This window comes from Rattus norvegicus, chromosome 3 (assembly GCF_021556685.1).
Source record: "Rattus norvegicus strain SHRSP/BbbUtx chromosome 3, alternate assembly SHRSP_T2T, whole genome shotgun sequence".
Lineage (NCBI taxonomy): Eukaryota > Metazoa > Chordata > Mammalia > Rodentia > Muridae > Rattus > Rattus norvegicus.
In genome coordinates, this window is record NC_141536.1 from 4116966 (window position 1) to 4189054 (window position 72089).

General features: G+C 38.8%; 3 pseudogenes across 2 annotated transcripts; 1 reads left to right on the top strand and 2 right to left on the bottom strand.

The window, feature by feature from the left end:
- Positions 1 to 9349: 9349 nt before the first annotated feature.
- Positions 9350 to 43417, bottom strand: Tgap1l7 (GTPase activating protein testicular GAP1 like 7; annotated as a pseudogene). The gene is made up of 11 exons (XR_015684149.1): positions 41700 to 43417; positions 41043 to 41124; positions 38275 to 38352; positions 26416 to 26597; positions 24065 to 24242; positions 23490 to 23651; positions 22417 to 22525; positions 21842 to 22031; positions 20141 to 20399; positions 17811 to 17950; positions 9350 to 11494 (listed from the first exon to the last, which is right to left on the bottom strand). The product of XR_015684149.1 is annotated as a GTPase activating protein testicular GAP1 like 7 (transcript).
- Positions 13844 to 24242, bottom strand: LOC148006401 (ralA-binding protein 1 pseudogene; annotated as a pseudogene). Its single transcript, XR_015685022.1, has 6 exons — positions 24065 to 24242; positions 23490 to 23651; positions 22417 to 22525; positions 16283 to 16441; positions 15093 to 15728; positions 13844 to 15060 (listed from the first exon to the last, which is right to left on the bottom strand). The product of XR_015685022.1 is annotated as a ralA-binding protein 1 pseudogene (transcript).
- Naa11-ps20 (N(alpha)-acetyltransferase 11, NatA catalytic subunit, pseudogene 20) lies at positions 43152 to 43810 on the top strand (annotated as a pseudogene).
- The last annotated feature ends 28279 nt before the right edge of the window (positions 43811 to 72089 follow it).

Sequence of the window (72089 nt, forward strand, 5' to 3'; positions counted from 1 at the left end):
CATCACTTAAAATAAGGGTAATATTTGGGTATATTTTTTAACGCTATAGAAAGAATTAGTTCAGTTAAAAATGTATTTGAATTTGTGTGCTACCACCTGATAATCAGGTGAATTTCACCTCTTTATCATACCTCTCATAGGTTTTGTAGTGGATCCTGTGCAAATATTTTTACCAATGATAAGATTTTGACAAATATTGTTTCTCATAGTAAATTAAACAAACAGTATTTTTGTGCTACGAAACCAAAGCATGTTGACAGTGGTGCAGGGATTAATCTTGCAGAATGTTTAATCAATTTTTAAATCAAGTCATTGTTTCTAAATGATCTTATCAAACATAATAATTTCATATGCAAGGAATTCTCTAACTTAAGGACCATGGGAAGAAAGGGGGGAAAATATAGCAGACAATATTGGTGGATTCTCTAAATAAAGAATGTGTCATACATACCTGAATGTATCCAGATGTATTTCAGTATATGAGTATATATATGTGTGTGTATATAAATATATATATATATATATATGATGTTTAAAAACATTTCCCATACTGTAATAATCATTTTGTGTCCCAAAGCTTCTCTGGTATACACAAATTTATGACATCATGAAATGATTTGATCAAATGATTCCATTCATTTGATGAATAAATAAATCTTGTCTTACCTGTAGGACCTTCTTCCTGCAGTGCAGCATATGAAATATTAAATTTTTCATCAATATCATTGGTTTTCCAGTTGTGTCCAGCTATGGCTTTTGTCATAATAGGAGATTTTCCAGAATAATTTATTGATTCTTTGTATGTCTTTAAGTCTTCAGAACTTTTGTCAATGTGTTTACTAAATATATCATCATTTCCAAATATTTGATCATAGTTGTCAATCATGATTTGTATAAGAGACTTCTGTAACACCACAAGGCAAAAACAAGATTGTCATTTCACATAGTTTGCAAAACAAATTTAAAAATGAAAAAAAATACCAGGAGGAAAATTACAGATAAGAATCCATGAAATGAAGTCTCTGAAATGGAGACTCTAAGTCTTTTGCATCTTTACACAACTTGTTAAAATTTCATGCATATTGCAAAGAACAGAACTACTTAACCAAAGCAACATTTCAGAACTGATATGCTGCAAAAAACTGTGAGTGTACCAAATTAATGACTGTTGTGTGTTAATTTTTTGTGTGTGGGTGGGGGTAGCTGTTTATTGTGATGTTTTGAATGGGATGCCTCTCTAGTTCCAGGCATCGCAATACCCTCTCGTTCACAACTTCCTGGTGCCTTGGTCTGCCTGGTAAAGAGTGCGACGGCTTAGAATTTGTAATTACAAAAGGTAGGTGCCCATTTTCAATGTACTTTCTCTGCTACATTTTTGCTTCCCAAGATAAGAACCATCAGGTCTCAGCTTCCTGTTTGTTTTTTCTTCTTTTCTGTAGTCGTGCTCCTCTGTCATGACACCAAAGTGCTATACTCGCTCAGCATTTGTAGGTCCCAAATAACCACCTACTTCAATACGTTTCCCTGGTCATGTTGTTTTATTTTTTATTGTTTATTTCATTCATTTACATTTCAAATGTTATCCCCCTTCACAGATCCCTTCCACAAATCCTATATCTCCTCCCCTGCCTCTATTGCAGTTTTCTCTCACTTGACCACACACTCCTGCCTCAACAACCTAGCATTTCCCTACCCTAGGCCATCAAGCCCCTCAGGACTAAGCGGCTCCCCTCCTAGTGATGCCAAATAAGACAATCCTCTGCTACATATCCAGCTGGAGCCATGGTTCCCCCATGTGCACTCTTTGCTTGGTCTTTTAAATCCTGATGTTTTATTAAGGCAATAGAAATGTGACTGAGAGAAGTTGGTGAGAAGAGGGAGTCTTAATTGAGAAAATGCCTCCATCAGATGGACCTATTGTATAGTGAAGCCTAAGGGATATTGTCCTGATTAACCTTGGAATTTGTAGGGCCCAGATCTCCAGGATGGTGCCATCCTTGAGTTATTGGTCAGAAAAAGAAAGATATGAGATACAAGGCAGGAGGCAGTGCTCCTACTAGGCTTCTGCCTCACTTCTTGCCTCCCTGTTTTATTTTTGGCTCTGACATTTCTCAGTATTTAACTGGTAACTGCAAGTATATTGTGGAGTGTAACCTGTCTTCCATTAGTTGCTTTTCATCAGTGTTTTGTCACAGCAATTGTAGAAAATTATGGCACTTCCTAAATTGAACAACACTGGTAAGTTACTTCTCTCCTGAGATGATGACTTAGGTTAAGCAAACTCTATTCATCACATATGTTTCTTCTCAGCATGCACCTAAGTTTATTTTTGAGCAGTCCTGCGCAGGATAGTCTTATTTTACATGCAGATTGTACAGGATAGTTTTGCTTCTTTGTTTTCATACCTGACCATACAAAAGAATATATTTGAAAAGAACTGTCCATAAAGGAAGAATCTTTAATAGTTATTAAAAGTAAAAATATATTTTATTGTTTCATTTGGACTAAACATGCAGTTTGATATAGTCTTGGATTTTAGGTTTCCAGTACCTTGGTAATTAGAAACTAACTAAAAAACCTACGTTTCTAGTTCAAGCCAAGTCCAGTCCTGAGCAAGAATCTTATTCAAACTATCCCTTGGGCTATTATCCTCCATTGTGAGTAACATCATGATATCTTCTTTCCAGTGGACCTAATACCTGGGAGCTACTAGTTAACATGTACCTTGCTTTCTGCCATATTTATATTTTCTTTATTTTTTTCCTTTTCAAAATATGTGTCCTTTATTAATTCTCTGAAATTTCTAATCATGCTACCAAGTAACTCTCATTTCATTTTTCAATCCTTCCATATATCCCTTGGAAACAATCCCCCCTCACTAAATTTTAAAAATTAAAATTAAATAAAAATTTAAATTTAATTTTAAAAAATCAAACTAAAATTTAAAAAATTAAAAATACAGTGTGTGAGATGTGTTGTGCCATAAGTGGTCACACATTATACCCTCTTGTCCAAACAGATTTTCTTGCAAATGTATAATGAAATAAGTCTGGTTTAAGCTCTCTGTGTTTTTCTATACTCTCAATACTGGAATCTCCTGGAGATGCCTCTCCTTCTATATCCTGGTATCTTGCTGTAGCCTTTAGTCATTGTGATCCTTCAGCTTTGAATCTGCAGGATCTCCCCCATCATATGCTCCAGCAGCAGGATCTAGGGCCCCTATATATATGTAGGAGATATGCAGCTTGATCTTCAGGTATGTCCCCTACCAGTTTGTATGCAGACTGGCTCTGACTTTGTAGTCTACAACTGGATTGCTTTCTTTTATCTGGGCTGCTTTGTATGGCTTCAGGGGAAGGTGATTCACTTATTCCTGTTGTGAATTGATGTATGAGAGTGGGTTGGTGTCAATGGAAGATCTACACTACTGAGATAAAGAAGAATGGAGGGGAAAACAGGTTGCAAAGATGGGACTTGGAGGAAGGGACTGCAATCAGGATATAAAGTAAATAAATTAGTGAAGGATATTGATGTATGTGTGTTTATAATAAAATTAACAGCTACAGTATACCTGAGGATCATAAAACTCTACCTGAAATAGGTTAGTGCTAAAATAATGGAAAGAATACAAAATAATATACACCAATTATTCATCATTACATATGTATATACATATACATATACAAATAGATGCACATGTACAAGTACACATTACACGTATATGTACACAAACAAACTCACCCTCAGACACACACTCACACACATATATGTATACACACATACATATATATATACATATATATTTGCAATATGCTTTAATATGACCAGCAATTCACATGATGTGAATATTTAGTAATATCATGGTCTCACCACTGTGAAACACAACTGTTCTAAACTCCAAAAGTAGGGCTACAATGGAAAAAACAAACAAAACCTAGGTAATCCGGATCTTTTAAAATTTCACTCTAGTCTTCTTGGATTACAGATTATTATTGGCTAAAATGTCAATATCTAAATCAATATTTAAGAATAAAGAAGGAAAGAACAGTAGAAAGAAACGATTAACTTACTTTAAACTACATTAAAAATCTCCCTTCCCAAATCTTCCTGATATAGATCAATACATATTCTACTCCACTCCATAAGAATGCAATCCTAGGGTTTCCTGTTAGAGAAATCATCTTTGTAAAGTATTCCCAATTACTGAATGATAAAAATTAGACTTTTGTTCCCAAAGGCAAATTTCAGATCCCCTTACATTTCTTAAAACGTCACTCCCACATAATGAATCTCTCGAAGTCTGACCCCACAGTACATGTGGAGCTATGCGCAGAGACAACATGTAACTGTCTAAATTATTCATAGAAGAATCTTTTATTATTACTAATAGACATATGAGATGTTTTAATAGTATAAAGTTTGGTTCTGGGATCTGTTGCAAAAGGCTAAACAAAGAAAAAGGAGAATATTAGGTTAGACCATCTTGAAAATAATAAGTTAGAAATCTAACTACAAAGAACAAATAGGGTATATGTTTTGTAGACCAACTTATAGTATAATCAGAATTCAAAAGAAGTAAGAATATATACCTAGAATATTACATAAACTATTTTCTGCAAATCACTTTTCTGTACAGAATCATGGAAAAAACATTTTTCAAATTATTTAGGAATTTCAGTGTACTAGATGTATGACTGCTACCTACGGAAGCCAGAGGAACATGTCAGGATCCCTGGTAACAGAATGAGTGAATATTGTTGCAAACCATGTATGTTCTGTGTGTGAAAACATCCAGTGTTATCAAACAGCAAGCCATCTTTCTTGCCACCATGGGGACACATTTAATATCTAATGTATTATGAATCGATGACACACCCTTATAACAATCTAGAACATAAGGAGCAAAATCACACTCATGACTCTACTCAATGCCCTGGTATTAGAATGAATGAAGATTTTTGAAGACCATGTGTGTTCTGTGTATGAAAACATCCAGTGTTATTAGACAGCAAACTATCTTTCCATCCATCATGGAGTGGAGACACATTTAATATCTAATGTAGTATGAATCCATGTAACACACTTGTGACACTCTAGAACATAAGGAGCAGAAAGCACACTAGTGACCCTACAAAATGCAATCATAAAAGCTTCGCTACAGCAAGACAGAGATGCAGGGCTCCTGGGTTGCAATGGGAGCTCAAAGTTCTGGTTAAGTTAAGGAAACCTCTTGGCATAGAACATCATTCCAGCTTATAATCCTATAAACACAAGCCTATGTACCTTACAAAAGCATTGCTTCTATATTGGTGCAGTTCCCCAAGTGTTTACTGTATCATTACCTTTGAATGGCATTAATTTTTCCAGCCAGAGTTCCTTCATCTGGGATGCTACGCCAATTTTCATAAAAATCCAAGGTTAGTAAGCTTCCATCGATGGTAATAATAAAATCCTTTTTTTTATTGAAAATAAAACAAAAATAGTAATGGTCATTATACATTGTAGAAAGTACTTGAAAAACATTTTTGTTTAAAATTAGCAGTTTAGACCAGTGATTCTCAACTTGTGGGTCATAATCATTACAGGGTCACATATATTTTCCATATCAGATATTCCATCCATTTTTCTTTATAATCACATCAGGAGCAAACTTTGAATTATGAAGAGAAGCAAAATGAAGTAATGGTTAAGAGTCACAAAGCCATGAGAAAATATATTAGTGTTACAGGATTAGGGAGGCTGAGAATCATTGGTTGAGAGTGCACTTCCCTAAAAGATTCCCAAACTGCCCTGGCTCCAGAATCTTGGCTCAAAAGTGGAACCTATATATGCAGCATCTTATTTTTTTTCTTCCCTAAGACTAGAATCAATGAAGCAGAGTCCTAGTTGCTATAGCAATGAAGTAAACCTACCTCTGTTCAAATTGCCTCTCCTGGCTTCTAGACTACACCACTCCTTGCGATCATAGATCTCCACTCCACTTCCCAGCTCAAAGCTCTCTCTGCCTAAAGGAAACCAGCTCCTACATGGAATATCCAGGCAGGAGCCTATCATAAGTGCCCTCTGAGAGGCTCCATCCAGCAGCTGACTGGAATAGGATATGAAGAGCCATAGCCAATCATTGGATTTTATGGATCAATCAGGGACTTGTAAGGAGGAAATGGGGGAAGGGTTCCACACCCTAAAGAGATAGGAACTCCATAGGAAGAGCTACAGAATCAACTACTCAGGACCACTAGGGGCTACCAAAGGCTGCATTACCATCTAAAAAACCTACAGAAGCTGTACCATGACCTACTGCACATTTATACCAAACGTAAAGCTTAGTCTCCATGTGTGTCCCCCAACATGTGGATCAGGGCTATCTGCAAGCTCTTGACGTGAAACTCCTCCTCAACTGGCCTTAGGGGAGAAGATGGTCTAACCCTGAACAGAGTTGAGGTGCCAAGGTAGTAGGATAAACCAGGGGCCCATAACTGGCTCAGAGAAGGAAAAAGACTTTGTGAGGAAAGATTGGGGTGGGGGTTTTCAGCACAGGAGACATAAAATTAACAAATAAATAAATGTAAAATAATAATAATAATGTTTATAATAATGATGATGATAGTAACTAATAAAATAAATGAACAAAACAAAGAAACAAAGACCATAGTCCTCTTCTTGGAAATAGGCAACTGTCAAAAAATGGCAGCACCAGAAATTACCTGATCCTAATTGTATAATTTGGTGAATGTGTAGAGTACACACAGAGTAAAGCTGTAATATACATGTAGACCTCTACTTACAGACCACCTGGAATAGTGATGAAGTTTCTTATATGTTTTCCAAGTGAGAACATCTCAGTTTCATATCTTTTTCTTAAAATTGGTAAATATTCAACAATATAAATTGTTGTAAGCATCAGTTTGTTTAAAGAACAGAAACTGTCTTTGTTCATAAAATACCACAAATAACTTTCGTGTTGTACTAAGGGTAACAAGTCATAAAATTGGAAGAATCCCAGGTGCTCTTGTACCTGTAAATTTCTTTGAATGCACATGGCTACCTTCAGTCACTGATCTTAACTTTCTCCCCATGATGTGGTCCTAAGTTTCTGGCAATTTTAACCAGACACACTTGGCAAGCTCAAGAGCCAAGGAGGAATCATTGTGTACTTTTGCCCAATGTTACTAAACATAGTTAATGGCAGAACATTATGTTTTCTCTTGATGTCTGGGCCATAGGTCCACAGTCTTCTGAGAGGTGAATTCAGATCAAGGCCCAAACAGAAATAAAACAAGGATATTTGCTGTAGAGTCACTGCAGCTCCCTGACAAATTAAGAGTGCTAGACAGGTTAAATGTAGCTTAGGTTAATTCTTGACTACTTGACATGGAATTAGAATGTCAATATCAGGCAAAAGTGAAAATGCTGGATTGTTTTTTGATTGACAAGGAAAACAATTTTGTTTATCTACTGGGCAGAGGGCAATATCAAACATTGACAGCCTATTGTGGGTCAGTGGTGGACTAGCCATTTTGAACTGTTATTTGTGAGGGATAATTTTTGGTAGTATTATTTAAGACATGAATTTTGTAAAACACACTTTTGTCACTATTACTACTTTTCTGCTATTACTTTACAATATACAGCCCGAGGTGAATCAGTAGGAATATATGTAAAGCCAAACTAAAGCCGATCTATTATATGATTATTTTACCTTCCAACAGAAGCTGTTCACCTATGTCTTTGGGATCAATCTTGTGACATTCTAATCTTTGTCAGACTTTTACCTGCCATGCTTCTTATCAAGAGATCATGAGTCCATGGTTCCAGGAAAGAGAGATGGTATAACAAGCACCCATTCTTCATTCCAATTAATATATCGTTAGGTGTCTATCTTATCCCTCAGGGACCAGTGTGAATATTCAGATAAAGTGAAATTGCTGGTTAGTTTTTTCATTGGGAATGAAAACAATTCCATGCAGGGAGGGCAATATCCAACATCAAACACCAATTCTTTTTTTTTTTCTCAAATGGCTGCTGAATTTATTTCCTTAATCAATAATGGTCCTGGCAAAAATTAGTTAACCAACACTGAGACATTTGTAATGAAATTTTAAAAACCCATGACACGTTGATAGAAATTAGAGTTTACACAAACAAAAAGAATTCTTCGATATTGCCAGCAAATATAGAATGAGTGTCGCACATCTAACAGGTGCAGCAATGCATTTATACATTTTCATTTGACACCTGATCATGTTTCCAGTCTCCATAACATCTTCTCTCCAGATTTAAAAAAATAGTATGCTGATTTCTATAACAAATCTTTTTTTTTCATAGAGAAATCAAATAATGGCCAACAAGTCACCACAGTGCAACAGGTAGAGGCTAATGAAAAATCGCACAAAACAGGTGCTGAAATAAATACTAACTAGGAGTAGACTGGAGCCCTCCTGTGGGTTTGTTGCTCACTTTAGAGTGTGGGATCTGTCTTCAGAGCCACAGGGGACCTCCCTGGGGGCCACTCATCTGACAGTGAAATCCGGTTGCCTAAGAGTCAGGCCTCCCAGACCGCTGGGACCAGTTGTCTGGGCTAGAGGCAAACACCAGGTCGGGTCAATTACAGTTATGCTTTCCTTCCTTCCGCTCAGTTCTGTCAGAGTCCTTAAGCAGCCCCTTGAGATGACATGGACAGGTGAAAGTTGTGCATGAGAGCATCTACATTGCTTTTCCTGGCAGAGGTGTGGGTATCCCAGCCCAAGCTAGCAACTGAAGTCACTGTGGAAGGTGACTTTCCTGGAAGGTCAGTGTGGAAAAGGACTCTGGTGTGAGAAGCGTCCTGTGCAACCTCAGGGCCACCTCTGAGAAGAGGCCCTTGCTGCTCCCTGGCAGTGAGTGGGTGGCCTGCGCTGCCCAGGCTGGTGGCAGGCTGCATGATAACCTCCATCTGCAACCAAACTGGGTTATCCTGACTCACACTGACAGACCCCGAGCTGGAAAAGCAAAGTGGTACACACAGGGCAGGTACAGGGAATCCCAGCGAAAGCCTTTTTGGCCAGTCAGAGAATATGAGGCAGCTCCCCATTGAACAATCTGCACCAAAAGGTGTGGAAGGCACGAGCAAGAGTGGCCAGGGACCCTGCAGGGCTGGTGACACCACGAGCGTCCACAAGGCAGGCACAGAAGTGACCTAGTTTGGTTCATACCCTTTGATAAGAAAGAGATCCTGATTCTACTGTGATTTAAACAACAACAACAACAACAAAAAACAAAACAAAACAAAACAAAAAAAAGCAAAAAGTTTTTTGGTTTAAAAAGAAGCCACTCAAGGGTGAAAATAGTTATTTTTATCAAAGACAATTAATTTTCAAATAAGCTGACACTATCTGGAAATGCCTGTGTTCCCTGCAAGCCCTCCACCCCCGAGTGTCCACCGCTTCACCCTCCCAGGACCTGAGCCTGACACGGAGTCAGACGTGTGCAAGAGTGAGCGTCTCTGAGAGCCTTTACAGAACGCTGCCGGGCAGGACAGGCAGTGGACTCTCGCTTACACTATGATGCACAGGGCCGGGGCAGTTCAGATGCGTCTCCTTCGGGTCTTTGCTGGGCGAGGGTTTCACCTGCTCCTTGGCTGCTATCACCTCAAGGACACCTTCACAGGGCAGTGGGCCTGTGCCCCTCACCTCTCAGGCTCCTCCTCCTCCTCCTGGAGCTGTTGCTCAGACTTGGCTCGCTGCCTCTGGAGCAACTGGAGCTGCACTCAGAGCTCAACGATGGCCTCCCGTTCTTCACCGACCGCTTGGTTCAAGTGATTTATTGTTCTTTATTTCTAACTCTTCATTCTGCCTCTCTAAGTCTTCCAGAATGATCTGCAGCTCCTCCTCATCCTTGCTTTCTCACTCGCTGTCAGAAGAGGGCTTCTCTGTCTCGCTGCAGCCATGCTGGTGACTGGATCTCCGCAATCTCAGCTCGGAGGCAGTGGATCTTTTCTTTCTCCGAGGCGATCTGACTGCGCAGAAACTGCTCCATGGCCAGGACCTCCTCCTGCTCAGTCAGGATCTCATTCTCCTGGGCAGGGAGGATATTTTTGACCTCCTCATTTTCGTCCATTTCTTCTTTGGCAACATCCTCGTTCAAAAGGCTGGCTATGTCCTGGGAAATCTTGGTCTCACACTCTTGTCTTTTAGCTTCCTTCGGCTTTCTCTTGAGGGCAGTCAGAATCCTCTGTACTTCCCATAGTACAGAGGATTCTTTAGATGAGTCCTATATCCCGTGCTGCAGATCTCGATGTAAACAGTTCAAAAGGAACTCCTGTCTCCTGATCTCTTCCTTGATACCTGTTTGGGTCTCTGGCAGTGTAAGCATTGTGGCCATGTTGGACCAACACAGAGGTCTTGTTACTTGCTTCAGGACCACGGTGCTAAAGAGCTCTTGCACGTGTGTGAAAAGCACATACAGGACCCGATTGTTGGTTTGGACAGTTGGGCTCAGCACTAGAGAGATGTTCTGGACGTTCATCTTGGTTTCTATCTCCTTCGCAATGATGTGGTCCATGTGCACAATGAGCCAGGAAAGCAGAAGATGGTTATACTCCGGCAGTTAGGGAACTCCTGCACTTTCTCCGTCTCTGTGGTCCTCTGCTGACCAGCCTCTTCAAATCGGAGCATAAGCTCTCTGGTAAGCAAATTCTCTGGAAGGTCTCGCAAATACTGCTTCAGCAAGCTGGCTACAGTGTTAGGTTCATATTCTTCCAAGTTTGGAGACTCCTCTGGGTCACAGGCTGCTCATCTACCTTTGATTTGACTCCTGACCCTCGGTAGATGCCTTCACACTTCATGCCATGCTGCTCCATGTAGTCCACGCACTCTCGGAAGACAGCTGGCAGCCGGATGCCGTCATACATCATGGTCCTCTCTACTGCGTCAGCCAAGGCAACGCCGAAAATGAGTCTGAGACTTGGGACGTCCGTCTGAGGCACCTCTGACTCCTGAGTTGGCTTCTTCTTTTTCTTCTTTTCCTTCCACTCTTTAACAACATTGGCTTCTGTCAAGTCTTTACATTTCTTTTCTTTATGCTTTTCCTATTTGTGCTTTTCCTCTTTATGCTTTTCTTCTTTGGGCTTTTCTTTGATTTTAAAATCCTTTTCCTTCTTTTTAGAGAAGCTGGGCTTTTTGAACACATGGATTCCCTTGGACCTCTTCATCTTGGAAGGACTTTCAGCTTCATCTCCAGAGCTGTCTTCCTAGAACGCAGCTTAGCATTCAGTCCTTTTCTCCTTTTTCTTAAATTTTCCTTTTTTCTTTCCATGGTCTTTCTCATCATCTGACACGGTATCAGGAGGCTCGTGGAGGATGTCATGGGGAGGTGAAGGCTCACCTGTCTGGTACAATCCAGGAAATTTTGTAGGGCTGATCTCCTCAGAGCTGGGAGTCCAGGTCAGCCCCACGCCTTGCTTGGCCTGGCAGTGTTCACTAGGGCTGCTGGTGGGGGGCAGGAAGGAGCTGAAGCCCTGAGGAGGAAGGGAAGTGGTCTTAAAATAGTGGTCCATAAAATAGGAAGAGCAAGGGCCTCTTCTCAGAGGTGGCCCTGAGGTTGCACAGGACGCTTCTCACACCAGAGTCCTTTTCCACACTGACCTTCCAGGAAAGTCACCTTCCACAGTGACTTCAGTTGCTAGCTTGGGCTGGGATACACACACCTCTGCCAGGAAAAGCAATGTAGATGCTGTCATGCACAACTTTCACCTGTCCATGTCATCTCAAGGGGCTGCTTAAGGACTCTGACAGAACTGAGCGGAAGGAAGGAAAGCATAACTGTAATTGACCCGACCTGGTGTTTGCCTCTAACCCAGACAACTGCTCCCAGCAGTCTGGGAGGCCTGATTCTTAGGCAACCGGATTTCACTGTCAGATGAGTGGCCCCCAGGGAGGTCCCCTGTGGCTCTGAAGACAGATCCCACACTCTAAAGTGAGCAACAAACCCACAGGAGGGCTCCAGTCTACTCCTAGTTAGTATTTATTTCAGCACCTGTTTTGTGTGATTTTTCATTAGCCTCTACCTATTGCACTGTGGTGACTTGTTGGCCATTATTTGATTTTTGTATGAAAAAAAAGCTTTGTTATAGAAATCAGCATACTATATTTTTTAAATCTGGAGAGAAGATGTTATGGAGACTGGAAACGTAGTCAGGTGTCAAATGAAAATGTATAAATGCATTGCTGCACTTGTCAGATGTGCGACACTCATTCTATATTTGCTGGCAATATCGAAGAATTCTTTTTGTTTGTGTAAACTCTAATTTCTATCAAGGTATCATGGGTTTTTAAAATTTCATTGCAAATGTCTCAGTGTTGGTTAACTAATTTTTGCCAGGACCATTATTGATTAAGGAAATAAATTCATCAGCCATTTGAGAAAAAAAAAAGAATTGGTGTTCGATGTTGGATATTGCCCTCCCTACATGGAATTGTTTTCATTCCCAATCAAAAAACTAACCAGCAATTTCACTTTATCTGAATATTCACACTGGTCCCTGAGTGATAAGATAGACACTGAATGATATATTAATTGGAATGAAGAACGAGAGCTTGCTATACCATCTCTCTTTCCTGGAACCATGGACTCATGATCTCTTGATAAGATGCATGGCAGGTAAAAGTCTGACAAAGATTAGAATGTCACAAGATTCATCCCAAAGACATAGGTGAACAGCTTCTGTTGGAAGGTAAAATAATCATAGAACAGATCGGCTTTAGTTTGGCATTACATATATTCCCACTGATTCACCTCGGGCTGTATATTGTTGGACAAGTAATAATAGTGATAAAAGTGTGTTTTACAAAATTCATGTCTTAAATAATACTTACCAAAAATTATCCCTCACAAATAACAGTTCAAAATGGCTAGTCCACCACTGACCCACAATAGGCTGTCAATGTTTGATATTGCCCTCTGCCCAGTAGATAAACAAAATTGTTTTCCTTGTCAATCAAAAAACAATCCAACATTTTCACTTTTGACATTCTAATTCCATGTCAAGTAGTCAAGAATTAACCTAAGCTACATTTAACCTGTCTAGCACTCTTAATTTGTCAGGGAGCTGCAGTGACTCTACAGCAAATATCCTTGTTTTATTTCTGTTTGGGCCTTGATCTGAATTCACCTCTCAGAAGACTGTGGACCTATGGCCCAGACATCAAGAGAAAACAATGTTCTGCGATTAACTATGTTTAGTAACATTGGGCAAAGGTACCCAATGATTCCTCCTTGGCTCTTGAGCTTGCCAAGTGTGTCTGGTTAAAATTGCCAGAAACTTAGGACCACATCATGGGGAGAAAGTTAAGATCAGTGACTGAAGGTAGCCATGTGCATTCAAAGAAATTTACAGGTACGAGTGAGTGGGTGGCCTGCGCTGCCCAGGCTGGTGGCAGGCTGCATGATAACCTCCGTCTGCAAACAAACTGGGTTATCCTGACTCACACTGACAGACCCCGAGCTGGAAAAGCAAAGTAGTACACAAAGGGCAGGTACAGGGAACCCCAGCGAGAGCCTTTTTGGCCAGTCAGAGAATATGAGGCAGCTCCCCATTGAACAATTTGCACCAAAAGGTGTGGAAGGCACGAGCAAGAGTGGCCAGGGACCCTGCAGGGCTGGTGACACCACGAGCGTCCACAAGGCAGGCGCAGAAGTGACCTGGTTTGGTTCTCAGCCTTTGATAAGAAAGAGATCCTGATTCTACTGTGATTTAAACAACAACAACAACAACAAAAGCAAAAAGTTTTTTGGTTTAAAAAGAAGCCACTCAAGGGTGAAAATAGTTATTTTTATCAAAGACAATTAATTTTCAAATAAGCTGACACTATCTGGAAATGCCTGTGTTCCCTGCAAGCCCTCCACCCCCGAGTGTCCACCGCTTCACCCTCCCAGGACCTGAGCCTGACACGGAGTCAGACGTGTGCAAGAGTGAGCGTCTCTGAGAGCCTTTACAGAACGCTGCCGGGCAGGACAGGCAGTGGACTCTCGCTTACACTATGATGCACAGGGCCGGGGCAGTTCAGATGCGTCTCCTTCGGGTCTTTGCTGGGCGAGGGTTTCACCTGCTCCTTGGCTGCTATCACCTCAAGGACACCTTCACAGGGCAGTGGGCCTGTGCCCCTCACCTCTCAGGCTCCTCCTCCTCCTCCTGGAGCTATTGCTCAGACTTGGCTCGCTGCCTCTGGAGCAACTGGAGCTGCACTCAGAGCTCAACGATGGCCTCCCGTTCTTCACCGACCGCTTGGTTCAAGTGATTTATTGTTCTTTATTTCTAACTCTTCATTCTGCCTCTCTAAGTCTTCCAGAATGATCTGCAGCTCCTCCTCATCCTTGCTTTCTCACTCGCTGTCAGAAGAGGGCTTCTCTGTCTCGCTGCAGCCATGCTGGTGACTGGATCTCCGCAATCTCAGCTCGGAGGTAGTGGATCTTTTCTTTCTCCGAGGCGATCTGACTGCGCAGAAACTGCTCCATGGCCAGGACCTCCTCCTGCTCAGTCAGGATCTCATTCTCCTGGGCAGGGAGGATATTTTTGACCTCCTCATTTTCGTCCATTTCTTCTTTGGCAACATCCTCGTTCAAAAGGCTGGCTATGTCCTGGGAAATCTTGGTCTCACACTCTTGTCTTTTAGCTTCCTTCGGCTTTCTCTTGAGGGCAGTCAGAATCCTCTGTACTTCCCATAGTACAGAGGATTCTTTAGATGAGTCCTATATCCCGTGCTGCAGATCTCGATGTAAACAGTTCAAAAGGAACTCCTGTCTCCTGATCTCTTCCTTGATGCCTGTTTGGGTCTCTGGCAGTGTAGGCATTGTGGCCATGTTGGACCAACGCAGAGGTCTTGTTACTTGCTTCAGGACTACGGTGCTAAAGAGCTCTTGCACGTGTGTGAAAAGCACATACAGGACCCGATTGCTGATCTGGACAGTTGGGCTCAGCACTAGAGAGATGTTCTGGACGTTCATCTTGGTTTCTATCGCCTTCGCAATGATGTGGTCCATGTGCACAATGAGCCAGGAAAGCAGAAGATGGTTATACTCCGGCAGTTAGGGAACTCCTGCACTTTCTCCGTCTCTCGGAAGACAGCTGGCAGCCGGATGCCGTCATACATCATGGTCCTCTACTGCGTCAGCCAAGGCAACGCTGAAATGGGTCTGAGACTTGGGACGTCCGTCTGAGGCACCTCTGACTCCTGAGTTGGCTTCTTCTTTTTCTTCTTCTCCTTCCACTCTTTAACAACATTGGCTTCTGTCAAGTCTTTACATTTCTTTTCTTTATGCTTTTCCTATTTGTGCTTTCCCTCTTTATGCTTTTCTTCTTTGGGCTTTTCTTTGATTTTAAAATCGTTTTCCTTCTTTTTAGAGAAGCTGGGCTTTTTGAACACATGGATTCCCTTGGACCTCTTCATCTTGGAAGGACTTTCAGCTTCATCTCCAGAGCTGTCTTCCTAGAACGCAGCTTAGCATTCAGTCCTTTTCTCCTTTTTCTTAAATTTTCCTTTTTCCTTTCCATGGTCTTTCTCATCATCTGACACGGTATCAGGAGGCTCGTGGAGGATGTCATGGGGAGGTGAAGGCTCACCTGTCTGGTACAATCCAGGAAATTTTGTAGGGCTGATCTCCTCAGAGCTGGGAGTCCAGGTCAGCCCCATGCCTTGCTTGGCCTGGCAGTGTTCACTAGGGCTGCTGGTGGGGGGCAGGAAGGAGCTGAAGCCCTGAGGAGGAAGGGAAGTGGTCTTCTGTTACCGATCCATTCCACCAGTGCCTGCAGCCGAGGGTCATCTGCTCTGATGAAGCCGCTGCCTCCTGTGCTGTCCCCCTGGCCGGATGCAGGAACCCCATTCCCACCCCGCCCAGCCTTTGCCTGTTTACTGTTTCTTGATCAGTGGTGGACTAGCCATTTTGAGCTGTTATTTCTGAAGGACATTTTTTGGTAAGTGTTATTGAAACATGTGTTTTGTGAAACACACTTTTACCACTATTGTAACTTGTTTCACTATTACTTCACATGGTATGGTCAGAGGTGAAATCAGTAGGAACTTTTTTAATGCCAAACTAAAGCCCATTTGATATATGAGGATGTTAACTTCACCTGTGTCTTTGTGATGAGTCTTTGAGGTTGTCAGACTTTTAAATGTTATGCCTCTTATCAAGACGTCATGTGTCCATAGCTCCAGGAAACAGACATCGTCATGTAATCTCAAGGACAGAAAGTACATATGCATCTCTAGAGGGATGTTAATGTTGGTGATGTAAAAACCTTCCTTACCTTTAAGACAGATGCTGTTATAAGCATGTATTCTTCACTCCAGTCACTGTGTTGTTCACTGTCAAGCCTACACCTCAGGGACCAGTGTGATTCTTTAGGTAGAATTTCGAATATGTGATCTGATTCTGGTCCTTTCTCTGCAATTATGGATAACATATCCTGTGTGGGATAAGGATAAGCTTGTATTAATAGAGAGCCACATCTGAAGCACAAATATGTCTTTTATTGTGATCCTGAGCAAGGACAGTTTTGGGTGCACAGCAATAACTGAGAGGAATAAAGAAGTCATTGAACTTTTTTCTATTTTAGCTTCCAAATACATTTTCTTCCCTAATCCATTTTTCCCCAATTTGTAACATCATAGTTTCATTTGGACTCCTGTTCCCCAAAGCATTTTGGTGAATGGTCCTTTATTACTTTCTGTTTCCTTCTATGAATATCTTTCTCAAGCATGGCATTCTAAGTAAATATTAGGATATTTCCCTTCTAGAGATCAAATCAGTATTTTACTTCCTGTCTCTCCTGGCCTCTATTATGTATCCTAAGTTTTTTATTTTTATAAATATTATTTCCCTACTTCTAAGACTTTAATTTCCTTTTCTCTGACTTCTTTTTTTTTTCTTTTTTCTTTTTTGCGGAGCTGGGAACCGAACCCAGGTCTTTGCACTTGCTGGCAAGCCCTCTACCACTAAGCTAAATCCCCAACCCTTTCTGTAACTTCTTATTTTTAGCTATGTCTAAAGATGCTGTCACATTTAAGAACCCAAGTATTTGTCAATTATTCTTCCATAATTTTACTCTGTAAAAATGACTACCATACACAGATTTATTCCACATTTTCTCTATTTTCAATTGATTACATGATTAAAAACATGGTTACCAGAAAACTCTGCTCTATAATACCTAAGAAATGGGCAGGAATGCTCATGTGTCTGACAAGATAAATTGGTTCACACAAAGCATAAATTCCTAGCTCAGCTATAGTGCTAAAATAGATGTGAACAGTAAATATGTATTTCCAAAGAAGTTTAGTAAGTAGTTTAAAATAGATTAAGCCATATTAGGCAGCATGTAATCTAGTCCACTATAATGAAAGATGTTACTATATAGCAAAAAAATAATGTGTACATTGATAAAGTAAAGTAACAGTCTATAGATATTAATTATAAAAGATTGAGTACTCTCAGAGGCAATGCTATTAAGGGATCAACTCTAGAATAATATGGAGTCATAGAGAAGGTGGAGGACTTTACAGTCGGGGTTATCAGCGGTGTACTTCCCTAGACCCATTTCCTCCAAGAAGCTGGTGGGTTAGGATCTTTGATGCAAACAGGGTAAAACGTGGGAATACTATTTCTTTTTATTTTGTATTTTTGATTTCTTTCAATTACGTGACTCAAGCTTCAGTGCAAATAATTTCTATTTTACAATGATCTTACCTTCATGTATAGGTTATCTAAACATTAATCTGTTTGATTAAATAATTCCTTAGAACGAATGTGCTGTAGAAACCCAAAATGATATTCACAAGTTTTGGAGTAGGCAACTTTTTGTCTTCTAAAAGACCCTAAAGAGATTTGCCAAACAAACATTTCTGTTTTGCTTGTCATGGATTAATAGATGTTACTCTTGGGTTAGTATATATATTGCATTTGTGTTTTTGTGAATCTAAGAAAGAAGGGAAATCTTTGCTGTAAATGAACTCATTTAGTCCTCATTTAGCCCTAGGATACATGCCCTTTTCCTTTTACCACCTGCATGCCTTATGCAATATCACAAACACACAGAAAATAACTAATTAATATCATAACATTTATAATGATCTTGCTTCATAAGGCACTCGATATATAGTTCTATATGGCCCATTCTTCATGTATAAAAAGTAAGTTATCGTGTTTGCCTTGAAAGCTATGCTAATAGGTATTAGAATCAAACAGTCATATAGTACCAATCTTTTCATCCTATTGTTTGACTTTCTGACTGCCGTGGACAACAGTAAAGTACCAGCAGTATCTGTACTTCACAACACAATTTGCCTAACTGCACTTTTGTTATATTCCTTGGCTTTCTCCACTGATTTGTGAGCTCAAATCTGAGATCATAGTGTCTATGTCAACCATATGGGTTTATTATGCTATATTTATAGATTTTCATAAGAGACTAGGATGGTGGCACATGCCTTTATTTCTAGATCTCAGGAAGCAGAGCCAAGAGGATCTCTGTAAATTTGATTTCAATTTGGTTCACTGATCATGACAGCCAGAACTGTTACAAAGAGAAGATCCAATTTGCTATTGAGTTGCTATTTTCTTTCTTATATAAATCTATGAGATTCCACCTCACACTAGTAAGAATGGCTAAGAACAAAAACTCAGGTGACAGCAAATACTGGCGAGGATGTGGAGAAAGAGGAACATTACTCCATTGTTGGTGGGATTGCAGACTGGAACAACCATTCTGGAAATCAGTCTGGAGGTTCCTCAGAAAATTGGACATTGAACTACCTAAGGACCCAGCTATACCACTCTTAGGCATATATCAAAAAGATGCTCCAACATACAACAAAGACACATGCTCCACTATGTTCATAGCAGCCTTATTTATAGTAGCCAGAAGCTGGAAAGAACCCAGATGCCCTTCAACAGAGGAATGGATACAGAAAATGTGGTACATCTACACAATGGAATATTACTCAACTGTCAAAAACAATGACTTTATGAAATTCATAGGCAAATGGAGCGAACTGGGAAATATCGTCCTGAGCGAGGTAACCCAATCACACAAAAACACACATGGTATGCACTCATTGATAAGTGGCTATTAGCCCAAATTCTTGAATTACCCTAGATACACAGAACACATGAAACTCAAGATGGATGACCAACATGTGAATGCTTCACTCCTTCTTTAAAGGGGAAGAAGAATACCCTTGGCAGGGAATAGAGAGGCAAAGATTAAAACAGAGACAGAAGGAACACCCATTCAGAGCCTGCCCCACATGTGGCCCATACATATACAGCCACCCAATTAGACAAGATGGATGAAGCAAAGAAGTGCAGGCTGACAGGAGCCAGATGTAGATGTCTCCTGAGAGACACAGCCAGAATACAGCAAATACAGAGGCGAATGCCAGCACCAAACCACTGAACTGATAATAGGACCCCCGTTGAAGGAATCAGAGAAAGAACTGGAAAGCTTGAAGGGGCTCGAGACCCCATATGAACAACAATGCCAAGCAACCAGAGCTTCCAGGGACTAAGCCACTACCTAAAGACTATACATGGACTGACCCTGGACTCTGACCTCATAGGTAGCAATGAGTATCCTAGTAAGATCACCAGTAGAAGGGGAAGCCCTTGTTCCTGCTAAGACTGAACCCCCAGTGAACTAGATTGTTGGGGGGAGGGTTTTAATCGGGGGATGATGGGGAGGGGAACACCCATATAGAAGGGGAGTGGGAGGGGTTAGGAGGATGTTGGCCCAGAAACCAGGAAAGGGAATAACATCCGAAATGTAAATAAGAAACACTCAAGTTAATAAAATGAAAAAGAAATGTAAATAAGAAATACTCAAGTTAATAAAGATGGACAAAATGTTAAGAATCAATATATCATTGTAAGTATCATTTCTTTACATAGTCTTACTTTCTTAATCTCATTTCTGTGTTTAACCTCTAGCATAAACTCAGGACCAGTGGAAAGAGGTACTAAAATTTGGAAGCAAATTCTAACAATAGGATAATATCTATAATGCACAGGTGAAATTTTCTCTCACATGGTAAATCCTTCATTACTGTTTGTTATAAATCATATTTTCAGTGCTCAATGATTTAACTTTAAGTTCTGGGAGTAGAACAACCTATAAGGCCCTCATAGAGAAGAGGAGCAGCTGGACTTTTCGGCATTGTATTATAGCCAGTAGTGCATGTCCTCCCAATGAGGAAGCTGCTGAGTCCATGTTCGGTTTCCTTAATGTTTCCAATATTTGTTCCATTATTCTGGGAACATGAGGACTTTCCTCCAGGAGGATGATATAGTGATATTCCATGCCACATTGCAGCCAAGGCCTCTCCAAAAACTTTTGGAGAATTTTCAATCATAAATTCTACTAGAGAAATCTATGAAAAAACAGGGCAAACACAGAGGGTATCTGTCATTTTGAATGGTTGCAAAATAACATTTTACTTCTTAGTCATGGAGGCTAAAAATATGCCGTTCAAAATTCTGAGAAAAATTTAGCTGTTAGAAATAGGGGCAGGCTTTTGTCAGAAATTTAAAAGATTGTGAGATCAGATGTTCAAGTGTGATCATCACAGTGCAATGTTACATAAGAGAATGATTTCCAGTTTTTACATTGTGATGGCCAGTATGTGATACATACTGTACACTGAAATAGCTTTGGTTACATTTTATAATATATGTGTGAGCCTGATTTTAAGGATGCTTATAGAAAGGCAGAGCTAAGGAGGGAAGATGACCTCTGAATGTGGGTACCATCCTATTGAAAATTCACACGGGCTGTCTAAAAAGTAAGAGACAGGCAAACCCATCTGAGCAGTGAAATTCATGTGTCTCAGTGCAGTGCAATGGTAACAGCTGCATCAATATATCACTGTAGGTGCCATTTCTTCACATATTAATTAATTACTTAATCTTAATACAGTGATGACTCAGTGCAGATGCAATGGTAACATCTTGATTTTATGATTCATTATATTGGGAGGTATTTGAAATAAGATCTGCTGGGAGGAAATGGGATAATTATGTATCTTCAATGGCCGGTACTTTGGAACCCTGTCTTCTCCTGATCTTTGATTCTTCTACACAATATGAGGAATATTATTGTTTCTCAGTTGAGTTGTTTTACAGTATGTTCCTTACAGGTCCAAGGACAATTGGTCAATTAATAATGGATCAGAAACTCAAATACTTAGAGTCAAAACAACCATTTGATCACTGTACTGCATAAGGTTTGTTAGTTTATTATAGTACTTGAAAGATGGCTAGCATAGAAAAGTATACACAATAATTTCTCTAAACCAATCATAACCAGCATCCTGAGGCCAATGGTATTTTACTCACATTAATCAGGAATTCTTAAGGATCATATCTGATAAAAAAAATCCAAATTGCATTGCCATTTTTTTGTTGGGGAAACCACCTTGAAAACAAGTAGAATTTCACACATTCTACACTGAATATGTCAGAATTAAGTCTTGATTGCTGAACCCAGTACCTAGGATTTTTTTTTTTGTATCATTTCACAGCATTTGTTCTCTATGGGTTAGTGTAAGGATATTCTAAATGACAAAGACAAAAGACTGAGTCACTGAGCTCAAATACCCATTTATATTTTACTTAAAATGCACCAATGACTCCTTCCCTCCAGAAGAACACCTTTAAAGTGTACTTACTTTACAAAATGAAACAAAACAAAAACCAAAACAATCATCATCAACAACAACAACAACAAAATAACCAAGATTCTCAGGGTAATCCTGTTTTCCTGTCTCATTGTAAAGGCTTATCAATGCTAGGCACAAAGTTCTTATCTAATTACCCTTTTGCCAATATCATTTGTCACTCCATTATTGCAGGAGCTGGGCACAAATAAGAGACATGGGGCTAACCCAACAGATAGGTGGTCTGAAGACATTTCATTAACAGAACAGTTACTTTTAATTTCTTATAATATACAAAAAAGTTGCCTCAGAAGAGCTGCATTTTCAGGTGGCATTTTATCTAAAAGACTGAACACAGAGACAGTTATTTTAAAACAAGTATACTCAATTTGTAAATATGAAGGAAGGGAACGGAGTAATCATATCGTATGCAGGATGCACTGTAAATAAAATGAAAGAGTTTGTACTCAAATTATTGCTTGAAATATTTACCCAATTCAGAAAAAAGACAAATCTAATTGGAATATGAAAGTAAGATTATAAGCCTGGGCTACTGTATTTCCCACTGTAACTCATACTCTTTTAAAAGTGTCTTCCATGTTTGTGAACAATTGAAAGCTTTTGCTGTATGTCAGTGTTCTTAGTAAATGTTTCTGTGATATATAATCTCTAATGTGTGTAAGCAAATGTTACTTCTATTTTGTTGAGGTTGTTCACAGTTTCCAATGATTACCTCTGCACTGCAGCTAATTTCTCTTCATATTGACCGTTTCGGGTACAGCAATCCACTCATCATATAGTTTTGAAGCCATCAGACTTCCCTTGAGGTTTTGGAGGAAGTCCTTATAAAGAGAGGAAAATATTTTTGTGGAAAAAATTAAACATGGAAATTATTCAAAGTACATTCACCTGTAAATTTCAGTTTAGTTCCAACTTTCTTCACAGTTCCCCAAATTTCCCCTAGTTAGAACGTTCCATGATATGTGGGCCCAGTAAGTTTCATCTATTTAAGCTAGAGACCAAAGAGTAAATTTTCAGATTTACTTGGACTATAGAAAAATCTTTCCTTAGCTCAGCATGCCTCTAGTGGACAGCTGAGCAAACTAGCACATATAAGTGATTAATATACAGTTCGAATACTATTTTTAAATGATAGAAACATACAATTATGGTACCCACAATAAAGACAACCATAGGAAGTTATTGTCAGATTTCTCAGGAGCAGAAATCCACGTCTGGTACTGGAAGCATGGAGGCACACGTGGTCATGGTTCTTAGAGAATGCCCTGCCCTTATTTCACTAAACAAGTGTAACTCCGAACTCTATTATAAATATTTAACTTAATGTTCACAGATAACATACCCTTACCCATCAAAAAAGGTTCTCTTTGAAATGGATGGAGACCATTACTGAAAACCACAGCTAGTCAAGATACAAAGAACAAACTATCCTGTGACTCTGAGTGCCAGTTTATATATATACATAATAACTCCTGAACTGTTGGCTCTGAGCATAGGTTGAGACAGTCAGAAAAATTGTACACCAGAGGATAGGGTCATTTGCTTTGAGATTTGGTCTCCTAGAAATGAGGGGAGGGTTCACTTTTGATAGTTCAACAATCACATTGCTTAAACAATTTCTGAACAAAACATCATCCATGTTATTAACACTAACAGAGGAGACTTTGAGCATATTAGATTTCTCTCATACATATCTACTGTCACTCAGGGGAATGGAAAAAGAAGACAACTACTCTCATAGACTCAGAGGAATCCTGAGGTGGATAATGGAAGGACATTCCCTACCTTAAAGATCCACGCCACTACATTAACTGATTGCTTGTTTATATCCACCTCCTCTTCCGAATCCAATTTGTCCTTTACTGTTTGGCACAAAGTTGTACTCGGAGGTTCTAAAAAGACACCCGTGGTTGTGAGCCCGTTCTTTTTTAGTAGATACAGCATGTCCTGAGAAGAAGATAGAGAAATACCTGTCAGGCTTCACACACCACAGACTACTATTTGTTCCTTGAGAACCAGACCAATGGTGTGCACAGGTGCAGTGCACGTGCTGGCATGGACACAGATGACCTCACGCTGGTTTTGTGCCTCAATCTTTTGTTGTACACTTCCCACCCTAATATTATCCATTAAGGATCAGGCAACATTTCTTTATATCAGATTTTCCAAAATAGTTAAGGGATTAAATCCAACTTTTCCAATAGATGGTTTCTGAATAGCCCTCTCTCATCTTCCTACTGGAAAGCCAATGATTTGAGAAACAATTCTTGCTCCACATGGTGGTAGAAGTGAAGGGGTCAGGTATTTAAGAAGCAGGATTTTGTCTTAGGATAGCCAGAGAAACACCATATGAGACATACCAGAATTGCTGCAGGCAGGATGCCATCCTGACAAATGGAACTGAGTTCTCTTCCAAACAGTTTTCTTCCCTTTTTAAATGGTGGGGTGGTGCATACTTGGTCCTGTGGGGCACAGAGCCCTTGTCCAACTGCGATGTTATAGAAGTTCTTCGTTTCTTAAAAGTTTTTTCCTTCATATCTGAGCAGGAGTTGAGATCATTACATGGGGTAGTATAATTTATAAAGCTCTTTTACAAAACCAAATTTCAATTGCAAAATGTCCCTATTATAATGGATTAATCATCCTGTTGTGCTTATGTAGCCTTCTTCTCATATGCCTTACACTGTTGTTAATCTTAGTGATGTCTCTAAGACATGGTCTTGTGTTCTGTAGTGGGAATTCTCACAACATGATGATGTCTAACTCCATACTGTATCATGAAATACTAGATACATTGGTTGAACGAGCTCCCTGTACTATGTATAGGCTGTTGCTTCAATAATTACATCCATTTTCATAGCCACCCTTACTTTTATTCTCATTTAAAATTTTTCTATTTTTTCAAATGTCATAGTGAAGCTCTTTTCATCCTTACTTTTCTTGTTCAGCATTTTGAAGAACCATTGTTAAGTTTATTTCAGCAGCAGCATGTCCCCCTCATGTGAAAATATACATGACTGTACACTATAGTGTCAGTTCAGAGCTGAAATTAAGTTTCTTTTTTGCTGCTGAGTTTTCTTTTAGAATATTGGACTATAATACAATTTTAAACATGTTACTTAAAACAAATAAATTAAAAGTAAACAAATGAGTCATATAACACAATATAAAATAGTCTTCTTCACTGAAAAACATATTGTTTGCCTGGCTATCTAATGCAAAATTATGAGGGCTGAAATCACAAGTAATATTAGATAGATGGACAAAGATGTTTGAGTGTGTGTGTGTGTGTGTGTGTGTGTGTGTATGTGTGTGCATGCGTGTATGTGTGTGTGTGTGTGTTTATATATATGTGTACCAAAACACCTATCAAAATTTTTGATTCGGAATTGTTTCTGACTAAAGAAAATGCAGGGACAAAAACTGGAGCAGAGACTGAAGGAAAGGCCATCCAGAGATTGCCTCAACATCTGATCTATCCCATCCATAGACACCAAACCATGACAGTGGTGATGATGAAATGATATGCTTGCAGACATGAACCTGACAGGGTTGTCCTCTGAGAGAGTCTACCAGCTTCTGACTGAGACAGATGTAGATTCTCTCAGCCAATCACATGACTGAGTACTGGGACCCAGTGAAAAAGTTAGGGGAAGGAATGAAGGAGGAGAGAGGGATAGCAACCCCATAGGAAGAACAATAATATTAATTAACTTGACCCCTCAGAGCTCCCAGGGTCTTAGCCAACAACCCAAGAGCATACATTGCCAGTCCGCAGTCCCTGTTACATATGTAAAGAGATGGCTGTCTTGTCTAGCCTCAGTGGGAGCGGATGTTCTTGTTGCTGTGGAGGCTTGATGCCCCAAAGAAGCAGGACACTAGAGGGGTAAGGTGGGAGTAGGTAGGTTGGTGGGGGAGCACCCTCTTTGAGGCAAAGGGGAAGAGGGATGTGGTGGGGTATTCTTGGTAGGGGGACCAGGAATGGGACATTTCAAATGTAAATAAAAGTAATAAAAATAAAAAAGAAAAGTTTAAAAGAAATCAGGGGTATAAGTGGGATGTTTTCAAGAAAGGAGAATAAGGAGAAATAATAATAGTATTCTATCATTTGAAAAAATAATTAAAAAAGCCCCAGTCTATCACTGTTAGGGCCATTTCGAATCTAGATATAGGTCTAAAAGATATTTGTTGTACGATTTGAAATGAGATTAGAGACTCGGCTACAAGCCTAAGGTGATTTCTAGTCAAGCCTGCAACAGATTATCTGCAATACCATAAATCTTGTTTTTCTATGTAGATTTCATTGCAATAGATTGTCAAAATATAGTTCATGAGTAATTTTGTGCTCTAATCACGAAACCACTTAATGGGAACATATCATGATCCATGTCTTAGACGTGCTTATTCTAATGGGACAGAAATGTGTGTACACAGTGTTTTGACATGCCAGTTTATGGCAAATATCTGCCTGGGAAAAATGAAATGTTCTCCCTATACCCAAGATTAGTCTTTACATCGGAACTTAGAGTTCTCTTAATATGGACCTGAAACATACTGCTTTAGTGTGGTTTGTTTTTTGTTTGTTTGTTTGTTTGTTTGTTTTTTACAGTGCCCCTTTCCTAAAGAAGAAAATGATAGTATGCTACGATATTTTATAACAAATTAAAATGGTAACTAAGAAAAGCCACCTGAAGGAAGATGGCAGACTCACTCTTTTGCTACTGGCTTCTTGCTGAGTTTCTGGGCTTCAAGATGAATTTCCCATGTACATCAGCGTTTAGATATTTCATGATTACCCCAGGTAGGGAAGGAAAAGCTGTAAAATTTCTTAAGTCCCGTGAACTGAAGTTCTTTTGAATATTTATCATTCTAAAGTCATGCGGACACTCATGCCTTATGAGAAAAAAATCATGAATTGTAACTACTGTAACTGAATATAGGCAACCCTTCTGATACAATTTAGAATGCTTTGCTGCATTTCTTCTCCTTGTCCTCCTCCTCCTCCTCCTCCTCCTCCTCCTCCTCCTCCTCCCCCTTCCCTTTCTCTGCCCCTCCCCTCCTCCTCCTCCTCCTTCTCCTTTTTCAGGATAATGTAGACTGTACATACTAGAACATTAGATCCCTTACAGGGATACTATAATAAATTAAGCTGAGAACTCTAAAAATAATGAGGAGAAAATTTTCAGTGTATCACTTTGTTTAGAGAATATAGACCAAGAATGCACTGTGTAGGGGGACTTTTGCTGTATTCTTCTCTAACCCTTTTAAGACAGGCCTGTTGGAGTATTAATACCAATAATATTTTTACATCATAAGAATCCTATTTCACCAGGGTTGGGGATTTAGCTCAGTGGTAAAGTGCTTGCCTAGCAAGCACAAGGCCCTGGGTTCGGTCCCCAGCTCCAAAAAAAAAGAAAAAAAAATCCTACTTCACTCCTCTAGCTTCATATTAAGCAATTTAAATATTTCACATTGCATACATAAAATAAAATATGAGCACTAATTGTCTTCACAAAGATAATTGTGATATCCTATACTAGCAACTTAAAAGCACAATGAAAAACCCAGATCAAAAATAAGAAAATACACTAAAGAGAAGCAGACAACAGGAAATAATATTAAGTCTGAAATCAATTAGAAACAGAATCCATAAAACCAAGATCCTGTTCTTTGAGAAAATCAACAAGACACATAAACCTAAACTAACTAAAAGTCTCAGAAATAGTATGCAAATTAAGAAAATCAGAAATGAAATGGAAATTGAAGAAATTAAAAAAAATCATCAGGTTTTACTACAAAAACTAACTTGACAAAGCTTGAAAATCTATATGAAATGAATGATTTTCTAGAGAGATACCACATACCAAAGTTAAATCAAGATCAGATAAACTAATCAATCCCATAACCCCTAAGGAACTAGAAGAATTCATTAAAAACAACCAACAACAATAACAGTAACAAAAAGACTAGGGCATGATGCATAATTCAGTGCATAATTCTATCAGACTTTCAAATAAGAGCTAATACTAAAACTCCTTAAACTATTCTCAAAAGAGAAACAGAACTACAGAACTTGCTGTGAGATTGTAGAAAAACGGGAATGCTGGTGGGATGGCAAACTACCACCACCACTCTGGAAATCAATTTGGCTGTTCCTCAGCAAACAGGAACTAGTTGTACCTGAAGACGCTGATACACTGGTCCTGGGCATATAGCCAAAAGATGTTCCACAGTACCACAAAGACGCAAGTCCACTATGTTAATAGCAGCCTTATTTGTAATAAGCAACCCTGATGTTCTTCAACCAAAGAATGGGTACAGAAAATATGGTTTATTTACACAACAGAATACTATTCAGCTACTAAAAACAAAGGACATCGTGAAATTTGCAGGCAATTGCATGGATCTAGAAAGTATTCTGAGTGAGCTAACCCAGACTCCAAAGGACATGAATAGTATATATTCATTAATCAGTGACACTACACAAAATATACAGAATATCCATGACACTAAAAGTTAAACCATAAGGAAAGCCTAAGTAAGGATGCTTCAATCCCACTTAGCAAAGGGAAGTAAATAAACATGGGAGGCAGAGGGAAGGAGAGATATGTGTGAGAGTGGAATGGGAAGAGAACAGGTCAGGATCAGGTATGGGAGAGACATGAGAGAGGACAAGGGACCCAAGAGAATGAATGGAAATATACAGCTCTCGGAGTTGGTGGGAACCTCTAGAATATCCCAGAGTCATGGGGTAGGGGTGCTCCCAAGAGTCAAGGTAGGAGTGAACGTGATTGTTGGGGGTAGGGCAGCAATGGGGGGAGGATGGGGAGGGGAACACCCATAAAGAAGGGGAGGGGGAGGGATTAGGGGGATGTTTGCCTGGAAACCGGGAAAGGGAATAACATCCGAAATGTAAATAAGATATACTCAAGTTAATAAAAAAAAATTAAACCCCCCCCCAAAAAAAGAGTCAAGGTAGGAAATTTTGCCCAAACACAAAATCACACAGATGTAAAATTTGAAGGGACCACCTTTTTAAATCAGACAGGACACCTGTGGATGGATAGGGACACTAACACACCTACAAAACTTTCAACCTCAAATTGCTCCTGTCTAAAAGAAATTCAGGACAAAAACGGAATAGAGTCTGAAGCAGTGACCAGTCAGTGACAGGCTCAACTTGGGATCCATCCCATTATTAGGCACCAATCCCAAATATTATTACTGATGCAATGTTGTACTTGCAGCCAGTAGCCTAGCATGGCTGTCCTCTGAGAGGCCCTGCAAGCAGCTGACTAAAACAGATATAGATATTACATCTAACCATTGGACTGAGGTCAACAAGCCCTATGGAAAAGTTGGGAGAATTAAAAGAACTGGAAGGATTGGAAACATCATAGAAAGACCAGCAATATCAACCTGGACCCCTGGGAGCTATCAGAGACTGAGTCACCAACTAAAGAGCATACATGGGATGTTCAGAGGCCACAGGCACCTATGTACGAGAATGTTTTCTTATCTGGCATTAGTGGGAGAGCGTGCCCTTAAATCTGCAGAGACTTACGTCACTGGTATGAAGGTCAACTTTATGGGTTAGAACTTCAAATTTTCAGTAGCTTTTAAAAGATCAGCTTTGCAAGAATACTTGGTGATCTCAAATTTTATTTCTTATTCAAACTTTTCTGATAATTTTATTACTATTATTTATTTGGTAATAATCTGGTGAGAAATAAAAGAAGGCAACAAACAGTATAGCTGTAATTAAGTCAGATTGTCTCCAGAAATCAGAATATGATTTCATATTCAGTTGCAGAATTATTGGTCATAGGAGATATGAACTGAATATTTTACATGGATTCGGAGAAAGGGCTATATTTCTAATATTCATTACAAAACAATCTACATAATTTGGAATAAATAAAAAACTGAAGATTTTACATTTTAGATTTAAACTTGTTTCTCTGTGTAACTCATTCACTCACATATATACCTGATCACCATGTTAGACTTGGTGTCTGTGCAGGTCAGATGTGGGAATTAGAACCCCTGAAACTGGAGTTATAGATGGTTGTGAGCTACCATGTGAGTGATGGAATCCCTTGAGATATATAGCTAGGAAGAGTTTCTGTAATGATCACCAAATGACTTTTTTAAATGGTTTTCTCCAGAAACAATATGTCTAGAGTTTTGTTTTGTTTGCCTTATCAGGAAAATTCTGTTTCTGAAACAGAAAGCACAGAAAAATTCCTCTCATTCTAAGGCTGTTGCTTATGAGGTAATAAATTGTTTCTGAATGTTATATTACTAATTAATTATGATTTAAATAAATGAAATTATACTTAAGTCATTTTGCTTTAGTGTTTTTTCAAGTTTAAGACTAAATAATGAAAATAGTGAGGATTCACCAAACTCAGCTCGTCCCTCCTTAGATTTCCCTGTTATTACCCTAGAGTACTCTTGGAGCTTTCCCAGGGCCAGTACAGAACCACAGTTGGTAATCTTCAATGTTCTAGGAGGCAAAAAGAACCAACCATCACAAATAAACTGACATCAGAGTCTTGAAGAGTCTAGCAATTTCCTTTACTTACCATTTCTAGCTCTTTAGCAGGGAAATTATTTAAACCAGTATTAATGATATTTCTTCTGACCACAGGTTTGAGTAAACAGGACTGATTTCAGGAGAAAATCTATGGGTACTTGCCTTTCCTCTTGGAGGGAACCTTGATCTACTGATCCACAATAAAATAAGAAGTTGCATTCAGCCATTACCATTAACCAAGACAAATAGTATTATGAAATTTCTTACATCTGTGCAGACTGTGTGTGGCATATTGAATTTCGACTTAACATGAGCACAGAACCTAGTGTCCACAGAGGCATATACTCATGGTGGCTATGATGAGTTTAGCAAAGTTAACATTCAAAAGATATGATAACTTCGACAACAGTGAACACAAGAGTCAAAAACAGAGAGTCTTTGAGGGTGCCTAGAAGTAAAAACAGCCTTTGGCTTTCATTCAGAGATGTCCAGTCTGTGGAGATGAAGGACATGTGTCTATCCTGGAAAATAGGCCTGATGCTGAAAAGAAGTTCTAGAACATAATTACTGCACACAGTGTTATGGATCCATTTGAAATGATCATCTAAATAGAACATTCTGTTGAAATATTGAGCACCCTCCAGGAGTGGCTCTAACTGGAATTATTATTAATTTTATTTTCTTGTAGACTCCTATTGAAAACCAATGTCATTGTCCCATAGAGTTTTTCAGTGTTAAACTAGCAGACAAAAAGCACTCAAGCAGACACCCCACCAAATACCCATTTACACCCAAACATACATGGAGAGGTGATAATGAAACAGAAAGAGAAAGAGAGTGAGAGAGAGAGGCAGACAGAGGTAGGGGCATAAAGTTAGAGAGGCAGACTGACATGTGGATTCTCATTGTACAAACTCACAGAAAGCGATAGACAGGGATGCATAAACACAGAGAAACACACACACACACAGTTACAAAGAGATACACATGCACATTTAAAAATAGAAAGACAATATATACACAGATATGTATGCAGAAAAGACAGAAATGTAGACTCATTCATTAAAGATTTATTAAAAGTTAAAAGTAAATACACTAGAACATGTACACTTACACATCCACACAAGAGAAATAAAAACAAGAAGAAATGGGAAAGACTACAGAATTACATACCAAATAGGCAGTATAGTCTAATTTAAAAAAAAAGAAAGAAAGAAATATATTCCCTCTAACATTGGCATCCTTTAAATTAGTTGTCAGCATATGACAAATTAATCACAATTTATTACAGTGGATATGTATTATCTAGTGAAACTACACATACAACTCAAACCATTGGGCTATGACTTTCATTTCACATAAAACTAGACGCGAATTCAAGAAAAACTGTCACTCAAAGGACTATTATTATGTCTTCAATAACTTCTGATTAAAAAGGAGCCATTTGGTTTTAGCAGGATTCCCAAACCCGCGGATCCCTGCCCGCAGCAGCTCGCTGCCCCCAAACCCCGTGGGAGAGAGACCTCACAGCCTGGACAGGTGGGCACTCCTGAGACTGCAGAGCAGAAGAGACCACCAACATTGCTCACCCCTGCCCACATCCCTGGCCCAAGAGGAAATTGTATAAGGCCTCTGGGTTCCCTTGGATAAGGGCACAACAACAGCAGGTCCCCTGCATTTGAGACACCGCAGGAACCTGAAGGGACCGACCAGATAAACAGTTCTCTGCACCCAAATCCCGTGGGAGGGAGAGCTAAACCTTCAGAGAGGCAGACACGCCTGGGAAACCAGAAGAGACTACACTCTGCCCACATTACTGATTGCAGAGGAAAACACCAAGCGCCATCTGGAACCCTGGTGCACGGAAGCTACCAGAAAGGGCAGAGCAGATCTTCCTGGTTGCTGCCCCCACGGAGAGCTCATAAGCAACACCCCACGAGCAAACTTGAGCCTCGGTACCACAGGTAAGACAAAAATTCCTACTCCAAGCTACCTGACTAGTGAACTCAGGACACAGGCCCACAGGAACAGCTGAAGACCTGTAGATAGGAAAAACTACACGCCCGAAAGCAGAACACTCTGTCCCCATAACTGGCTGAAAGAAAACAGGAAAACTGGTCTACAGCACTCCTGACACACAGGCTTACAGGACAGTATAGCCACTGTCAGAAATAGAAGAAGAAAGTAACACTAGAGATAATCTGATGGCGAGAGGCAAATGCAGGAATCCAAACAACAGAAACCAAGACTACATGGCATCATGAGAGCCCAATTCTCCCACCAAAGCAAACATGGAATATCCAAACACACCTGAAAAGCAAGATCTAGTTTCAAAATCATATTTGATCATGATGCTGGAGGACTTCAAGAAAGACGTGAAGAACTCCCTTAGAGAAACACAGGAAAACGTAAATAAACAAGTAGAAGCCTACAGAGAGGAATCACAAAAATCCCTGAAAGAATTCCAGGAAAACACAATCAAACAGTTGAAGGAATTAAAAATGGAAATAGAAGCAATCAAGAAAGAACACATGGACACAACCCTGGATATAGAAAACCAAAAGAAGCTTGTAGATACAAGCTTCACCAACAGAATACAAGAGATAGAAGAGAGAATCTCAAGAGCAGAAGATTCCATAGAAATCATGGACTCAACTGTCACAGATAATGTAAAGCGGAAAAAGCTACTGGTCCAAAACATACAGGAAATCCAGGACTCAATGAGAAGATCAAAGCTAAGGATAATACGTATAGGACAGAGTGAAGACTCCCAGCTCAAAGGACCAGTAAATATCTTCAACAAAATCATAGAAGAAAACTTCCCTAACCTAAAGAAAGGGATACCCATAAGCTACAAGAAGCCTACAGAACTCCAAATAGATTGGACCAGAAAAGAAACTCCTCCTTGACATAATAGTCAAAACACCAAATGCACAAAATAAAGAAAGAATATTAAAAGCAGTAAGGGAAAAAGGTCAAGTAACATATAAAGGCAGACCTATCAGAATCACACCAGACTTTTCGCCAGAGACTATGAAAGCCAGAAGATCCTGGACAGATGTCATACAGACCCTAAGAGAACACAAATGCCAGCCCAGGTTACTGTATCCTGCTAAAGTCTCAATTAACATAGATGGAGAAACCAAGATATCCCATGACAAAACCAAATTTACACAATATCTTTCAACAAATCCAGCACTACAAAGGATAATAAATGGCAAAGCCCAACATAAGGAGTCAAGCTACACCCTAGAAGAAGCAAGAAACTAATCGTCTTGGCAACAAAACAAAGAGAAGAAAAGCTCACAAACATAACCTCACATCCAAATATCAATGTAACAGGAAGCAATAATCACTATTCCTTAATATCTCTCAACATCAATGGCCTCAACTCCCCAATAAAAAGATATAGATTAACAAACTGGATACGCAACGAGGACCCTGCATTCTGCTGCCTACAGGAAACACACCTCAGAGACAAAGACAGACACTACATCAGAGTGAAAGGCTGGAAAACAACTTTCCAAGCAAATGGTCAGAAGAAGCAAGCTGGAGTAGCCATTCTAATATCAAATAAAATCAATTTCCAACTAAAAGTCATCAAAAAAGATAAGGAAGGACACTTCATATTCATCAAAGTTCACCAAGATGAACTTTCAATCCTAAATATTTATGCCCCAAATACAAGGGCACCTACATACATAAAAGAAACATTACTACAGCTCAAAACACACAATGCACCTCACACGATAATAGGAGATTTCAACACCCCACTCTCATCAATGGACAGATCATGGAAACAGAAATTAAACAGAGACATAGACAGACTAAGAGAATTCATGAACCAAATGGACTTAACAGATATTCACAGAACATTCTATCCTAAAGCAAAAGGATATACCTTCTTCTCAGCTCCTCATCGTACTTTCTCCAAAATTGACCATTTAATTGGTAAAAAACGGGCCTCAACAGGTACAGAAAGATAGAAATAATCCCATGCGTGTTATAGACCACAACGGCCTAAAGCTGGTCTTCAATAACAATAAGGGAAGAACGCCCACATATATGTGGAAGTTGAACAATGCTCTGCTCAACGATAACCTGGTCAAGGAAGAAATAAAGAAAGAAATTAAAAACTTTTTAGAATTTAATGAAAATGAAGGTACAACATACCCAAACTTATGGGACACAATGAAAGCTGTGCTAAGAGGAAAACTCATACCTCTGAGTGCCTGCAGAAAGAAACAGGAAAGAGCATATGTCAGCAGCTTGACAGCACACCTAAAAGCTCTAGAACAAAAAGAAGCAAATACACCCTGGAGGAGTAGAAGGCAGGAAATAATCAAACTCAGAGCTGAAATCAACCAAGTAGAAAAAAAAGGACCATAGAAAAAAATCAACAGAACCAAAAGTTGGTTCTTTGAGAAATTCAACAAGACAGATAAACCCTTAGCCAGACTAACGAGAGGACACAGAGAGTGCGTCCAAATTAACAAAATAAGAAATGAAAAGGGAGACATAACTACAGAATCAGAGGAAATTCAAAAAATCATCAGATCTTACTATAAAAGCCTATATTCAACAAAACTTGAAAATCTGCAGGAAATGGACAGTTTCCTAGACAGATACCAGGTACAGAAGTTAAATCAGGAACATATAAACCAGTTAAACAACCCCATAACTCCTAAGGAAATAGAAGCAGTCATTAAAGGTCTCCCAACCAAAAAGAGCCCAGGTCCAGATGGGTTTTGTGCAGAATTCTATCAGACCTTCATAGAAGACCTCATACCAATAATATCCAAACTATTCCACAAAATTGAAACAGATGGAGCACTACCGAATTCCTTCTATGAAGCCACAATTACTCTTATACCTAAGCCACCCAAAGACCCAACAAAGAAAGAGAACTTCAGACCAATTTCCCTTATAAATATCGACGCAAAAATACTCAATAAAATTTTGGCAAACCGAATCCAAGAGCACATCAAAACAATCACCCTGCATGATCAAGTAGGCTTCATCTCAGGCATGCAGGGATGGTTTAATATACGGAAAACCATCAACGTGATCCATTATATAAACAAACCGAAAGAACAAAACCACATGATCATTTCATTAGATGCTGAGAAAGCATTTGACAAAATTCAACACCCCTTCATGATAAAAGTCCTGGAAAGAATAGGAATTCAAGGCCCATACCTAAACATAGTAAAAGCCATATATAGCAAACCAGTTGCTAACATTAAACTAAAAGGAGAGAAACTTGAAGCAATCCCACTAAAATCAGGGACTAGACAAGGCTGCCTACTCTCTCCCTACTTATTCAATATAGTTCTTGAAGTTCTAGTCAGAGCAATCAGACAACAAAAGGAGGTCAAGGGTATACAGATCGGAAAAGAAGAAGTCAAAATATCACTAATTGCAGATGATATGATAGTATATTTAAGTGATCCCAAAGTTCCAACAGAGAACTACTAAGCTGATAAACAACTTCATGAAAGTGGCTGGGTATAAAATTAACTCAAATAAATCAGTAGCCTTCCTCTACACAAAAGAGAAACAAACCGAGAAAGAAATTAGGGAAACGACAACCTTCATAATAGACCCAAATAATATAAAGTACCTCGGTGTGACTTTAACCAAGCAAGTAAAAGATCTGTACAATAAGAACTCCAAGCCTCTGAAGAAAGAAATTGAGGAAGACCTCAGAAGATTGAAAGATCTCCCATGCTCATGGATTAGCAGGTTTAATATAGTAAAAATGGCCATTTTACCAAAAGCGATCTACCGATTCAGTGCAATCCCCATCAAAATACCAATCCATTTCTTCAAAGAGTTACACAGAACAATTTGCAAATTCATCTGGAATAACAAAAAACCCAGGATAGCTAAAGCTATCCTCAACAATAAAAGGACTTCAGGGGGAATCACTATCCCTGAACTCAAGCAGTATTACAAAGCAATAGTGATAAAAACTGCATGGTATTAGTACAGAGACAGACAGATAGACCAATGGAACAGAACTGAAGACCCAGAAATGAACCCACACACCTATGGTCACTTGATTTTTGACAAAGGAGCCAAAACCATCCAATGGAAAAAAGATAGCATTTTCAGGAAACGGTGCTGGTTCAACTGGAGGTCAACATGTAGAAGAATGCAGATCGATCCATGCTTATCACCCTGTACAAAGCTTAAGTCCAAGTGTTTCAAGGACCTCCACATCAAACCAGATACACTCAAACTAATAGAAGAAATACTAGGGCAGCATCTCAAACACATGGGCACTGGAAAAAATTTCCTGAACAAAACACCAATGGCTTATGCTCTACGATCAAGAATTGACAAATGGGATCTCATAAAACTGCAAAGCTTCTGAAAGGCAAAGGACACTGTGGTTAGGACAAAACGGCAACCAACAGATTGGGAAAAGATCTTTACCAATCCTACAACAGATAGAGGCCTTATATCCAAAATATACAAAGAACTCAAGAAGTTAGACTGCAGGGAGACAAATAACCCTATTAAAAAATGGGGTTCAGAGCTAAACAAAGAATTCACAGGTGAGGAATGCCGAATGGCTGAGAAACACCTAAAGAAATGTTCAACATCTTTAGTCATAAGGGAAATGCAAATCAAAACAACCCTGAGATTTCACCTCAAACCAGTGAGAATGGCTAAGTACAAAAACTCAGGTGACAGCAAATGCTGGCGAGGATGTGGAGAAAGAGGAACACTCCTCCATTGTTGGTGGGATTGCAGACTGGTAAAACCATTCTGGAAATCAGTCTGGAGGTTCCTCAGAAAATTGGACATTGAACTGCCTGAGGATCCAGCTATACCTCTCTTGGGCATATACCCAAAAGATGCCCCAACATATAAAAAAGACACATGCTCCACTATGTTCATTGCAGCCTTATTTATAAGAGCCAGAAGCTGGAAGGAACCCAGATGCCCTTCAACATAGGAATGGATACAGAAAATGTGGTACATCTACACAATGGAATATTACTCAGCTATCAAAAACAATGACTTTATGAAATTCGTAGGCAAATGGTTGGAACTGGAAAATATCATCCTGAGTGAGGTAACCCAATCACAGAAAAACACACATGGTATGCACTCATTGATAAGTGGCTATTAGCCTAAATGCTTGAATTACCCTAGATGCCTAGAACAAATGAAACTCAAGATGGATGATCAAAATGTGAATGCTTCACTCCTTCTTTAAAAGGGGAACAAGAATACCCTTGGCAGGGAATATAGAGGCAAAGATTAAAACAGAGACAGAAGGAACACCCATTCAGATCCTGCCCCACATGTGGCCCATACATAGCCACCCAATTAGACAAGATGGATGATGCAAAGAAGTGCAGGCCGACAGGAGCTGGATGTAGATCTCTCCTGAGAGACACTGCCAGAATACAGCAAATACATAGTCGAATGCCAGCAGCAAACCACTGAACTGAGAACAGGACCCCCGTTGAAGGAATCAGAGAAAGAACTGGAAGAGCTTGAAGGGGCTCGAGACCCCATATGAACAACAATGCCAAGCAACCAGAGCTTCCAGGGACTAAGCCCCTACCTAAAGACTATACATGGACTGACCCTGGACTCTGACCTCATAGGTAGCATCGAATATCCTAGTAAGATCACTAGTGTAGGGGGAAGCCCTGGGTCCTGCTTAGACTGAACCCCCAGTGAAGGTGATTGTTGGGGGGAGGGTGGCAATGGGGGGAGGATTGGGAGGGGAACACCCATAAAGAAGGTGAGTGGGAGGGGTTAGGGGGATGTTGGCCCATAAACCGGGAAAAGGAATAACACTCGAAATATAAATAAGAAATACTCAAGTTAATAAAAAAAGAAAGAAAGAAAGAAATTTATACCTAACAAATAAAAAAGGAGCCATTTGTATAATATGATTTGTAAATGTATCATGATCAAATTTCATCTGTATTTACACATTTCCACATATGTGAATCTCAAAAGCAAAATTCAATTTTAACTCAAAATAGATTGAAAGTAACTTACATGCTTTCTTATCATTGGTAGTAACTTGCTGATTATGTCATTCACCATTTCAAAGTTTGTTGCTGTTACATACAGAGGCTATAGAATGCACAGAGAGAAAAATGCTATAAAATAACCTGAAAGCTCATGAATACAAAATTAATATGATCTAATCATTATTTACAATTTATAATCTGTAACAACTCCTCTAATGTAGAACTCATTTTCTTCCCATAGGCTAAGTCTGGAAGATACTCAGTCTAACATATTTATATTAGAATTTAGCTCTTGGGTACTGAAAAATCAAACATAACTGTAACAGGTTGTGTATGATAAAGGGTGACTGAGAAGCCATGGGATAGTTCACATGCTCCTTCTATGAGGAATAAAATGTTTTAATTGTTCAAAGACAAATAAAAAAAGTTTAACGTAAATATGTTTGCCTATATCTTCAGATAGAAATAATAACTGTAAATATTGAAATTACATATTAATAGACTAAATGTGCAACAGTGAGGTGATACTATCACTAACAAGGTATGAATTTTAAAACAGATTACTAAAATCATGGAGGCATGTAGTAAAATGCTGTCCCCCAGCCATGGCATAAGCATTGACTCATGAGGACAGTGCAGTTGTTTTCTATACAATGCTAAGACCAAAAGTCAATATTTTATACATTGGTAATTATTAAAGTCAAGAAAGGAAAGAACATGAATATAGGGAAAGGTTTGGGGATGTCTTGTGATTGTGCAGGTGATTTGGCATTTCTATACTTACATGAAATTATCGAATAAAGATAATTCTAAAATCATCTGCATCTATCTATTTTAAAATATAAGCAGTATCTGAGAGATCTACATTCAATCTTAAGAGTAAAGAAAAAACAAAAATTAGGCGGGAAAAATCCTAATATAAAAATAGGATTAAAACATTTTCCTAATTTATCCATAGAAAAACTTTACAGGTTTATCTTAAGTGTAATGAAATACATTGATGATTCAAAGAATTTTCAAACGATAAAAGAAGAGGCTAAAGTATAAACAAAAAAATCAATGAAAACTACTAAAAAATTGATGTATATATATAAAATATATATATGAAGAATTATTTCTGAATACTGACTAGAGAATATGAAGAAAGAAAATAAGGGAAGATATCTAAGAAAGGTAGAAGAATGTTTTGATGATCTGATAATATCTCTTCAAAGACAAAAAGGATATAAACATATAACGTGAATAAAAGTTATAATTATCTATTACCAATCTTCTGAACTACACAAAAGGTTTTTAATAATTATGGTAGGATAAAATATTAAAGCACTAGAGTTATGGGAGAGAATTAGTAAAAATGTTCATGTTAAAGCAAATGGATCTAAGTCACAAAAGTGTACAACGCTGAGCATTTGCCACAGCTGAAGTCAAACAGCAGAGGCAAGAGACCATTTCCCTATGGGACGTTCTGCTCTTCTGCTCTTCTCTGTCCTGAGGACATATATGGTTCAGCCAAGCTAATGAGTGTTCCCTGATTTATGTCACTGACTCAAAATCTATTTTATACTATTTTTAGTTACTGTTTTGTGTAACGTGGACCTGGTATGAGTAAGAAATTGTTTGGTGATCTAAAATATCTTCATTATAGTGCCCTTTGTAAGTCTAGTGCAGTGTCCACAGTGACATGTTAGAACACTGACTCTAGGTGTACCCATTAGCATTTATGAAAGGCAGAGAGGTGGTGATCCCTGAGTCACAGTCTATTCTGCTTTACAGTAGGAAATGTCTGCAATGCTCTACATGTTACATAGTAGTTAAATTTTTGATCTGCACTAAACCCAATACTGGAAAGTGAACAATAATATAAGCCTGAGAAAAATAGACAATTATTCAATAGATATTTATGTTTATCTCAATGATAGAACTACTGTATAGTATTGTGAGGTTGTGAGTTTTATCCTAAACACCATACACAAAGATGAACACACACACACACACACACACACACACACACACACACACACACACACCACTGTTAAATTTATAAAGGTAATTTCTGAACAGAAGTCACATGCAAAGATACCCTTATGACTAGATAATTCAAATAAACATGAGGATGAAAGTCATGACTTTGTAGCTGGTATTCAGAGGAAGGTATAAGGATGCATAGTAAGAGACTTAGAGAGAGAGCACAGAATGGAGATAAAGAGCTAATATATCATTGAACACTTAGGTATGGAGTGTTATGGTTATAACACTTAGGTATATCAATAATGCTTTATGATAATATTATATAATAAAAATTGTTTTCTAGACATAAATATTTTAAAATGAATAAGGAATAGAGGAAACAACACACAAGTTTATATATAAGCAATAAGGACTAAGGAGGGGGCAGTTTAATTGTACTAATAATACTCCACTTGGAAATATATGCTGTTGGAAATATTTGGTTCAATTTTCAGTGATATAACAAAAAGTATTTCCTCTTTTTGGATCTCTAGTACATGAATCAGTCTTGTTTCATGTTGCTCTCTACACATCACATATGAGAGTCCTATGTCTGCATTGACTACAGATATAATTTAATATAATTTAATGTAAAATAATTTAATTAGTTCCACACAATACTGTCTAAATTCTCTCCCTCAGTCTCTCTGTCCCTCTGTCCCTCTCTCCCTCTGTCCTGCTCTCCCCATCCATGCTCTTCTTATGTCTCCATCTTCCATTACTTTACAAACTGTCTCTCTCCTAGTCATGAACATGGAATATTATTTTGGTTTTGTATTCACATACAGTGTCACAGCCTGCAATGTTCTCAGTGAATATCCGCATGGGAAGTTCCATTTTGTTGTGTTTCTTGGCTTGACGAATGGATCTGTGAAATGCAACAAAAATATACAATACAGCAAGATTAATTAGGAGCATATTTCAAGCTAATCCCTGCTAATATTTTTTCAGAATCATCTTAGCTTTCAATATAAGAAAATAAGTTCAGCAATATTCATTATTTGACTGGTGAATAGTGAAAAATGTTTCAGAAACAGATATAGTCAGGTAATAACACATTGACCTAAGTAGTATAGCCAGTCCTCAAAATGATGTGCCTGAAACAAACAGAAGAATAGAAATTTGCTTGACCTCAAGGAGGAAGCAGCAGATGGTTGGAATGTGTATGATAGAGTGACATCTACTTAGTGGAACTTAAAATAAGACTTGAGAGTACTGTGTACTCTAATACAAAGAGGAAATAATAAATGCAGAACTTCCACCAAATTAAATAAAATAAGGAATGGACAGGAGAATGCAAAGCATTTTCCATTGACCATCTAATTAACAACTGATTTCGAGACAGATTATCAAATGTGTATATATATATATACATATATATCAAAGCACATACTACCATTCCTATATCACCAAGGAATTAAAATATTAACAAAAGTAAAATACCTTTGTACAAAGAAATACTACCAAATGGTCTGTTCCATGGAACTGTGAAATTGAAAAATATTAGAGTCATGATAAATGGTAAGATTTTTAAGGTTATTATGCATAAAAATATCTTACGTCTGTGGTCATCAATTATGGTATAGGTATATTTGGCAGTCTCTACATGATTCCACCTCTAAATGACCTAATTTTTGTACTGCCGTGCTGTCATGTGACACTTTACCATCCGTAAATATAATATTTCTCATATTTGATAAGAGAGAAACCCTAAGTATTAAATAACAAACTTTTGAGATTTTACTGGAGGAATAGAAAACATTCAAAGAACAAAAGGTGATCTTCTCTTTGTCAGAGTCTATGACAAATGCTTTTCCATGTAAAGAGCAAAGTCACAGAGCCTAGAATGCTCATAAAACTTGTGTTTGTGTTATTTGAGTCAACTGTGTGATGACACTAAGAATTTGGATAGAAGAATGAAAAGAGCCCAAATATGGAGTATGCATGAACTTTTCATGTGGAAAAAAATTTGAATTTTGGTGTATGTTTGATTAGAGCAGAAGGCACATGCTACACAATCCCTGTGATTCCATCAACTACACTCAATATAATATCAATATGCCATGAGCACATCTTCTCATGAAAGATTAGAATGCAAATTTGAAATTTTCCTGAACTCTGAAAATTATACCTGACTCTGATGGTCTAATGACACCAGTCCTTTTTAATTGACTATAAAAACCAGTGATATTCTTCTACAGAGACATTCAAATACTTGAGTATTGCATGAGTAACTTTTCATCATTCAATTAAATACTAATTTTTAAGAAAATGTGGGAGTATATAAAGTATTTTTCAAATTTAATTATACTACACAATATTATTGGGAAGAGATAGATCTGTGTACTTTTAAGACACAGATAAAATCAGATCATTTTGGGAAGAAGAATGTCTAGGATAAATAAGATCTTGTCTTGTCCACATTCTTCTAGGACAATGCACCTCTGTCCTGCCCCATGGATCTTGTGGAGTCTTGAACATCGCAGATCAAAACACAAAGCACACTGGTGCTGGATGGAGGGCCCATTGGTCCGGCCCTGTGGGCTCACACGAGGTTAGAGGTAGCTCGCGAGGTCATGCTGTGCAAGCGCGTCCAAAATGTTGTACATGCTTCCGCATCTACACAATGGCTGGCAGGTAGACCGGCCAATCCTTTCAGAGGAGGACTGCGTGGTCATCATTTACTTCGGACACGACTAGGACTTGCATGAAGATATACAAAGTTCTGTACAGCATCGCCGAAACGAAATGGAAGATAGTGAGAGATCTTCCTCATCTCGTATGAGTTCCGTTTGGATAACCCAGGTGTCTTAAAGCAAATGGTGCTGGTGTCGCTTGTGCTCTGTGGCATCCTCTCTGATTCTCCCGAGTCTGATAGGCTTTTCTGCCGCCAATATGAGCATCTGCTGGGCTCGGCCATATGACCTGATAAACATACAACACTGCAACCTGCTCTGCCTGCCCGAGAACTACCAGATGAAGTACTACTATCATGGCTTCTCGTGGCCCAGCTCTCCTACATTGCTGAGGATGAGGTTGGGAAGATTGTGGGTTATGTTCTGGCCAAAATGGAAGAGGATCCTGATAGCGTCCCTCATGGACACATCACCCCACTGGCTGTGAAGCGCTCCCACCTACGCTTTGCCCTGGCCAAGAAGCTAATGGACCAGGCTTCCCAGGCCATGATAGAGAACTTCAGTGCAAAGTATGTCTCCCTGCATGCCAGGAAGAGCAACCGAGCAGCCTTGCACCTCTGTTCCAGCACCCTGAACTTCCAGGTTAGTGAGGTGGAGCCCAAGTACTATGCAGATGGCGAAGATGCATATGCTCTGAAGCGAGATCTCTCACAGATGGCAGATGAGCTGAGAAGGCAACTGGTGCTGAAGAAAGGCGGATATGTCGTTTTTGGTTCCAAGGAGAATCAGGATAGCACACTTCCTGGTTCCGAAGAGGCCTATCAGCAGGAGAACCTGGCTAGAGGTGACAGTGGCAGTGATGGCAAAGATAGCACTGATGTCCAAGACAGCTTGCAGACCTTGGGGTCCGCCTCTTAGGACCTGCTTGAGCACAACAGGTCCTCGTATTTTAGTCATATTGTTCTTGGGAACCTTGTTCTGCAGTCCTGTGACGCAAATGGCTCTCCTTTTGATGCTTAGCAACCTTCTGCATAACCTGTGTGATCATGGAGGCACACCTGGACACAGAACCTGTTGTGCGGGAGTCAAGGAGGCCTGAGGACTGCCAGGCAGCGCCTTCCTTGGCTTCTTCATGCTGCCATCAGATTCTGTTCAGTGCTGTACTGGTTCTGTATATCCTGCAGGTTTCCAAACCCTAGAATGCTAAACAGGAAGTGGGGACAACTTGAGAATACCCCAGCGTCCTGCATTTGCCAGTGTTTATCTGGGTTTTCCTTGGAGTAGAACCATCAAGCTAGTCCTCATGCCCTCTCCCTTGTGGGAAGTTATCCGCTCTTGCTTTCTGGGGAACTGCCTGGCCTTGCCCTCCCTCCTTTTGAAGAAGAATGCTCTCTTATCTGGTGGGAGACGATGATAGGTTCTGGACTAATATGGGAGCAGAATTTGTAGATCTTAAGGAAATGACAAGCAGAAATTAAACTGCAATCTCTAACCTGAACAAATAAAAATATAAGGAGAAGAAAAAACCCCAAACAAACAACAAAACAAAAAACAAAAACAAAACAAAAAACCATAAAGCACCTACGTACATGTGGAAATAGATATAATGAAGAGTATAGAAAAATCTAGGATCATCATAGAAGGGGGAAATTTGAGTTGGCATCCTGTGTACAATTAGACTAAAATTGACTCTATTTTTGCAAACATTTTGGGATGATGAAAGCATTTGGTGAAAGGAGTTACTAGATAGATACACACTCTTCAATGGTCACCAATAACCATAGCCTGATTTTTCTTTTCTAATTAAAGAATATTAGAATGAGTATACTCATTCACTGGGAAGTGAATTACACTCCATTAATTTGACCCACAATTTCTGAAGTTATCATCTTGTGATCACAGGTCCGAACTCTAGGTCTTACCGAAAGGTGGCAACAACATATCCCATCGGCCAGTATAGGTAAATGGACTTGGAAGCAGCAGTGTTGTCTGACCTGAATGCGTCCACTTCATCACCAATCCACAGGGTAGCCAATGGAATGACATGTTTTATCTTAAATTTCTTATTTTTATAAAGAATCAAATATCTGTTAGTTTAATTTGCATTGTAGTTAGTGTTGTGGTAAAACCAAGTTCTTCCTGCCCCAGAGCAAAAAAGGACACATCCATTGCTAAATCTAAGCACAGCGGCACTTACAGAAAGCCACCTGTATCAATATTTCTTACCTGGATTTAGTTAAGGAGTAACTATTTTGCTTTGTTTTTTTCCCATAATACACAAAGGAAATTATTTCAAGATTTTTTATTTTAATTAATTACATGGAAAAATCTTTCCAGAATATAAACAAAAATATTGTTTGACTTAGTAAAATTTTCTGTTGTCTATCTCCCTGTACTAAAATATTCAATAACCTCATTCTAGTAGCTCCTGTAGAAAACCCGCAAATTATATATCACACAAGTAACCAAAAAGGCGATCCTTTTTTCCAATAATTTAGCCAAATAATTAGAATAATGTCTTCCTATCAAGCATTCTGGTATTATTAGAAGTGTTTTTAAGAAACAATAATCTTTGAAGCATAAATTTTCTCCTTTTGTCATTCTTTTTCTGAGTAATTTGCTCTTCGAGAATTCTACATTAAAATACAATGCATTTGATGATTGTTTTTGTCACTTTCTCCTTCCATTCTATCTCCTGACAGATCTCCTCCCCACACTCATGATTTTTTTTTGTATTTTTTTAATGATGGATGATGCATTTGCTGTGTAAACCTAGGTATTGGACTTTCCTTCTGATACTCGTAAGCTAATATGTGGCTAGATAACTGAAGATAATGACTCCCTCTCAAATTCAGGGGACAGAATATCACAAGAATAAATCATGGTTCAAAAATCCTGTATGTAAACCTTTAATATTTAAAACATAGGAAGACTAATTGCACTACAAAGAAAAAGTCCTCATATAATCTAATGTAACATACTATAGTTAAAATACAAGCCATCATGCAACATGTACTTCAAGATATACATACACACATGTCTCAATAATGAGATATTTATATTTACATTTTATATTCACCATTTAAACATATATATAAAATTCCCTAGAAATGCTTGAACCTGAAACTTCTAATTCCAATGTCTGATAACAGATAATCTTCCTTGAAAATGGAAATAACAATAATCACTCCTTATAAACTTGATAAACTTCTTTCCATAATGTGAATGAGAATCTAAAAATAGTTTTAATTACAATTGCAACATGACAGAAGGGACCATATGTACTGCCTTTAAGAAACCAACCATTTCCGTTTCCTTTATTCTCAGCACAAAGTTAAGTTTACTTCCTTCCATCAACTACACTTATATGGCAAATGATCAGTTTATTTCTTTTTACATTTCTGATGAGTTGATTACTATCTTTTAATATAAAATGTGAAGATTTCCCACTGTGAAAAGAAAGGGAGCTCTGTACCAAAAAAAAAAAAAAAACAAGAAAGATGGACAGATTGACAGACACCCAGTCCATTCTTTTATTTTCAGCCTGCCTCAGACACTAATTACCATTTTCTGTGAAGGAGCTTACATGACTGATCAGGGTTGCAAGAAAAACATACCCAGTTGGTGTGTTTATAATGTATAGAAGAACTCTCACCTGAATATTTTATTTTTCTCACAATCTGTGATGGATCTTCTGGAAAATGATTCACTGATGATCAGAAAAATTTAACCCCTGCCCCCCCAAAAATGGAATAGACTATTTTATTGATGTCTGTCTGATAAATTTATGTACTAATGAGAACACCACTTAAGATATTTACTTGATAGTATCAATACCAGCATCACATATTCTAGAAGGCTGTGATCATAAGTAGTGGAGATTATATATGATGTGGTCCCAGAAAACATCTCTATGGCCTTAAATTCTAATATAACCAAGTACACAGTTTCATTCAATCACAACAGTTTTCTCTAGTGTATGCAGAATCACCAAGGAAGACTTAGTGCCAGCAGTTTCCCTTGATAGTGGAGAGATAGAAGATGCTTCCTGTCTCTTCAGCTAATCTGGAAGCTATGAGGTCAGGAGGCTTACATGTGTAGCTCCTTATGACCAACAATCTTGCTTCTGTAATCTATTTGTAAATACCAATCAAGAAGGCTCCTGCTTATCAGGAGTTTAATATTTTATTTAGAGAAATGTGTCACTATATAGTTCACAGGGCTCTCATTACCAGTTGTAATACTCCTAAGTTAGTTTTAAAAAAATGCTAGAAATGTGGGCACATGCCTGCATAACTATGTCCTTGGTAGCTTGTCGCTAATCTTTCACCAGATTCAAACAGCAGAGTGGTACCTTAATTAATTAATTTTTTAAATGTGCCCAAAGAATGTGTCAAAACAAATTGAGAAATATATAGGAGTAGCCCAGTAAGCATCAACCCTACTCAAAGAAGTATATGCCACTAAGGAAACGAGAGTAAGAGAAATCTCCCCTAGGATTGTCAATTAGATTGCCTATCTAATACCAAATACACATTCCTGAAAACACAAATACAAGCAATATTATACTGACTGAGTAGGTTATATTTACGTACTTAGAAACTGTACATATATATGTATCCATGAATATATATTATATATGTGTATCTTATGTTAGCTTACATATAAAATAATGAGTAAGAATGAGTAATAAAAAAAAAACCAGAAAGCCATGATTTCAAAAGAGAACAAGGAGGGGTATATGGAAGGATGTGGAAGGACATGGAAGAGGAAAAAGAAGGAGAATGTAAAGTAATTATAATCTCAAAAATAAAGGAAGTTATAAACAGTTTTGTACCTTAAGGCCTTTCCACTGAGTAGCCTCTTACAGTAAAGAAAGCATGATGCGTATACTTACAGTTTACTGGATACCACCAAAATGTCATTGAACAAGGTGAGATATCGTTTCTTTCTTTTCCACCCTCGTCGGATAACCGCAGCACCTTGGCAAACCACGGTTCAATTTTCTTCTCCTCCATCTTCTTCCTTAGTCGTGTCCATATTGGAAAAAAAAAGAAAGAAAGAAACAATTCTCCTGATGCAGAGCTCCACCTAGAGAACAAGTGTTCAGTGGATAAGTTAAAAACCAATGTTCATACTGTATTTCAAAGGGTGAACGGAGTTAAAATGTAGACTCAGTTTTCCAAGCATGATTCTGTTAAGCTATAGACAGCTTTAAAATGTAACAGAAACTATGTCATGGATGAAGGGAACTATTGGGAACGTATTGAAGAAGCAGGATCTTTTCAGAAGTGGGACCCTTTTCAGAAGTGTCATGGGAATAGTTTGAAGAAGTGTAGTTGGTAGGATATAGAGCAATGGTTCTCAAACTCTAAATGCTACAACACTTTAATGCAGTTCCTAAACTTGTAGTGATACCCTCCAATAAAATTATTGCATTGCTACTTTATAACTGATTTTTTGAAACTTTTATAAATCCTAATGTAGATATATATTATGTCACATATCAGATATGATACTCTGAGAAAATGCTATAACTAAACCTTTGTGAGCTAACATTGTAGATTGTTGCACCCACCCTGACCAGCAAGGAAGACGCAACACCGTCGGATTTTTCTCAGCAGCCTTTATTGCAGGAACACCTAATTGTTGATATGGAGACCCCGAGGAACAAAGGCACTCGCCTTAAATACAAGACAGACAGTGGCTGTAAACTTATCCTTCTTCGGATTGGTGGAGTATGAGATACCTTATTAGCATGCATATCACCCTGGCCTTGTAAATGCCAGAGGAAGGCCAGGGAGGGACACGGCTATAATGGTTGTATACCACAAACGACCACTAGATGTCAGTGCCATCTTTAGCAGCTCCCAACAGTAGATGTGCTGAAAATAATCAGGTTATCTCAATTGCCAGGCTTGGTCCAGTTCAAGGTACAAGAAAGAAAGATTCCTGATAGTTACAAACAAAAAAACAACAAGAACAATAAAAGGAAAAATGAAAAAATACAAGCATTCATCAAAAATTTTGTGAAATTGGTCTTGTCTAGAAAAAGGTAGACATTTCCCCTGACTGTGGCAAAATATGACATATGGCTCTCCATTGACTTGCTCATATTAGGATATCAATTTCCATTCTGACCTTTATCCTTGAAGGGGGTAATCATACTTGGTATAAATTTAAAATCCCACATCTAGGTTACAGACATTTTCCAACATCCTCATCCCCTTCTTCATTATACTAACTCCTAACATGTGCTAGAATCCCCTTCCTCTCTTTCTGAGTCCTTTTCCGTGACCAAGCTATCTCCATTCTCTCTTCTGATAGTCTTCCTTGTTTTTTCCAGACTTGGTCAGGCCTGTTTCTATTTTCTATATTCTGAAATTTTCCATGTGCCTCTGAACATTTTTCTCTCTTATTCATAATAAAATTGTTCCCTATAATAAGGGAGTGGCTTCTGTTTTGGTGGTTTCTTTTTTGTGCCCTGCTCTTTCAGTTTGGATATTTAAAATATATAGTTACTCAAGTGACTATAATTCATCCCACAATATATGTTACATCTTTCAAAGAATATGTACAGAAATGTCATAGCTTTCACTTAGAAAGGACTTAAGACTCACATGAATCAAAAGGAGAGCAGACAATAGTTGCCATCACACACACATCAAGCAGTATTGTAAAGATATGTTTAAAAAATAGTAGTACCTCAGCTTCATGAACAAAATTTTAAGTTAATGACCATATCATGAAAGTTGTGCATGTCTCATCTGAGTCAGTGTTAAATTCTGAGCATTTGATTCCAAAGGGCACAATGTGTGTTGGAAACAATAACAATTTCTTAAAAACCAGAGAATTCTTAGATTGTGGGTTAGATTTACCAGTTTCTTAAAATAAAAATCTACAGCCATGGGGGGAAAGTAATTGGATTGAGCATAAAATAATCCTCACTTCTAACTTGTACAGTTTTTAAAACTTTACAGAAATTATTCTCCTGTGTAGTACAAAATATACCCCTCTCCATGTGATAACTTTGTTTCTGTAGAAGATTGGTACTGAATATTGCTACAATGATTACCCTATCAAGAAACCACTGATGAGTTGAGTTATCTCATATGATCTTGAATAATCAAGACAGAACACTTCATGATACCATAAGTCTATCATGAGAATCAAATTATATAAATATATACCTTTTTAGTAGAGCCTGTGATGAAGAACTTATCAAACAATGTGAAATTTTCGTTTGCCTTCCTGCCTCTAGACACCAAACTGGTGACTACAGTGGCTAGAAAACTACTGAAGTCTGAGGATTCTGTAGTTATCAGGCTGAAGGACTATTGTGATGTGAATATTCTAAGGCACATGTCATCTGGCAAAGTAACACATGCATTTCATTTACTCTCCTTGTGGCTTTAAAACATAATTTTTGTACACAGGTAGAACCACAAGTGTTTGTATTGAATAACATTTTCACAACTATAAATATACATATAGATGTAAATATGCCTATATGATATAGATGAGATAGAAGACAGACAGACAGACAGATAGATAGATAGATCGATAGAAAGATAGATAGAGAGGGATGGATGGATGGACGGATGGATGGACAGATGGATAGGCAGATAGATGGATAGACAGACATGTGTATAAGACGATATTGGTTTAAAATATTGTGAAATGCATATGAATCTCTAAAAATTGTCAATTTTTATTTTTTCAACATAAGGTTCCTTATGAAAAAGGTAGCATGGAGACTTCTTTAACACTGAGAACCTTAGAACTGAATAGACACAAAATCACAAGGAACTTTAAATTGTAATGTGCTTTCCTGACATAGAATCAGAAACCTTCACACACTTCTGTGAAGCCAGACATCTTTGAAGGATACAGAGGAGGACACACAGCTATCAATATATAGTAAGTTTTATAGAGTAAAGCCTAGATTAATCTAATTAATTTGTAAATTAAAATTGTTACCTATTAAATTAGTTAAATTATTATTACTAAATAACTCAAAGTATTTGAACTTATACCCAATTTGTTTGGTCTTAGTCAAGTTTTTTTTTTTTTTAAAACAAAACACAGTTAAAAAAAAAAAGAAAAAAAAAACAGAAGAAATACAAGACCAGCATACACATTTTTTTTTGCATGATGTCGTGTTTTATTTCTTTTTTTTTTTTTACATTTTTTTTCTTAACTTGAGTATTTCTTATATACACTTCGAGTGTTATTCCCTTTCCCGGTATCCGGGCAAACATCCCCCTCCCCCTTCCCCTTCCTTATGGGTGTTCCCCTCCCCACCCTCCCCCCATTGCCGCCCTCCCCCAACCAGTCTAGTTCACTGGGGGTTCAGTCTTAGCAGGACCCAGGGCTACCCCTTCCACTGGTGCTCTTACTAGGATATTCATTGCTAATTATGAGGTCAGAGTCCAGGGTCAGTCCATGTATAGTCTTTAGGTAGTGGCTTAGTCCCTGGAAGCTCTGGTTGCTTGGCATTGTTGTACATATGGGGTCTCGAGCCCCTTCAAGCTCTTCCAGTTCTTTCTCTGATTCCTTCAATGCGGGTCCTATTCTCAGTTCAGTGGTTTCCTGCTGGCATTCGCCTCTGTATTTGCTGTATTCTGGCTGTGTCTCTCAGGAGCGATCTACATCCGGCTCCTGTTGATCTGCACTTCTTTGCTTCATCCATCTTGTCTAATTGGGTGGCTGTATATGTATGGGCCACATGTGGGGCAGGCTCTGAATGGGTGTTTCTCCTGTGTTTGTTTTAATCTTTGCCTCTCTATTCCCTGCCAAGGGTATTCTTGTTCCCCTTTTAAAGAAGGAGTGAAGCATTCACATTTTGATCATCCGTCTTGAGTTTAATTTGCTCTAGGCATCTAGGGTAATTCAAGCATTTGGGCTAATAGCCACTTATCAATGAGTGCATACCATGTATGTCTTTCTGTGATTGGGTTAGCTCACTCAGGATGATATTTTCCAGTTCCAACCATAGGCCTACGAATTTCATAAAGTCATTGTTTTTGATAGCTGAGTAATATTCCATTGTGTAGATGTACCACATTTTCTGTATCCATTGCTCTGTTGAAGGGCATCTGGGTTCTTTCCAGCTTCTGGCGATTATAAATAAGGCTGCAATGAACATAGTGGAGCACGTGTCTTTTTGGGGCATCTTTTGGGTATATGCCCAAGAGAGGTATAGCTGGATCCTCAGGCAGTTCAATGTCCAATTTTCTGAGGATCCTCCAGACTGATTTCCAGAATGGTTGTACCAGTATGCAATCCCACCAACAATGGAGGAGTGTTCCTCTTTCTCCACATCCTCGCCAGGATCTGTTGTCCCCTGAGTTTTTGATCTTAGCCATTCTCACTGGTGTGAGGTGAAATCTCAGGGTTGTTTTGATTGGCATTTCCCTTATGACTAAAGATGTTGAACATTTCTTTAGGTGTTTCTCAGCCATTCGGCATTCCTCAGCTGTGAATTCTTTGTTTAGCTCTGAACCCCATTTTTAATAGGGTTATTTGACTCCCTGCGGTCTAACTTCTTGAGTTCTTTGTATATTTTGGATATAAGGCCTCTATCTGTTGTAGGATTGGTAAAGATCTTTTCCCAATCTGTTGGTTGCCATTTTGTCCTAACCACAGTGTCCTTTGCCTTACAGAAGCTTTGCAGTTTTATGAGATCCCATTTGTCGATTCTTGATCTTAGAGCGTAAGCCATTGGTGTTTTGTTTAGGAAATTTTTTCCAAGGCCCATGTGTTCCAGATGCTTCCCTAGTTTTTCTTCTATTAGTTTGAGTGTGTCTGGTTTGATGTGGAGGTCCTTGATCCACTTGGACTTAAGCTTTGTACAGGGTGATAAGCATGGATCGATCTGCATTCTTCTACATGTTGACCTCCAGTTGAACCAGCACCATTTCCTGAAAATGCTATCTTTTTTCCATTGGATGGTTTGGCTCCTTTGTCAAAAATCAAGTGACCACAGGTGTGTGGGTTCATTTCTGGGTCTTCAATTCTATTACATTGGTCTATCTGACTGTCTCTGTACCAATACCATGCAGTTTTTATCACTATTGCTCTGTAATACTGCTTGAGTTCAGGGATAGTGATTCCCCCTGAAGTCCTTTTATTGTTGAGGATAGCTTTAGCTATCCTGGGTTTTTTGCTATTCCAGATGAATTTGCAAATTGTTCTGTCTAACTCTTTGAAGAATTGGATTGGTATTTTGATGGGGATTGCATTGAATCTGTAGATTGCTTTTGGTAAAATGGCCATTTTTACTATATTAATCCTGCCAATCCATGAGCATGGGAAATCTTTCCATCTTCTGAGGTCTTCTTCAATTTCCTTCTTCAGTGTCTTGAAGTTCTTATTGTACAGATCTTTTACTTGCTTTGTTAAAATCACACCGAGGTACTTTATATTATTTGGGTCTATTATGAAGGGTGTCGTTTCCCTAATTTCTTTCTCAGCTTCTTTCTCTTTTGTATAGAGGAAGGCAACTGATTTATTTGAGTTAATTTTATACCCAGCCACTTTGCTGAAGTTGTTTATCAGCTTTAGTAGTTCTCTGGTGGAACTTTTGGGATCACTTAAATATACTATCATATCATCTGCAAATAGTGATATTTTGACTTCCTCTTTTCCGATCTGTATACCCTTGACCTCCTTTTGTTGTCTGATTGCTCTGGCTAAAACCTCAAGAACTATATTGAATAAGTAGGGAGAGAGTGGGCAGCCTTGTCTAGTCCCTGATTTTAGTGGGATTGTTTCAAGTTTCTCTCCATTTAGTTTAATGTTAGCAACTGGTTTGCTGTATATGGCGTTTACTATGTTCAGGTATGGGCCTTGAGTTCCTATTCTTTCCAGGACTTTTATCATGAAGGGGTGTTGAATTTTGTCAAATGCTTTCTCAGCATCTAATGAAAGGATCATGTGGTTCTGTTCTTTCAGTTTGTTTATATAATGGATCACGTTGATGGTTTTCCGTATATTAAACCATCCCTGCATGCCTGGGATGAAGCCTACTTGGTCATGGTGGATGATTGTTTTGATGTGCTCTTGGATTCGGTTTGCCAGAATTTTATTGAGTATTTTTGCGTCGATATTCATAAGGGAAATTGGTCTGAAGTTCTCTTTCTTTGTTGTGTCTTTGTGTGGTTTAGGTATAAGAGTAATTGTGGCTTCGTAGAAGGAATTCGGTAGTGATCCATCCGTTTCAATTTTGTGGAATAGTTTGGATAATATTGGTACGAAGTCTTCTATGAAAATTTGATAGAATTCTGCACTAAACCCGCCTGGACCTGGGCTCTTTTTGGTTGGGAGACCTTTAATGACTGCTTCTATTTCCTTAGGAGTTATGGGGTTGTTTAACTGGTTTATCTGTTCCTGATTTAACTTCGGTACCTGGTATCTGTCTAGGAAATTGTCCATTTCCTGAAGATTTTCAAGTTTTGTTGAATATAGGTTTTTATAGTAAGATCTGATGATTTTTTGAATTTCCTCTGAATCTGTTGTTATGTCTCCCTTTTCATTTCTGATATTGTTAATTTGGACGCACTCTCTGTGTCCTCTCGTTAGTCTGGCTAAGGGTTTATCTATCTTGTTGATTTTCTCAAAGAACCAACTTTTGGTTCTGTTGATTCTTTCTATGGTCCTTTTTGTTTCTACTTGGTTGATTTCCGCTGTGAGCTTGATTATTTCCTGCCTTCTACTCCTCCTGGGTGTATTTGCTTCTTTTTGTTCTAGAGGTTTTAGTTGTGCTGTCAAGCTGCTGACATATGCTCTTTCCTGTTTCTTTCTGCAAGCACTCAGCGCTATGAGTTTTCCTCTTAGCACAGCTTTCATTGTGTCCCATAAGTTTGGGTATGTTGTACCTTCATTTTCATTAAATTCTAAAAAGTTTTTAATTTCTTTCTTTATTTCTTCCTTGACCAGGTTATCATTGAGTAGAGCAATGTTCAATTTCCACGTATATGTGGGCATTCTTCCTTGATTGTTATTGAAGACCAGTTTTAGGCCGTGGTGGTCCGATAGCACGCATGGGATTATTTCTATCTTTCTGTACCTGTTGAGGCCTGTTTTTTGACCAATTATATTATAAATTTTGGAGAAAGTACCATGAGGAGCTGAGAAGAAGGTATATCCTTTTGCTTTAGGATAGAATGTTCTATAAATATCCGTTAAGTCCATTTGGCTCATGACTTCTCTTAGTCTGTCTACATCTCTGTTTAATTTCTGTTTCCATGATCTGTCCATTGATGAGAGTGGGGTGTTGAAATCTCCCACTATTATTGTGTGAGGTGCAATGTGTGTTTTGAGCTTTAGTAAGGTTTCTTTTACATATGTAGGTGCCCTTGTATTTGGGGCATAGATATTTAGGATTGAGAGTTCATCTTGGTGGATTTTTCCTTTGATGAATATGAAGTGTCCTTCCTTATCTTTTTTGATGACTTTTACTTGGAAATTGATTTTATTTGATATTAGAATGGCTACTCCAGCTTGCTTCTTCTGACCATTTGCTTGGAAAATTGTTTTCCAGCCTTTCACTCTGAGGTAATGTCTGTCTTTGTCTCTGAGGTGTGTTTCCTGTAGGCAGCAGAATGCAGGGTCCTCGTTGCATATCCAGTTTGTTAATCTATGTCTTTTTATTGGGGAGTTGAGACCATTGATGTTGAGAGATATTAAGGAATAGTGATTATTGCTTCCCGTTATATTCATATTTGGATGTGAGGTTATGTTTGTGTGCTTTCATTCTCTTTGTTTTGTTGCCAAGACGATTAGTTTCTTGCTTCTTCTAGGGTATAGCTTGCCTCCTTATGTTGGGCTTTACCATTTATTATCCTTTGTAGTGCTGGATTTGTTGAAAGATATTGTGTAAATTTGGTTTTGTCATGGAATATCTTGGTTTCTCCATCTATGTTAATTGGGAGTTTTGCAGGATACAGTAACCTGGGCTGGCATTTGTGTTCTCTTAGGGTCTGTATGACATCAGTCCAGGATCTTCTGGCCTTCATAGTTTCTGGCGAGAAGTCTGGTGTGATTCTGATAGGTCTGCCTTTATATGTTACTTGATCTTTTTCCCTTACTGCTTTTAATATTCTTTCTTTATTTTGTGCATTTGGTGTTTTGACTATTATGTGTTTGGAGGTGTTTCGTTTCTGGTCCAATCTATTTGGAGTTCTGTAGGCTTCTTGTATGCCTATGGGTATCTCTTTTTTTAGGTTAGGGAAGTTTTCTTCTATGATTTTGTTGAAGATATTTACTGGTCCTTTGAGCTGGGAGTCTTCACTCTCTTCTATACCTATTATCCTTAGGTTTGATCTTCTCATTGAGTCCTGGATTTCCTGTATGTTTTGGACCAGTAGCTTTTTCCGCTTTACATTATCTTTGACAGTTGAGTCAATGATTTCTATGGAATCTTCTGCTCCTGAGATTCTCTCTTCCATCTCTTGTATTCTGTTGGTGAAGCTTGTATCTACAGCTCCTTGTCTCTTCTTTTGGTTTTCTATATCCAGGGTTGTTTCCATGTGTTCTTTCTTGATTGCTTCTATTTCCATTTTTAATTCCTTCAACTGTTTGATTGTGTTTTCCTGGAATTCTTTCAGGGATTTTTGTGACTCCTCTCTTTGGGCTTCTACTTGTTTATTTATGATTTCCTGATATTCTTTCAGGGATTTTTGTGTCTCCTCTCTATGGGCTTCTACTTGTTTATTTATGTTTTCCTGGAATTCTTTCAGGCATTTTTGCGATTCCTCTCTGTAAGCTTCTACTTGTTTATTAATGTTTTCCTGTGTTTCTCTAAGGGAGTTCTTCACGTCTTTCTTGAAGTCCTCCAGCATCATGATCAAATATGATTTTGAAACTAGATCTTGCTTTTCTGGTGTGTTTGGACATTCCATGTTTGTTTTGGTGGGAGAATTGGGCTCCGATGATGCCATGTAGTCTTGGTTTCTGTTGCTTGGGTTCCTGCGCTTGCCTCTCGCCATCAGATTATCTCTAGTGTTACTTTGTTCTGCTATTTCTGACAGTGGCTAGACTGTCCCTATAAGCCTGTGTGTCAGGAGTGCTGTAGACCTGTTTTCCTGTTTTCTTTCAGCCAGTTATGGGGACAGAGTGTTCTGCTTTCGGGCGTGTAGTTTTTCCTCTGTACAGGTCTTCAGCTGTTCCTGTGGACCTGTGTCTTGAGTTCACCAGGCAGGTCACTTGCAGCATACAAGTTGGTCTTACCTGTGGTCCCGAGGCTCAAGTTCGCTCTCGGGGTGCTGCCTACGGGCTCTTTGCGGCGGCAGCAACCAGGAAGACCTGTGCCACCCCTTCTGGGAGCTTCAGTGCACCAGGGTTCCAGATGGCCTTTGGTGTTTTCCTCTGGCGTCCGAGATGTGTGTGCAGAGAGCAGTCTCTTCTGGTTTCCCAGGCTTGTCTGCCTCTCTGAAGGTTTAGCTCTCCCTCCCACGGGATTTGGGTGCAGAGAACTGTTTATCCAGTCTGTTTCCTTCAGGTTCCGGCGGTGTCTCAGGCAGTGGTCCTGCCGCTCCTGGGCCCTCCCCCACGGGAGCCCAGAGGCCTTATACAGTTTCCTCTTGGGCCAGGGATGTGGGCAGGGGTGGGCAGTGTTGGTGGTCTCTTCTGCTCTGCAGCCTCAGGAGTGCCCACCTGACCAGGCGGTGAGGTCTCTCCAGCATACACTTTTGAAATTCTCGGGAAACTTGATTTTCCTAGTTTGTGTCCAAAGATTAACATCCACAGGTTATCTTGTCTAGGCATTTTCTGCCTGTCCAAAGGACTTAGATTTTGTTCCTACTGTTGACTTTTGGTGGCTCACACATCTTATAACCCTATCATCAACTCACCCTGCATCCTCTTTTGGTCATCATAGAGAGCTCCATGTGTGCCATACTTTTATATAAAAATTAAAATAATTTATAAAAATATTAGCACTCCCTTAGTCATAGAAAATAGTAACACATCTTAAAAGTAATTTAAATGAATTATAATTTTGTACTTTTGTAATTAACTGAAGCTTCACTTAATAAAATACTATAAAGTTTCATAAATTCAGTAATCCTGCCATAACCGGCACATCAGGCGTATAGAAGGACATTCTGGAGTATGGTGTTGATAATGATTATATCAAGAGAAAAACAGTTAAGTGATGATATAGTCAGCTTATATTAATCTCATTTTGTATGAGAAGTTCAATGGAATATGTCTTCCATGATATGCTGCTTCTGGTTAAATGTAAGAACCCATGTTTAATTCTATATTTTCTTTTCTATCAAGCTTTGGATTACCTCTTAGAGATCAATCCCTTTCAAAACAACATTAGTTAAAGTCCAGATTTAACCTAATTTTTCAGTAAGTAGGAAAATCTCTGCCCTGCAAAAGATAAATCATATTTTCCCATATAGAAATTATCTCCCTGTTTTAAAAGTCTAATTGTTTCTATTCTATACATTCAGTGAAGCTTGGTTCTCATTTGCTTAACAGCTAATATCCATGTGTATGTGATATAGGACATACTTGTCTTTCTGGGTCGAGGATACCTCACTTGGGATGTTAATTTTCCAGTTCCATCATTTGCCTGCAAATTACATGATGCCATTTTCTTTAACAACTGTGTAATATTGGAATATGTAAACTATCAAATTTTATTCATCCATTCTTCTTTAGAGAGGCATCTAGCTCATTTCCACTTTCTGGTAATTGGGAATAGAGCAGCATTAAATATAGTAGGGAAAGTCTCTCTCTGATATGATGAAATATGCTTTGGGTTTATGTTGAAGTGTGGTATAGCTAGATCTTGAGGTAAATTGATTTCCAACTTTCTGAGGAACCTCCATACTGATTTTCATAGAGAATGAAAAAGTTTGCATATTTTTATTGAAAACCAATTTTGTATTTTTATGTACTTAGTATATTTGTCCTCTACAGAATGTATTGTTGGTTAAATATCTTTTCCCATTCTGTAGGCTCTTGATTTGCCTAATGACAGTGTCTTTTGGCATGTATAGCTTCTTGGTTTAAGGTGGTCCCATTTTTATTAAATTTTGGTGTTAGCACTTTCACTAATAGAGTCTTGTTCAGAAAGTATTCTCTTCTGTCAGTGAGTTCAAGGTTATTCATTACATACTCTCCTATCATATTGAGTATATCTGGCTTATTATTGTAGTTTTGTTGCATTTGTAGTTGAGTTTTGTACAGGGTGGTAAGTATAAACCTATTTTAATTCTCCTGCATGCAGACATTTGATCAAATCTACCATAGGTATGTAAATTTGTGTCTGGCTTATCAGGTCAATTCTTTTTATCACTGTGTCTGTTTTCTGCCAATACCAACCATACTTTTATTATATCACAGTGTTTTAGATATCTACCCCTCTCTCTCTCTCTCTCTCTCTCTCTCTCTCTCTCTCTCTCTCTCTCTCTCTCTCTGTGTGTGTGTGTGTGTGTGTGTGTGTGTTTACTTTCATTTGAAGTTGAGATTAGTCCATTCAAGATCTGTGGATCTACTGGAATTTTGATGGGGCTCACACTGAATCTAATGAATACTTTTGGTAGAATGACCACTTCTTTTTTTTTTCTTGGACATTCTCTTTATCTACATTTCAAATATTATCCCCTTTCCTGGTTTCTCCTCCCCAAAAAAACCCTATTCCATCCCCACACCCCTGCCTCCATGAGGGTGCTCCCGCAACCTACCTACCCACTCCCTCCTACCTCCCCAAACTGGCATTCTACTATAATGAAGCATCAAGCCTTCATAGGAGCAAGGACCTCTCCTCCTATTACTGCCCAACAAGACTGTCCTCTGTTACATATGCGACTGGAGACTTGGGTCACTCCATGTGTATTCTTTGGTTGGTGGTTTAGTCCCTGGGAGCTTTGGGGTATCTAGTAGGTTGATCCTATTCTTCTTATGAGGTTGCAAATCCCCTCACATACCTCAGTCCTTTCTCTAACTCCTCCAATGGGGACCCCATTCTCAGTCCAGTGTTTGGCTGCAAGGACTTGCCTCTGAATTTCTCAGGCTCTGACAGAGCCTATCTGGAGACAGCTTCTGTCATCATGCAACTCTTGGCATTCCCAATAGTGATTAGGTTTTGATGACTGCATGTAGGATGGATCACCATGTGTGGCAGTCTCTGGATGACCTTCCCTACAGTCTCTGCTCCACACTTTGTGTCCGTATTTTATTCTGTGATTATTTTGTTCCCCCTTCTAAGAAGAACTGAAACATCCACACTTTTGTCTTTCTTCTTGAGCTTCATGTAGTCTGTAAATTGTATCTTGGGTATGCCAAGTTTTAAAGTTAATATCCACTTCTCAGTGAGTACATATCTTGTGTGTTCTTTTCTGATTGGGTTACCTCATTCAGGATGATATTTTTTACTTCCACTCATTTTCCTAAAACTTTCATGAAGTCATTGTTTTCAATAGCTGAGTAATTATTCATTGTCCAAATATACCACAGTTTCTATATCCATTCCTTTGTTGAGTGACATGTAGGTTTTTTCCCAGCTTCTGGATATTATGAATAAGGCTGATATGAGCATAGTGGAGCATGTTTCCTTGTTATATGTTAGAGCATCTTTTGGGTATATGCCAAGGAGTTGTATAGCTGGGTCCTCAGATAGAAATGTATCTAATTTTCTGAGGAAATGACAGACTAATTTCAAGATCATTTCTTAAGACTGTTCTAAGATCAAGAGTCGACAAATGGGACCTCGTAAAATTGCAAAGCTTCTGTAAGGCAATGGACACTGTCCTTAAGACAATATGTCCACCAACAGATTGGGAGAAGATATTTACCCATCCTACATCTGATAGAAGACTAATGTCCAATACATACAAATAACTCAAGAAGTTAGACTCCAAAAAAATCAAATAACCCTATTAAAAGTGGGATACAGAGCTAAACAAAGAATTCTCAGCTGAGGAATATGGAATAGCAAAGAATTACCTAAAGAAGTGGTCAACATCCCAAGTTATCCGGGAAATGCAAATCAAAACAATCCTGAGATTCCACCTAACACCAGTTAGAATGGCTAAGATAAAAATTTCAGTTAAAGGCAGATGTTGGAGAGGATGTAGAGACAGTAGAACACTCTTCCATTGTTTGTGGGATTGTAAGATGGTACACCCACTCTGGAAATCAGTTTAGTGGTTCCCTAGAAAAGCTCTGGTGGATAGGGGTATGTAAGCCTTCTTTTGGAGACAGTAGGAGGAATTGGATGAGGAACCACTGGAGAGTGGACCGGGAGGAGGATAATGACTGGACTGTATATAAAACAAGCCTAAATCAACAACAACAATAATAGTAAATAATAATAATGAGAAGGAGGAAGAGGAAGAATTGGAGGAGGAAGAAGAGAAGAAGGAGGAGAAAAATTGAAAAATTTCATGGAAAGGGTGTGGTAACCTCAGGGCAAGACCCCACCCAGGTCATCTTCCAATTTTTGAAAAAGAATTTTTAAAAACTTTAAAATAGCTGTATTGCTACATGCATTTTATACCAGCCCTTGAGTTGAGGAGGTAGCAGAGTGATTTTAAGGCCAGCCTGGTCTACAGAGCCAACTCAAGTACAGCCAAGATTAAACATTGAAGGAAACCATCAAAAGCAAAAGGCTGGTAAAACTGTACTTGAACAATAATCCATGTCCCAATACTGGAAACCAACAAATCTTGACAACATTGGGTATATGCTTATAACTTTAGAGATAAATATGCAAGAATAGCGTTATGGAATCTCCGTCTGTGACTTAAACAAGTAAATAACCCCTAGGTTGTGGCAGAGGTAACCTTGAATGAAGATCCATAGAGGTCATTGTATTAAGCTGTGAGGATGAAGCCTAGATTGCCTTGGAGACTCTAAGATGTTGATAATGTCAAAGTAGTCTTGTATGCTTGCCAAAGCATGCTGCTAATGGGGAATAAACACAGCTCAAAAGAAAGATGAGTTTTGTAGTCAATAAATTTGAAAAGAGTTGGAGATCCAAAGAATGCTTTGAAATTAAACATGGAGATTCAGAATTTAGAGTTTGTCTAGCTGGGTTTTAGTCTTACTTTCCTCTAGTATTTCCATATTATGTCCCCTGTTCTCCCATTTGGAATGGTAATGTATATTTTGTGTCACTGTGTGTTGAAAGTAAGCGATCCGCATTTTCATGTTGATTTTACAGAGGATTACAGTAAGGAGATTGCATGAGTCTCAGAAGTGACTTGGAACTTTCGAACAGTGCAGACACTATGATAGACCCTTGAAGTTGGACTATGGGGGCCACAGAATAAAATGTGTGAGTGTGAATGAAAACGGTCCTTGTAGGCTACTCTGGAGTGTCAATATGAGGAAGTCTGGTTTTGCTAGAGCAAGTGTGGCTCTCTCTTTTGCAAGAAGTGTTTTATTCTGGCAGAGAGGGGTGAGGAGCTTTGAAGTTTAAGAAGCACAAGCCATGCCAAATGTCACTTTTATGTTTTGCTGCCTTTGGATCTGGATATAGAATTCTAAGCTATCTCTCCAGCTAGCTCACTACCAAGTTTTTAGCCTCAATGATAATGGATTAAACTTCTGAACTGTAAGCCAGCCCTAAATAAATGTTTCCCATTAAAAGAGTTGCTATGGGCCCTGTATCTCTTCACAGCAATAGAACCCTAACTAAGACAAATAATATAAAATAATAAAACTTCAAATCTTTGAAGAAAGAAAATGAAGAAAATATTAGAAGATGGAAAGATGCCCTAGGCTTATACTACCAGTAAGATTAATATAGCAAAAATAGCCATCCTACTTAAAAGAATCTACAGATTTAATGAAATCTCCATAAAAATTGCAACATAATTCTTTACAGACCTTAAAAGAACAATATGTAATTTCATATGGAAAAGCATTATGTCCAGATAGCTAAAATGATTCAGTACAATAAAAGAAAATCCAACCCTATTACAATCCCTGATTTCAAGATCTATTACACAGCTGAAATAATAAGAGTCAGATGCAGATATGTGTACCCAACCAATGAACAGAAGCTTCTGACCCCTCTGGTTGAATTAGGGAAAAGCTAGAAGTTGAGGAAGAAGGTGACCCTGTAGGAAGACCAGCAGTCCCAATTAAGCTGGATCCCCGAGATCTCTCACATACTGGATGACCAAGTAGGCAGCATACACCAGCTGATATGCGACCCCCAACACATATACAGCACAGAAATACCAGGTCTGGGTTCAATCAGAGAAGATGCGCCTAACCCTCAAGAGACTGGAAGACCCAGGAACATTAGAGATGTGGTGGGATGGGTGGGGTGGGGACATCTTCCTGGAGGCAGGGAGAGCAGGGAGGAGGTATGGGATGTGGTACAGTCAAGAGGGTGGACCGGGAGCTGAATAAAATCTGGAGTGTAAAAATAAATATAAATTTTAAAAAGACACAGGTTATGGACATTAAAGCATACAGTTTGATCAATGAGATCCAGTCTAAGACCCAGACATAAATCTACATACTTATGAACACATTATTTTTGATGAAGAAGCTAGAAATACACAGTGGAAAAAGAAAGCATCTTCTTCAATATTTATGTTCTAACTGGATTTTTACATGTAGCAGAAGAAATAGAACTGTATCTATCATCCTGTGCAAAACTCAAGTCCCAGTTGATGAAAGAGCTCAACATAAAACCCAACATACTGAACTTTATAGAAGAAAAAGTGGGAAATAGTCTTGAATGCATTAGCACAGGAGAGAATTTCCTCAACAGAATACTAATAAGACCAGCAATATGATCAATAATTGAGAAAAAATGTTACCTCATGAAACTGAAAATCTTCCGTAAGGCAAAGAACACTGTCAGTAGGAGGAAATGGAAGTTTATAGATTTGGGAAAGATTTTGACCAACTCCCCATCTGACAGAGGGCTAATATCCCTAATATATAAAGAACTTAAGAAACTAGATGTTCCAATTACAAAATGGGGTGCACATCTAAAGAGACTTTACAACAAAGCAATCCTGAGTTGCTGAGAAACACATAAAGAAACATTCAACCTCCTTAGCCAACAAAGAAATGAAATGAAAACTACCATGAAACACTATTTTATAACTATCAGAATGACTAAGAGTAATAGTAAAAGTGACAGTTCATGCTAGTGAGAATGTGGTGCAAGGGGGAACTGCTTGTTGGTTGGAGTGCAAACTTCTACAGCTCCAATGGAAATGAATATAGCAGTTTCTCAGAAAGATAGGAATCAATCTTCTAAAAGACCCAAGCATACTATTCTTGGGCATATACCCATGGGATGCTCCATTCTACCACAAGGACACCTGTTAAATTATATTCATCGTGGCTTTACTCATAATATCCATAAACTTGAAACCATGTGGATATTCCTCAACCAAAAATTAATAAAGTGAGGTAGATTTGTATAATGGAGTATGACTCAACTGATATAAACAATGGCATTATGAAATTTGCGGAAAAATGTATGTAACCAGAAAAAAAAATCTTGAGGCAGGTAATCTAGACCTAGAAGAACAATATAATATGTATTCAACCATCCATGCATATTAACTGCTAAGTAAATAATAAGTTACAATTCATAGACCTAGAAAGGTTAGATAAAGAAATAGGCTAGAGGAATCATGGATCTCCTCGGGCAGGGGAAAAAGGACAGTTTTTGGGTGAATTAAGGGAGTGTGGGATGGGAATAGGTGGGGTTGAGTTCATGGGGAGTGATGAAGTGAGAGATAGGATTAAGATAATTGGAATTGCATATACAGTTGTGGTGTGGAAATCTCATTCAGAGGAAACTTCATTGAAGGTGATTCTAGTGAAGGCTTCAAGTTTCGTAGAGTACAAACTCTGACTTGGCCATCTCTTATAGCCAAAGAAGACTTACAGTGGCTAAACTTGGCTACAGGGATCTGCAAACAACCCATGATCATGACAGAACAAAGGGATGCCCTCCACAAACTGACAGCATGACCGCGTTGCCGAAGACAGCATCTACAAAGTTCATAAAGGTCAAGTCGTGCATGTTTTCCTTCATTCTGAATTCCTACATTCTAGCCTTTTTGGTACAGGGAGGTACTCTGCAGGGTACCAAAACTGACACGAGAGCACCAACGCAGCCAAAAATCCTTTGAACCACAATTTGTCCTCCCTGAAAGATGTGCCAGGGCAATGTGGTGCCAAACTTGGGAGGATAGCCAATTAATATGATAGTATATTTAAGTGATCCCAAAAGTTTCACCAGAGAACTACTAAAGCTGATAAACACCTTCAGCAAAGTGGCTTGGTATAAAATTAACTCAAATAAATCAGTAGCCTTCATCTACACAGAAGAGAAACAAGCCGAGAAAGAAATTAGGGAAACGACACCCTTCATAATAGTCCCAAATAATATAAAATACCTCAGTGTGACTTTAACCAAGCAAGTGAAAGATCTATATGATAAGAACTTCCAGCCTCTGAAGAAAGAAATTGAGGAAGACCTCAGAAGATGGAAAGATCTCCCGTGCTCATGGATTGGCAGGATTAATATAGTAAAAATGGCCATTTTACCAAAAGCAATCTACAGATTCAATGCAATTCCCACCAAAATACTAATCCAGTTCTTCAGAGAGTTAGACAGAAAAAAATACAAATTCATCTGGAATAACAAAAAACCCAGGATAGCTAAAAATATCCTCAACCATAAAAGGACTTCTGGGGGAATCACTATCCCTGAACTCAAGCAGTATTACACAGCAATAGTGATAAAAAACTGCATGGTATTGGTACAGAGACAGACAGATAGACCAGTGGAGTAGAATTGAAGACCCAGAAATGAACCCACACACCTATGGTCACTTGATTTTTGACAAAGGAGCCAAAACCATCCAATGGAAAAAAGAAAGCATTTTCAGCAAATGGTGCTGGTTCAACTGGAGGTCAGCATGTAGAAGAATGCAGACCGATCCATGCTTATCACCCTGTACAAAGCTTAAGTCCAAGTGGATCAAGGACCTCCACATCAAACCAGATACACTCAAATTAATAGAAGAAAAATTGGGGAAGCATCTCGAACATGTGGGCAGTGGAGAAAATTTCCTGAACAAAACACCAATGGCTTATGCTCTAAGATCAAGAATCGACACATGGGATCTCAGAAAACTGCAAAGCTTTTGTAAGGCAAAGGACACTGTTGTTAGGACAAAGTGATAACCAACAGATTGGGAAAAGATGTTTACCAATACTACAATTGATAGAGGGCTTATATCCAAAATATACAAAGAACTCAAGAAGTTAGACCCCAGGGAGACAAATAACCCTATAAAAAAATGGGGTTGAGAGCTAAACAAGAATTCACAGCTGAGGAATGCCGAATGGCTGAGAAATACCTAAAGAAAAGTTCAACATCTTCAGTCATGAGGGAAATGCAAATCAAAACAACCCTGAGATTTTCACCTCACATCAGTGAGAATGGCTAAGATCAAAAACTCAGGTAACAGCAAATGCTGGTGAAACCCTCCATTGCTGGTGGGTTTGCAGACTGGTACAACCATTCTGGAAAGCAGTCTGGAGATTCCTCAGATAATTGGACATTGAACTACCTGAGGACCCAGCTATACCTCTCTTGGGCATATACCCAAAAGATGTTCCTACATATAACAAAGACCTGTGCTCCACTATGTTCATAGCAGCCTTGTTTATAATAGCCAGAAGCTATTATAAACAAGAACCCAGATGCCCTTCAACAGAGGAATGGATACAGAAATTGTGGTACATCTATACAATGGAATACTACTCAGCTATCAAAAACAATGACTTCATGAAATTCATAGGCAAATGGATGGAACTGGAAAATATCATCCTGAGTGAGGTAACCCAATCACAGAAAAACATACATGTTATGCACTCACTGATAAGTGGATATTAACCCAATGCTCGAATTGCCCTAGATGCACAGAACACATGAAACTCAAGACGGATGACTGAAATGCAAATGCTTCACTCCTTTAAAAGGGGAACAAGAATATACTTGGGAGGGAATAGGGAGACAAAGTTTAGAACAGAGGCAGAAGGAACACCCATTCAGAGCCTGCCCCACATGTGGCCCATACATATATAGCCAGCAAACTAGATAAGATGGATGAAGCAAAGAAGTGCAGGCTGACAGGAACCGGATGTAGATCTCTCCTGAGAGACACACCCAGAATACAGCAAATACATAGGGGAATGCCAGCAGCAAACCACTGAACTGAGAAACGGACCCCCGTTGAAGGAATCAGAGAAAGAACTGGAAGAACTTGAAGGGGCTTGAGACCCCATATGAACAACAATGCCAAGCAACCAGAACTTCCAGGGACTAAGCCACTACCTAAAGACTATACATGGACTGACCCTGGGCTCCAACCTCATAGGTAGCAATCAATAGCCTATTAAGTGCACCAGTGGAAGGGGAAGCCCTTGGTCCTGCCAAGACTGAACCCCCAGTGAATATGATTTTGGGGGGAAGGGTTTTAATGGGGGGAGGATGGGGAGGGGAAGCCCATATAGAAGGGGAGGGTGAAGGGTTAGGGGGAAGTTGGCCAGAAACTGGGAAAGGAAATAACAATTGAAATGTAAATAAGAAATACCCAATTTAATAAAGATGGAGAAACAAAGAAATGTATCTAATAAAAAATAATAATAAATGTAATTTTCAAAAGGGGGTTAAGCAACTTGACATCAATCATGAGGATCCAAGTTCTATCCCATGTGGTAGGAGGATGACCTCCCCACTCATTGTCCTCTGTCCTCCATATATTCGCACTGACACATATAGATATTTTCACACAGAATACACTAATGTATTAATTAATTAATTAATTATAGGTATTTCAAATCATCTGTTCTTGGCCTCAGCTTACTTCAGTCTTTGGATTACACAGCTCGCTTCCCCACATCTGCCTTTCTTTCTCTCATGCCTGTCATGCTTGCATGTGTGTTTATCCTCCCTTAGTGTCCATGTTTAAATCTGCATTCACCTTTTTATAAACTACACTCTGGTTACTAGACAGATGGTTCCCAGGTTAAAAGAACTTGCAGTGCAATCATGAGGCCTACAGTCCAAGTCCCAGCATCCTGCAAACACCTGTCACTACAGCTGCCAGGAATCAGACAACGTCCTCTTTGGCAGAAATAACAAAATAACTGCCAGTAATTTGGAGTAAAACACACTTACAAATATATGGCAAAAATGCAAAATTTTGTCCTTTTAAAATGTAGCTCACAAAAGAGTTAGCACCTGGGTCATGAATCAAAAGAAAGTAAAAATCTTGGTTCCTTTTATACCATGTGAGCCAACCAAGTATTGTTATCTCTGTAAACCTGTTCCTTTCTCAGTATGCTGAATTCAAATAGACCTTTGGAATATTAAATGGGAAACCCCTTAGCAAAGAGTCTTATAGCATAGGCCATACACAGGAATTTACCAATTATTATTAAATTTTGGAACAAATGTTAAAAAAACAAGTAGTGTTTCATGTTCATTTTTAAGTGTCAGGTACAAGACTTACAATCCTATGACTTAAGGTTGAGACTGATATATAGAAGGAATTACAAAACGCCATTTGCCAAGGACAAATGCTAAGTAAAAATACCCTCCAACTTGAGAACCATAATACAACATGTAGGAAAACTCCTTGTACAAAATGGTAGAAAACATCATACTAAATGGTGAAAGCATTGGGCGGGTCTGCGTGCATGACTCTGGGGCAATCCTGACATCAAACGCACACTGGGGCTCGGCCTCCGCTGCTGGTGTTGTTATACACACACCCCCACACACACTTCTTGACTATGTGAGGTCCCAGCCCTGCCTGAGGGATGGCTACAGGTGTCATCATTACCCTCCACACACCCAGAGACTCCGCCCATGGGAACCATCCATCAAGTGTATCACAGCACCCACTGTCAGTCATTGAAGGTGGATCAGTGTCAGTCATGGCTCCCCCCTCTCAATCACTCGCTGCCCAGGCCGGCCTCAGACATCATAGTTACTGTCTATGTGCCTAGTAAACTCATTACTTCCACCTCAAGCCTTGCCCTCATCACAGCCCTGTTTCTCCCCTCATTAGTATGTCATGAATACTCATGAGGTTCCTGTGAGCTTTTGTCAAGTGTGGCTCTGCCTCACCACTGTCAGTCATTAAAGGACCCCTTTCAGATGTCTAAAAACAAACAAACAAACAAACACAAAACAGTGATTGGTTGTCGAGAAGAGGTTGTTTTCCTATGTAGTTTATTAGTTGTCAATTGGGGATAAGGGAATGGAGGTATATATTTAAATACATTATCTTTGAAAATTAGTATTTTTCTACCTGAGACAACATAGCAATTAATTCAAAGTGAATCCCAACTTTTAAAAGATGAACAGCTACTCATCATAAAAAGAAGTAAAGTTTCACATAGTGAAACACAATGTTGTACATAATGACACAAACAAGAAAACAGAGTAATTCAGGAAAAATGGCCAATAACTAGGCTAATTAGTAAGCTGAGTGCACTCAGGTAAACTGAATTTCTGGATGGAGAGCTTCAGGTAAGTTTCCAAGTGTCTGAACTGCAGCACTGGAAGGGCACAAAGGGTATTGTAGCAGGATTTCCCAGGGCAAAGCTCAGTCGGTGTGAGAAAGCAGACTCATAGAATGGTAATTCTAGGTTACAACTTGCCCAAGAAAAAGAGCAAAGTCCTAGACCTGCATCAACTGTACAGTTTTGTAAACAATTAAGGAACTTCCTACAGGATGGTCGGCTTTCCAAACCAGACACACAAAAGAATGTTCTTCCAGACAGCTACAACTTCTGCTCAGTCTGCCCAGACTGACTGCTATTTTAACAGTACACACAAGTGTGAATGGAGCATCTGTAGCATCACAGGGGACAGGTGACCTGCATAGGAAACAGGACAGATAGTAAGAAGGAAAAGGGAGTTTGTTAAACATTGTCTCCAGAAACTGACTCCAGGATGCTTAAGAGCAAGATGGTGGGAGAAGCGGGTACATGGGGGATGAGCAGAGAGGGGAAGCTGGAGAACCTTGGTGTGGGCCATGGGTGCCTCTGCCATGATCTGCAAAAGGTGGAAGAGTGGATGCACCAATCAGCTCAGCTTAGCACCATTCCCCACCCTTCAGCCTACCTGTGACCTGGCAAACTGAATGAATATTACAAACTATTACAATAGTCCTTATTGTCAAAATACTCAAACATGAAGCCAAACAATTCCTCTCCTGAAGTTCAACACTTTCGTTCCCCTATCTTACACATTTGAAAAGAGTTTGCAAACACAAGAAACAATCAGTACTCTTCAAAACTTACTTTGCAAACTTGTGCTTTCCCCCCAGAAAGACAGATATTCAAGTAAAAATCGCCCTCTCTCTCCCTCTTTCTCGCTCTCCTTTATGAATTCAACTTCAGCATTCCATTCCTACCCCTAGAAAGTTGCTTGTTTCTCTGGACACACATCTGAAAAGATGAAAAATAGATACAGCTTTATTTCAGGAGCTACAGACAGAGCTCCTCACTAGCTGCATCCCCAGCAGGCCCTGTCCTGAAATGCCACAGTGGGGGGGAAAAGGAACTGAAGTTTGGGGGAATGTTTTATTTTTTTTAAATCTATTCGTACAGCAGTTATTTTCACTAAGACAAATGACAAAACATTATCTGTGAGACGGAAAAATACACACGTTACAACGCAGTTCCCAAAATCATTGTAACCCAATAGTTAGTCATAGAATGCATTCTGTTCACCACTCACTATACCACATCTTTTGTGCCAATGGACAAATACATTGATTTCCTGTCCTCAACCATTTAAACTTTTAAGTGGAGTATATAAATATTGAAGCAGATTTCAGTTTCTCCTCCCCCCACCCCCCACTGCTGGTTTTGGTTTTTGCTTGGAATCATTTCTGTATTCAATTTTTTAATTCTTTCATAACCCTATTCCATGTTTCTTTTAAAAACTAAATTCATATGACTTGAATGAAATGCCTTGCTCTTGTAGAAGTCACATACAAGAACATGAGATTTCTTATTATGCACAATACAACCAATGCAACCTTAAACAACTGTATAGAGGAAGTTAACAGTTATGGCGTTACCCTAATAGGAAGAGTATGTGAAGCAGCCTACAACACTGCTCTTGTGGAGAAAGAAGGCGTTCTGGAGAAGTTCCGTCCTAAAAATGTGGCTCCCCTTTAAGGATTCCAACAGTCATAGAAACAATGGTTGTAATCAATAAATCTGGGGTGCCTGTTGCCATTGCCAAGGAAGTGGAACTTCAGATGGGAGCTGATTTGTCATATGTATTTACCCAATGTGTCGGCTTACTGAGTAAGTCTACTGAAGCTTCACGGGAATATTGAAAAAGAGTTTTACCAGGCCACAAGCTTAACAGAATACCAACATCTATATTTGGGGTATGATCAACATGTTTGGATACTTAGCAAAAGATTTTTGCTGGACAGTATTTAAAATGGGCTCATTATTTGTACCAATTGAGTAATGTCATTAAATGTACTCCTGTGCCAGAATATTATTAGTCTGAAAGGAATTTAGAAGGATTAGGTGCCAAAATACCCAGCACAATATTTGTATATTTTTTAGTATCATACAGAATGAATACTCCAAGAACTAAGCACTCTGTAGACCTTCCGTGGTGTATTCCTTCAGACATCTCAAACACCATGGGCTTCTCTTGCTCTCTGACTGCTCACTCTATGTTTACATCTCCCACATTACAACAGAATCCATCAGGTTTGCGTTGCCATCATTCTATTTTTTAAACTAAGTATTGCAATGATTATTTAATGTCTCTGTCCTATTTTGTGCTGTTTGGGAAACCCTCGTTTGAAAATCAACTTTTTACAGAGGCACAAATCTTCAATAATGTCTCCAGACGATATGCCTTATAGTTGATTTAATGTTTGCACTCAGAGGTGCAAACTAACAAGAAGGGCCTGAAAAAGAGAGGAGAGGAGGCTATTAAATATTTTTTTAGTAATATGTTGCCTTTGTCTTGTGCAGAACATGTAGAGTTGAAGCAACACCAGTATAAAATCCATCTGAGTATTCAGAGGGCCTTGAGACTTGATGCTCACACATGTCCTGGCTAAGTGGTTTCTACCAGGATTGTGTCACTGGCAAGTATGACATGTTTTAGAAGCATCCTCAACAAACCCTG